This window comes from Cupressus sempervirens, chromosome 5 (assembly GCF_028749045.1).
Source record: "Cupressus sempervirens isolate cs-2001-9-10 chromosome 5, ASM2874904v1, whole genome shotgun sequence".
NCBI classification, from domain to species: Eukaryota; Viridiplantae; Streptophyta; class Pinopsida; order Cupressales; family Cupressaceae; genus Cupressus; species Cupressus sempervirens.
Genome location: NC_143122.1, coordinates 763,828,920 through 763,901,008, shown reverse-complemented (window position 1 = coordinate 763,901,008; position 72,089 = coordinate 763,828,920).

Below are 72,089 nucleotides of genomic sequence, written 5' to 3'. Positions count from 1 at the left end.
GTCACATGATGCAGAGACCCTATTATTGCTAGCATGATCTATCCATGATTTTTACCTGCATATGGTTGTTATCCTAATAACAACCAAATACCCCTTTATTTTGCATAGCAGTTATACGCTGAGTTCTGTATAGGGCTCAACGTCAACTACTTGGATATTCCTAATTATCACAGACAGGGGCATGGTCGGATTGTAGATTGTGACTACTACCACAATGTAGATCTTAGACAGTTTGTTGGATCGAGGATGCCTCCTGTGATTCCTACACATGTGCCTATTGCAGATAGAGTCGTCATTGCTTCCCAAAGGGAAGCAATTGACACTATTGGGCACATTGCATTTGCGCTAGCTAGTGTCACATCAGATTCTATTGGTCGTTATCTTCATAGTTGACATCCTTGTCCACTTGGTCGACCATCTTCATAGGCATCTAGTAGCACTTCAGGTGCCTCCTCTGATGATGCATATAGAGCTGCTGGGCTACCACTGCTAGGCGATATTTGTGGTCTTTTAGGACAGAAAACACATATGGATATGGCACTGTATTTTTTGGAGGATATGTTGCACTTTATTAGCTATATTTCTGATACACAGAGGATTCTAGTACATGCAGTGATGGATGTTGTTAGACAACATCAGAGCCCCAACACAGTTCCAAAAACATAGGCCGCCACACCAGTGATAGATGATACACCTATGCGTAGCTCACAACATTTAGCACCAGACTTACGACACTCTACAGATGACTCGAGCATACGAGTTGTAGATGTCCATATCACAACTGAGGGCCTTGATGATTTTGGTGAGCAGTTGCGAGGCCTATCTAAGATTGATACTAGTTCAACCTTGGGTCTTTCATCATACATGGACCTATTATTCAGACCTGGTAGCACTGATTCTACACCAGATGTACCCAGCCAGTTACACAATCCACTTCACTCAGATTTACTAGCAGTTGGACATGGAGTTTCAGGCTCAGGTGCATCAGTAGATGATATGATGGAGTCTCCTAATCATCTTCTACCTCTGGAGACCCAGGTACATATATAATTTATTTTTAATTTTAAATATATATGAAATTAAAAAATATGTTCATTTATTGAAAAATTTAGTTCAGATATATACGTAGATATTTAATTTAATCTTTAACTCGTAATAAATCATGTAGGCACAGGTTGCTGAGCACATGGTTACACATACTATTGGTTCAGGGCATCATATACATGAGAGAGATGATTCTATTAAGGCACCTGGTAGTGCTCAGGTACTTGAGTTTTAAATAGTTTGTTTAAATTTATTTAAATATTTTGAAAACTAGATATATATCTATATATATGCAAATTTCTATTTAATTTGAATGTATATGTACATGATGCACATATGCATATATATGTTTTAAAGATAGAACTCTAACACATGTATGTATATATGTATATATATTTGCAGGGCTTGGTTGATGCGCCTTGACAAGAGGATGTACAGGAGACTCGATCAGAGGGTTATTCTGTTTGTATGCATCTTGAGGGGTCCTTCTAGTAGTAGATCAGATTTATATATTTTTTGATGGATATATATTGGAGGTCTAGTTTACATGTACACATGTGTATTTTAGTTCCTTGATGACATCCATGTACTTTCACTATTTATTTGATTATTGAGTATTTCAGTGTTAGATACCATCACATGTACGTATATATTACTTTTCATATTTTGCTACATACGTATATTTATTCCAAATTTATAGTTTTCATTTCGGATACATAGAGATATATTAGATTTGTAGATGTTTATTCTTGAGACGTGTATATGTGTAAAAGTTGATAAATGAATTTAAATTATTAAATTCATCCATAGTACAATTAATTTAAATTATTAAATTATATAATTTTTTAATAAACTAAATTTGATAATTAAGAACTTATGATCGTACAATCAAAAACACATTTAATTCAAGATGAAATTCAATAGTTTGAAAAAGATTGATATTTAAGAATTGTAACATAGATAATGAAATTGTGTAAGTTTGAAATTGTAACATAGATAATGAAAGTGTTGAAGTATAAAAAAATACATAGAGGGTATGCAAGACAAGCAAGCAATGTTTGAAGTATGTGATGCAATCCCTAATTTGTGTCCCAAGGAACTAATTGGTTTTGGAGTTCCTAGGAAACCTATTGGCTAACGTTCAAAGGAAATGAATGTGTTCATGCAAGGGCCACCTTTCTTCTACTATGACAATGATGCTTTTGCATCGAAGGATATTTGCAAGAAAATATCTGAACAATTTAATAGTGTTGAACCAGAGTTGGTGGACTCAATGTTCTTTTCAGCTTCTAGAAGAGCAAGAGGGTATGTGCATAACCTTCCAATAGAAGAGCGATTTCAAGCAGAACCTCTCCCCCCATGACTATTTAGGAAGCACTTCCACAAATAAAAAGGTATTGGCCTTCATGGGATCAGATGACAAAAAAAAATTCGATAGACTCAAGACGATGTGGCACTGTCCTTATTGATCAACTGAGAGTTATGATTCAAAATGCACAAGGGCAATTGCAAGATAGTGTGCAGAAATATATACTTGAAAATTTTGAAGAGTGGAATTTGGTATGGGTGGGGCCAGGTGACCTCGTCCCTCTAGAGCTCCATCAGATAGAGCTTGTATTAAAATTTGATAGAGATCACACTTGTAGAACTTCTTGTCCAACTGACCGCTTGTGTTGTTTGGGTAATTCATTCCAAACAAATATAGTTGCATATCATTTATAAGTATTGAAAGCATTATATCCAGATGGTGTTAGAGTAATTTCTCTATTTTTTGGTATTGGTGGAGCAGAAGTTGCTCTTCATCGATTTGGAATACATTTAAGTTATGTTGTATCTATTTTAAATTATGAGTTTCCTCGCATTGTGATGGAAGTGAGAGAAATAATGCACTCAAAAGCCTTAGCTAGTAATTTTTCCTGATCAATGTGTAGGCTCATTTTTTTGTAAATAACTCAACATTAATAGACTACCTGAAAAATAGAAAATGATTTTAACTAGAACAGAATGTTCTCTACTGATTTTAAATTGTCAAATCAAAGGATTACATACCCTAACTAAGAATAGTAATTTTTTTTCATTTTCAAATTAATTTTATAAAGGTCTACAATCATAAATTATTATTTTTTTAACGAGATTTTAATTTTTAGTCGTCCAATGAATTTTTTTGAACCGACTCTAAAGTGGTTTGTCGTGGAAGCTTATCGTAATAATAATGTTTCTGATCTTCTTTAATAGATGGTTTTTAATTATAAATTTTGGAGGACCTCCGTGGGCTTAGAAAGTATGCGTTTTGTTTTACGATGATACAAAATCACCATATTTATTGTTTGCAACTACTTGAATTTCCTTAGAACTTTTTAAGGTGGAGTATTATTAAATTCATTCATGGTACAATTAATTTAAATTATTAAATTTTATAATTTTTTAATAAATAAATGAAAATTAAGAACTTATGATCGTACAATTAATCTAAACACATTTAATTCAAGATGAAATTCAATAGTTTGAAAAGAAGTTGATATTTAAGAATTGTAACATAGATAATGAAATTATCTTAAGTTCGAACTAATTTCTAGCCTATTTATATCGAGTTGTTAAATTATTAAATTCATCCATAGTACAATTAATATTATAGTTTTTAAATAAACTAATGATAACTGAAACTTAGATATTCAGATTAAAAACACAATTTCACCAAAGTTGATATTCACAATTTCACCATAGTACAATTGAAAACACATTTTACCAAAGTTGATATTTAGATTATTATAAAATAAATCTCAAAGGTCTAATCAACCATGATGTACACTTATAACATCCAATATTTTTTCATGATCTTCACTGTCTAGTCTCCACTTGCGACGTACACGCTTAAGTTTGATTGGATGCAGACAAAGCCCTATAGCAACGACCAGGTGGCTATATTGTAAAACTTTGTTGTCAGGTTGATAATCAACAAAGTGTATTCCATGTTGGACTATTTTCTCTTGCTTCAAATATGTTCCCTCTATCACAACAGAACCTATACCCCAAATTTAAGTGTTTTAAAATTTGACAGATATGAAGTTAGCTAAATATATATATTTATTTAAATATATATGTGCATGTACATGTATATGTATAATTTACCTATGGGGAAAAACATTCCATCACTTTCTTCAGGGTCATATAACTTTGTCCTCTCTGCAGTACATCGCAATAAATAATAACTGACACATTCATGATTTCCAGGCTCAGCAATCACTGCAAAGACATCTCTTGCATAACAAGTGTACATGAATGCATGTGTACAATATATATAAGACAGTTGAAATCGATAATTAAATAAAAAGTTGAGATTAATTTTTATGATACTCACCCACTTTTACCAATCTAAAGATATGATTATAATCATCAGAAATCAATGGAATATCATCAAAATTTTCATCTTCTTTATCAAATGTATCGGTAACATCAAGTGGTACCGAAATCCATGCACCTGTATATCCATGTGTTTGATTGATGCATTCTTCATAGTTTTCATCAAAGAAACTGTCACAAAAACATGAGTATTCTCTTGTCTTCAATGTCCAAGTGCAATTATCTGTACTCACGATTGAATGTAAGGAACATGTCTTTTCTATCCTCTTGCAACCATGCATGTTTTTTCTATTGACACCTGAAAGTTTGTTGAATTGAAAATATAGAAAAATTAAATTTAAACTTCAATGAATTCAAAAATAAAACTTAACAATAAAATTTTATAATTTAATTGTGCATAAAAGTTAAATAGACATACACATCCATGCCAGTTATCTCCCAGAAGACTCTACATGGTATCTGTCGACTCATTGTTGATGATGTCCCAACATCATCTAATGCAAAATGAGTCTTACACCATTGAACAACATCATGTGCATCATTTACATGAACTCCCTGATAATTCATTTGATACTTTCACAAAGCACGTTTGATGCAAGCTCCAACACCATCATGTTCACCTTTTCCATGGCCACTCTCAAAGAAATTCCATATGTGTTTAATATTCTCATTGCGATGATATCTACACAATGCATAAAATGGTCTAGATGATTTAAACTGCGCGACACATCCATTAGACCAAACATAATGTTTATCAACATTTATGTTTCTTTCTTTCAAATAAGAAAAGAATGTATTGAAGAAATGTTCTACATAGTGAATGTCATGTTTTTTATCATCACTTATATAAAAATGATATTCCTTTATAATTACATGTGCTTGAACTGTACCCTGAACACCATCCAAATCTGACTGTGCATGTCTATAAAAAACATGTACCATAATAGTGACTTGCTTATTAAAGTAATAATCTGATTGAATTTCTTTCTGATGAACAAATGAATAGTTTTTTGCAAAATCAACAACTAATACAATTGTTCCAAGTGGAAAATTTTCTCTCAGAGTTTGAAACTGTTGTGCTTGCCACTTTGCAAAAAATGCATGAAAAATATAAGGTTGAATCAATTTCTTAAATCTATCCATAAATGTTAGAACAGGCAACTCCTCTTCAACATATTCCAACCTTTTTGTTTCTTTCCCCAACTTTGTTTCATTCTTGACATACTTGTTACTTTTGCAATTCAATATTTTTGTTACATCAATATTTTCAGTTTTCAAAGGAAATAGAGCCAATTCACCACATGTTTCACATAATCCTTTGTGCAATTTTTTTGACCAACTGGATCATCTATGTTGTCACACAAAATGGATGATATAAACACACTTCTCCTACTAGGAGGAGCAGCATGAAAACCATATGTGTCTTCTACAAACTTTTGAAATACCTGATAGTGGAGATCAAACTCAATATGATGACGACAACAACATGTTTCAAACACTTTGTTTGACCTCACAAGGTATGGCTTCAATTTTTCAAACAATGTTTGCCCAACTTTTACATTAGGATGTTGACTACAAAACGACACATATAACTCATGATGTGTTGTGTCCAACCAATGTTTTCTATGATGTTCATATTGACCAGGTGCAATCCTATGCCTGATAACATCTCTACTATTTGATGAAGGATGAGTGTTATCAATCCAAAATGATATGATTAATTTATTTAATAACTCTTCAATCCTATCATAACGAGGTGCTCTACACATGATTGCCCAATTGTCATCCATAGTACTGTCATCCACAATTAATCTTCTCTTAACATATTCTCTCATTGTTTTCCTACTAAAACCCATTTCAAAAAAAATTGAAGATATTTTTCTATTTTGGGTCATATTCCTACTTACAACAGACATCACTTTTCTTGTTGCAGACTTATCTTTAGTTCGAGGGTGTTTTCCTATGTTTCCCAAACCTTGTTTAACATTTTCAATCAAATCAGTTTGCATGTTAGAAAATCTTCTCTTCTTTGATGTTGTGTTTACACCTAACAATTTCAATGCCTCTTGCAACTTTTTTTGCGTAAGCAAAAGTGAAAGCAACTGAGCTTGTTCAAGCGTTTTAGTATTATCAAATTGAGTCATAATTTCTCTTCTCTTCTTCTTCATTGACCTTCTCTTAGACAAACTTAATGGTTGAACACTAGCTGCAAGTTTTTTCAATTTATCTACATCCATTTTAAGTAAATGATCTAAATTCTTATGAGAAATACCATACTTTACACATTGGACAATATTTAAGAGTTCATCCATACCAGTTCCTACACCTGATCTCGACCCTTCTCTGATTTCTGTTACTAGAATTTCTATAGGGACCGATCTTGAGCCTTCTCCAACATCCATTATTTAAGATTCAACAGGGAAAGATTCTGACCCTTCTCCAACTTCTATTATTTGAACCTCTGTAGGGACTTATCTTGAACCTTCTTCAACATTCATTGTTTGAGATTCTGTAGGGAGTGTTCCTGACCTCTATCCCATAGGCACTACTTCTACTTCTATTGAGCCTTCTTTAACATTTCCTTCACCTTGTTTAATTCAATGATAACGTGTCGTAATCTTCTGAATATTTTTTTGTTCTAATTCATCAGATATTTTCCTTGCATATTTGTTTTTCCTTCCTCTCTTGTTTCCCATTATAATTTTTTTTTAAAAAAAAATTATCCCTTACCTCAAGATAAATTTTGTGCAATAACCAGATAAAAAAATCACTGTACAAATTTGTCTATCGCTATCAGTACTTTTAAATTATTTGACAAAAATCAATAGAATGTAGTCATTTGCAACAAGGCATAAATATTCTTCATTAAATGACTAAAATCTGTGAGTTGCATTCTTTACAAGTAGCAAAGTACCAAATCCTTCTTAAGCCATCATTGAATCACAAACAAATAACATGGTATGAATACTAGAATGTTTGTCCTAAAAAATAATTTTTTCTTTCTTATAAAATATATAATTGTTTTGTCTCTTTAACTTTTTCATTCTTATTGTAGGACTAGAAAAATGGGTTAAATGCATAACATACTATGAGAAATCACAAAACTCAATCAACATACATTAGCACCCACTAGTCTACCATGAAAGCCAAACTAATCAAAAGAAGCAAACACAAGGTTAGAAACCCCCTCTTTCATTTGTAGCTCCCATGTCCTTCTTTCTTCTACAAATGATGCAGCTCCAAAGTTTCTTAAAATGTAAATTTTGAGTGTTTTGAGTGATTTAGAGTGTTTCCTAAGGTCTTGGGATGCAATGCAAGGTGTGGAAGTGCAGATTAGGGTTTTGGAACCTAGAATGAAACACCTAATTACCAAGTGCACCCTAAAACTACCAAGTGCGCCCTGAAACTACCAACCATGCCCATGAAGTGTGCAGTTGGTAAAACAAGGTTGCAGTTGATAAAAGAGGTCAAAACTTGATAATTAAGATGTGGGTATGCAAGATATGAGTGTTTTTGATATTTTTAAGTGTTTAGGGATGTTATACAATGTGAGGAAATGTTAAATGACCTAGGGTTTTGATATGAAAAGTACAAATTTCCTAGGGATGTTATGCAAGTGCAAATGCAAGGTGTCATTTTGAAGGTATGCAAGATGAAGATTATGATGTGCAAAATGAAGGTTAGGGTTATGTTTTGGACTTGGTAAGGATGTTAAAGGTAGGTGTACGCAAAGTGGACTATGCAAGGGATGGTTTCCTAGGGTTGATAATGACATTTAGGCTATGCAAAATGAGGATAGGTGATCAAGAAGACAAGTTGGTTGATGGACAATTTGATAGGGTTTGATAGTGAAAATGATGCTAGGGTTTGAAAATGCAATATGAGGGGGATATACCACTAGGGTAAGTCAAAAATGACATTTAGGAATATGATTATGGTAATGATAGCTCGATATACATAAGGTTTTTTGAACTTAGGTGAAATCTTTACAAGGTATTAACCTAAGAGTTTAACGTTATGACAATATACTTTGGATCTTGACCAAAAAAATGACAAAAAAAAGGTAAGATCAAAATGACAAAGCCAAATCTACCTTGACATAGGTAGCAGTTGGGAAGCTAGGCTAAAACTAAGGCAATTGTAAGAGCTATGTTTTCCAAATTTTTTGTTGAAAAATGGGTCAAACTTTACTAGTGTCTCTATAGAGAGATCCGTAAAGGCCCAAATGCTAAATCCTTAGCCTTAAAATTTTGAGTCACCTATGGAGGTACACCCAAAAATTAACATAATTCAACTTACAATTTAGGAGATCTAGGTACTCGAAGATAGCCTAAGTGACTACTAGGTCTCTTTCCCAAATTGGTGTCGTTGTTGGTGAATGCATTGATAGGCTCCATGAAAGGACTGAGATTGTTTTGGCTTAGTCATTTGAATTGTTTTTTATTTCAATAAAAATATCTTTTCACATTTCTAACAAAATAAAAATTTATCATTTAAATGCATTATTCATCGTCTTCTATTTTAAAATATATTATTTAATATATATTTAACCAAAAAAAAGTTATCTATGTAAATATGTATATGTATCATATTACTATTTAATATAATTATACCTAATCTATTTAATCTATTATTAATTTTTACTTGAAAATAATAAATAAAATATATTACTCTTAAAATACATCTAAAATAAAACATGTCTTATAGTATATTTTTTCTTATTCAAACATAAATATTTTCTTATTATGTTGATATTCACTCAAAAGGAGATTTAAATTTGAAATATTAGTAACATAAAAATGTTGTAAAAGCTTCAAAAATAATCTTAAATATAAATTTATTCAATTAAATAGGTTGCATTAATTCTTATGTTTATAATAATTTAATGAAAAAATAATTTACATATAAAATGTATACTTATTAATTATATTATAATGAATGTAAATATTTACAATAGCTATATATAAATCACTACTCCAAATGATAATTAAAAGATATTATAGATTAAAAAATGTCATCTAACAAACTTAAACTCATAATATTAAATTTATTCATAATAACATATTTTTTAATTTAAATATATAATTATTTGATATGTTATAATTGACATAACGAAATAATAATAATTTGTGAGAGAGAGAGAGAGAGAGAGAGAGAGAGAGAGAGAGAGAGAGAGAGAGAGAGAGAGAGAGAGAGAGAGATGTGGTTTGGTAGGGTGGGGGGTGGAAAGGAGATAGAAAGAGAGAGTAAGGGATTGAGAAGAAGAGGGATATGGAGATGAAAGGAAGAGATAAACAAAGATAGTGAGAATGAAATATATCACTAAGAGAGGGTAGAGAGGGAGATATAGGGATAGAGATGGATAAAGGGAGAGATGAAGAATAAATATGGATATAGAGGAGAGGTGTATGTGGAGAACAAAAGGGATAGGTGATGAGAGAAGTGAAAGGGGTAGACATAGATGGAGGGATGAATATAAAAATGAGACACAAGTAAATAGTGTTTGTGTGTGTGTGGGAGAGGGAGAGAGAAGTGAGGGAGAGACACATTCAAGGAGATAATTCAAAATGATGTGTAGGACATCCGAAACGATGGTTAAAGTAGTCAAGATGAGGGTTGGGTATGCAAAGATGCAAGATGGAAGATGCAAAGTGATAATTTATGGGGTGAAATGCAAAGGATGCAAGCTTAAATGCTAATGATTGCAATGTGAATATGAAGGATACTAAAAAGGTGCTATATGAAGTCTATATGATGCAAGTATGAGGATCAAACTATGAAGAATGCAAGTGGGTGCTATGCAAGAGTGAAATCTATGTTTTTCCAAGCACGTTTAGGAGCACAAGTTGCCATGTTTTCCAAGATTTGAATGTATTGAACCAAAGTTTGTGATGTTTTGACAATGTTTGATATTTTGACAAGGTTTTGCAAGTTTTCAAGGTGTAAATTTGAATGTTGGCTTTTATCTTGATTATGTTTTACACACACGCAAGACACATTAAGACAAGAATAGTTGTTGTTAAAAGTGAACTGTCACACCACAACCTAGGCTTTAAGACTGTATCCACTGAATTCCTACTTGAACCAAAGTTCAGCCGCGCTTATCCAGAGTGGACAACTTAGGACCTTGGCACCACAAGCTTCCCCTTACATCACACTCACTTCTCGGGTCTACCAAGATCCGCTTCCCAAGGGGCATGACTTCCCAAGGGACTATTGTCTCTACTAAGGACCGCAAGAATGTAGGATGTCTTCACGGGCATGGGTGACCCCTTGAGCCAATGGATAGAAAGAATTTTGGCCACTAAAACATGGTTTTTAGTAAGGGCATTATGTTCAGCAAGTGAATGATAAACTTCCTCAGAAGGTCTCCCAACCCCGAGAACCGGGGTTTGACGCACCACAAGGGCATTGGAGGAGAGCTATTACTCAGCAATACCACCAACATGGCTTTCACTATAATCGAGTTTTATATAGTGACTGGAACGTTGACCTGGCTTTTGGCCCATTACCGCTCTGAGGTCATCCCCTAGCATACTCAATATCGAGTATCTTGGTCCAAGGTAGGCCTCCTATAGAAGTTATATGGATTTCTCTTACACCCAAGATCCACGAATAGCGAGGGGAGAGGATACGTTCAATGCAACTCCTAGGGATTTAAACATTGTAAACACACCAGGAAAAAAATAAAAAGTTCATTTTAAGCACCAAACGAAGTGTTATTTAATCTAATAAATCCACACACATGGTTTTGACAAACACACAATGGTCTTCGACAACGTCCTGCAAATCAAACATTAGTAGTTTACAGTTATGATCATGTCTTCATCCCACAATTGCCACATGCTGCAAGGAGACCATTAGTAACACAAAATCATCTAATCTAAGTTCTAGAAGGAAATGAAAACCTCAGATTATTTCTTTATAGAAATTGAGAATTCATAAAGAGTTATGGCACATTTATTTTTATTGAATGAATTTGATTTGAAAATAAAATTAAATATTTTTCATTAATTCAAGTTATAAATTAAAAAATTCAATTAAATGTAACTAAACAAAGATAGGAAATATTGATGAAAGCGTGAACGAAGATAGGAAGAATATTAATTTGCAAATATTGAGAAATCTCTCACCTGCCTTCGATTTATCTATGGACAAAATTCGTGGCAAAGACAGGCCTGTAATGCACTATCAGGTTGATGCAAAATACAGAGATTGATGGCACAAAATGATGTCTATGATGGAAATTTGTAATCAATGACTGAAACGTGAGACATGGTGGTTTTTGTTTCACGGATAGAATGATGTTTCATGCATGTAGATGTAGGTCTCATTTTTTTTTTTTTTTTTGGTTTTTTTCGACTGTTCGCACGAACACCAAAAATTTAGGCATGTTCGCGCGAACATGCTAACTTAATTTTCTAACAGCCATGAAATTGCAATGGGCATGTTCACCTGAACATGTGTTTGTGCAAACAAGCTTAATATGTTCACGCGAACACCCAAAATTAGGAAAATTTCAACCCATTTTTCATAATTTTTTAAATTTTTTTCTCTTTTGACTCCCATAATTGCAAGAGAATGATCTCCTACTATAAAATTAAAAATTTCAAAATGTGTTGCTCAGAGCAAGCTTTCCAACGACTATAATTTTAATACATATTTTAGTCATTAAGACTTTCAAATATGAGTTTAACTCATTATAGGTTCATTACCGATTCATTACCGATTGAACATCGACCAACTTCGACACCTCAGGAAAATTAGTAAATTAGGTCAAATATTTTTTGAAAAATATGTACGCACTAGCTTATTGAGATACCTTACTATTCAAAAAAAAAAAAATTAGGTTTATGATAAATTGACTTCAAATTATATGTGTCAAACAGAATGTATGTCTGAATTATGATTTGTGTCACTTCATAAACTATACAAGATTCAAAAAAAAAAATCAAACCAAATGCAGACACTAGATATTGATGTTACAAATCCAATGCCGAAAGAATTACTTCATTATCATTTCTAGAAAAAAAGTTATGTGTGTCAAATGGACTGTCACTCTTTAAAATATTGAATTTTATTATGTACCACTTTTCGGAGGAGATAAAAAAAATTGACATAAATAATTTTTTTTATATATTAAAAAATATAGTTACAAAGTAGGAACAAAGTATTCAAAATCACTAGTTTATGTCATCTTGAAATTATTTATAGTTTTGGAGATATAGTCACTTCAACGTGACGTTTGTTGCAAAAATATTGATTTCAGTGTCAAAATTGGTCAAAAAGTGGAACCCATTATTGTGGGATCACCAATACATAATACAAAAACTAGTTGAGAAATACTTAATTAAATACAATCAATATAGTAGACTCTATATTCTATCATACAAAAAATTGTATGAACATACTTCATTAGATAGAACCAATATAGTAGAATCTATGATATATAATATAAGTTCAATGGTCTAGATGTACCTAATTAGATACAACCAACATGGTAGAATCTATCTTCTATAATACAAAAAATGATCTAGATGTTTTTAATTACTCACAACAAATAGAGTTGAATCTATGTTTTATAATACACAATATTTCTAGATATACATAATATGGTACACCTCACCTAGTAGAAGTTATGGTTTACAATAAAAAGGTGCTTCGAATTTACATTGACTCACATACCACCATCTAATTTAACACTTATCTTATATTATCTAGTTAATCAAACAAACTAGGGCCACATCTTTATAAAAGTATACAAAAATTGTATAGTAGGCATACACAACCATTATGGGAACATTTGGCGTTTTAAATGTAATCTACATATGATTGATGTTCAAACATAAATTGTATGTTTCAATAATTCTATCTAATATTTATCTCACTATTAAAAAGAGTGATAGGAAAAAAAGATGTGTCAATTTCAAAGTTAAATTAAATGTGCTAAGGTCATTTATATCAATTGCATTTAGCTTGTTAAAATTAAGATTTTAAAATGTAGTTATAACAAGTTGTTTGAGTAACAAAGAAATTATGATAAAAACTTATTGTAAAACAAGCCTAATAAATATTCATCACTAGATTTAAACTATCATGCATCAATTATTAGTTTTCTATTAAATTAAGTCAACTAATTTTAAATTTATTTATAAGACACTTATTATGATATCGTGAATTTTCGAATTGTAAAAAAAAAAAAAGTTATTATAATACTAATTTATGGATGAATATCATTGAACGAGCTTACAATCTATTTTTTAAAGAGAGTTCCTAACATTTTGAAGTCCCTTTTTAATAAAATAATTTTTACAGGGTTAAAATCTTATGAATTATAAATATATTTTAAGTGAAAATAATTTTTAAGGAAAATTATAAATTAAATTAGTATTTTGTATGCATTTATTATAAATAAAACCCCATTACAACATTTAGTTTACTAACTCAAAAAACTAGATTAATTGATCTAGCTTACAAAATAATATAATACTATTACACGCATTACATCATGATGAATTTCTTGAACATATAAATAATTTGTAACTTCTTATTGTACCACTAACTTAAATAGAAATATGAAAAAAATCACAAAATTGTCATGTCAACCCTTAGCTCCTAATTTAATTGTAATCTTCTTAGCTTCAATGTTCAAGTAAAGGGAGACAATGGATAATTCCTCATTAGACCCAACTTCTTCTATATCACACATACTTTCACCATTGACAAATATTTGTTTCTCTTGTTTCATCTTCTCCTTCTTTGCTTCTTTCAGTTTTTAAATTTCCTTTCATTGTATAGGTTCTAGAAATCTATAAATTCTTTATGGAAGTTTGCATTAGTTTACATTTTGTAAGATAATGTATGGCCGTATCTCATCTCTTGCTTGTTGATATTGACTATTCCATCACCTAGAAACTTAAAACTTAGCATTGGTGATCTTCGTCATCATCATCATCATAGTTGCTAAGAAATATTAAAATATATTAGTCTTTTGTTTAAATCAACTACTTTTCTCCTACATATTAAAAATAACATCATTTCTAGTTTTCCATATTGGTAAAAAAATAGTAGTAAGAGAAAGCCAACAAATATTATATATTTTTATCATGCCTCTAACAAGTTATTGTAATTAGTGAACCTTAAAAATGATTAAAAGCCATCATAAAACATTTACCAAATATCCTTTGGGATATGAATAATGAAATGATGTATAATGGATTTTATCTTTGTGTTTCTAGTAAAAATATGTGGGAATGATAGTTTATCATTTTTAAGACATCATTTTTTAAAAAACCATCTGAAACCAAGCCTTTGTAAGCTCCATAATGTTAGACCAAACATTTTGAAAGTGTTTTCCCAAAATATATTATTTGTCTAAATATTCCAACATTGATTAAGTTTCTAAAACATATAAAAATTGCTAGAAATATATTTGTAAGTATATTATCTTTTTTTTGCAAAATAAAGTTTTACCAGCCTTTTTAAAATCGTTAAACTACTCTTCTCCCAAATAAGTCATTAAAATATTAAGAATCATATATAATTGTCTAAAGATCGTGTAGATTATCTAATTAGATTTGAGAATTTAAACTTCAAATTTAAGGAGATCTATTCAATAAATCTCACATTAAAGAACACTTACTAAAACAATTTATTTCAAGCTAGGCTCATATTTTAGCAAATGAACCTTGTGGAAAGGAAAGCTTATTCCGCTTATGTTGAAGATTATTGATCTAGTCCCATGGAATTTATTCATATTTTAGAAGAGCTTGTAGTACTTAATTATCTTATCATTAATTAATTCCCAAGATAGGGTTATTAATCTCTCTATAGCTAAGTAGGTAACTAAAATATATGTTGCCTTCCAATTTCTAACAATTTTCTTAGTTATACAAGAAATTTTTTTCCTTATTAGTACGTTGAAAGGTTCATTTCCAATATTATGTGAGTCTATTACCACCCACTTTAAAGTCTTCCTTCAATTGATTAACATCTCCCAAATCTTTGTACTAGTGGAAGATAGTTGTAGCTCCTAGCTCTTCAATCTTGTATTACATGTAAATTCTAATATCCCTATCATGAATAATATAGGACACACTAGAGAGGACATGAAATGGGTTTTCCTTAGTAGATTGTAGGAGTTTTTCTTAAATTTGGGGTGAGGTCTCTCGATAACATCAATAACTACTTGAGTGGTCAGGATATGTCATACCCTAAATTTAACAAGGTAAAACAAAATTTTATTAAATTTCTGAGGTGTATTATAGATTTTATATGTGGGTCTATACTTGTTATGAACATTATATTGAACCATAAGTCATATAGACAAGAATAAATATGTTTTCTCGAGGATGTTGAAATCTTATTAATTGGATGACTGAATTTTGGAGATGATAAGGCTAGTGGATGAAACAAAATTTTCTTCATTTGAATAATGGATTTCAAGTTTCCTATGAGAGGTCACCTAGTTTCTTAACATTTATTGCAATACAAAGTTATAAGGATGTTATGGGTATAATCCTTTAACCTTCTACACATCAATTAAGACATCTCGTATATGCAAGTGAACTTCAATTTCTTGCCTTAATGTAGTCGCAATGGTGCTAGGGTTTGCAAACATGGAGATGTTTAATAATTGTCCTAAATGTTTTGAATACACAGCACCCTATCACATACATGCCTTTCCTATTTATCACCTATTTCATTTATTTACATATATATATTCCCTTAATGAACTTCTTATGTCCTAGCCCTCTTCCAACCTTGATCAATATAATATAGAACTAATTAGGTATTTTAGTTATTTATTAGGTTATAATTTAAGGTTAATTATTTATTTATTCATTTATCTAATTTTGGATAATATTGAGTATTAAATATATTTAATTTAATTTTTTTATAAATTAATTCCTTATTTATTAATTATTCAATAGTACCAATAACCCAAAATGAAAGAATAAATCGATGCATTTAATTAGTTTTGAATAATTATGATATGTAATAAATTTTAAAGACTAACATTGCTAACCATCATAAATTTCTTTTTTTTTCTATTTAATTAAAATCCTAATAATACCCACTAGTATAATGCATTCTTAATCACCCCATTAAACAACATACTGTATTAGTTTAATTAACCCCTAATTTTCACTTCCATCTATTAAATTCAATATCACCAATTCTCTATGCCTAACTTTACCTCTACCTAACCATGACTTGAAATTTAAAAAAAAAAAAACAAAAACAAATAATATAAACATACTTAAAAAATCTCATTACCTATCTATTTCTATGCCCCACCCAACTTACTATTTCTCTAGTATTGCTTCCCCCCAAATGAATTTTCAAAACATATGGTCATGTGCCCCATCTAGTCTTTTCTAGGATGTTGATAACATTACCTTTCTTGCTCAATAAAAACAATTATGACAACAAATAACTCAAAATCTTTTTACTTGCTAAGGAACACACCCAAACATTTACCTAATCCTCCACTTTTCCCAAATGCATGGATTCTCGTTTCTAGGCATGAGGGGATTAAAAAAAATTTCAATTTGCAAATGTGAAAGGGACTTCTCCTTACTAGGCACCTAAGGAGAGAAGAAGACCATGTTAGACAAGACATTTTGTTTTTACCTTTTCATACTCTTAGGGCTTAACAAACATGAGGTTTCCTAGTGGGGACAATGCAAACTTTTTCATGGGTTTTTGTTTAATAATGTTTGAATATGCTTGGTACACCTAGGTAATGGAATATAAGTTTGGTAGTTAGATACATAGCACCTTTATTTATTTTTCTTAATTAAAATTTATAATTATTTATAATTATATATATATATATTCCTGTGGATTTGTGTGATAGTGACTTCAAAGTCACGTGACTCTTATGAGTCCTTATGTGCAATAGTCATAGGATAGTTATTTTTTGTATTATAGTTTTCCCATGAATGTTCTTTTATTAATATTTTATGGGCTAGATTCTAAGTATATTCTTTCTAATATTTAATTGCTCTATATAGGGGAGTGGATTATTTTCACTCCCCATACATTTTCCAAAGAGGAAAACATGCACCTACAACAATCTTGTTTGATGGATTTTTAAGTCAAATAGTATGAGGTCTTATTTTCTCCTCCTCTCACCTTAAAAAATTGGGACTACACGTTGTCCTTGAATTAGTTTGTAAGTTGATGATTTTTATATTTCCTACCTTATCTAATGATCTATTAAAATTTGAAGTCCTAATGAACAATTTTTTCATACATATGCAAGGAATCATAAAAGCATAATAAGTTTCATTTCATTATTTTGAATTCATAACTTATTAATTTAAAATGCAATCTTCTATTTATTATGTTTAAGTTAATTATATCAAAAGGATCTAACAACTATGAAATTTTTTGTCGATTGATCTATAAGGAACATGTCCCATTTACATGATTCTTCCTACTATATCAAATTACAAAATGTGAAAGCTTGAATTGAATATCTCTTACAAGTAACTATATATATTCTCTCAATCCTTCCTTACACATATCATCTTTATGCAATAACATACAACTTCTCTTATGTCACAATGGAGGAACAATTAGAGACTTGATATGACAACACATTTGAGATAACATGGAACATTTTCTATCATAACACATTTGATTTTTTTTTTTCACTTGTCGAGGGTGAACTCCTCATATCTTCAAGGAATCCATCTTCACAAAACCTGCATGCACACAAAAACTAGGAACCATGGAGGCTCACCTCCCATCCTAGGCTTCTATGAAGCCACCCAGCAAGGAGTTGAAACAAGATCCAAATGGTTTACACACATACATCACTTTCCATCCCATGAGCACAACACATGACACAAGACAACTCCCTCCTACGGCTTGCACAATGATTCACCATTAAAATCATCTCACATTGGGTGAAGGTTGACTCTTCAAAGAGGATATGTCATAACCAACATAAAGCATCATTTTGCAATTGCATATGCTCTCAAGGCCATCATAAAATATCCTTCTTCACACATAAAAATCCCTTGTATCCCCCAAACAACAATGGTATATGGATTCAATGGAGCCCATACTCCATGAGAGGAAATAACTCCTCATCATGAGGTAAATCTTCCCAACTAAAATTTTGAGCCCAACTAAGCCCTTGACCCAAGGCGTCTCTTCCCTCCCAAGGGTGAGTGAAGCCTTTACACCCATGATCCCATTTAAAATTCAAATCCAAAGAAAAAAATCAAGAAGGAAAGAAAAAAAAAAGAGATCTTCAAGATCACAATACACATTCACATTGCCACAATAGAACACCAAAACCCACAATGCAAAGATTCACAATATAATCCATGCTCCATTGAAAATCCTCCATAGTTGCAAATTTTTTTTTCAATACTAAAAGAAAGAAAAGAAACATGGTTTGAAGCACCAACCTTGGTCCAAGCTAAACGAAATAATAGTTATAGTAGAGCTCTCTTAATCTCCCTCCAAACCTAACTATCTCTAAATTTAGAGAGTGAGTGAACAATCCACTAATTTGACCAAGAATCTGTAATAAGGCCTTCCTACTGTAAACTATTTTAGCAAAGAGACCTAGCCACTTCCTCTTACAAACTTGTCACCTCTAAATTTTCCATTTTTGACTTATCAGAAACATGGGAGAAACACATGTGACAACTCCAAATTCGAATTGATGGAAGAATGCATGGGTAAAGGGGTCCCCTAGACTATCTAGGCACTCACATGGTCAAAATTAAGTCCCTAACTCGATAGACTATCATATGGGTGACTTATTTTAATGTAAAAGGCATCTTGGGACCACCTAATGGTCCCTCAAAACCCTAAACAAGCCCAAATTCGAATTTCCCTTGATTGTGACCCATCCTACCCCTTGTTAAGTGAGTTTACTTACTCATTAGAGGGTAATCAGTTATAAGGTAAATTGCCACCATGATGAAAACCCTTCATGACATGTCAATTACACTCAAAGTTGACATGTGTCAAGTGACACATAAAAACACATTCACATTACCATGACATGCTCCTAATACATCATTATGATTAAACATATCCACAAGCAATAAACCTTACATTTACAAAGAAAAATACTTTCACAATGAGGCTTTTAAATCTTCCAAAGATTCACCTTGGTTAAACTATGTTCACAAGGTTTGGAACTTGTTTCCCCCAAGAATTTCCATGGTTCCACTTCCTGCACATTAAAGTCAAGCATCACTAGTCCAAAGAGGTCATATAAAATATATCTATCATAAATGCATATAATTTCATAGTTTTAGATTCAATTTCCTTCCCTAGTCATTTTAAATAGTTAGTTCAAGATATCAGAATATCAACATCTACATATCATATGTCATCATAATCAAATTAACATTTATCTGCATATCATAAATCATCATAACTAAATTAACATTTATCTACATATCATCATAATCAAATTAATATTTTGCATTGCATCAAAATCTAATATTATCATGTCATAAAACTACATCCATATTTGTTTAATCATTCCATACACAATATCAAGTTCTTAGTGCATATCATAGTGTAAAACACTACTAAAGTATTAAAATCAATACATAAAATAATCCACTATCCATCTAAGTCTTGATTAGGTGTGAAAATATCTAGGTTTCAAATATCAAAATGTAAATAAAATATCTATGCTATGATGGGTTGGGCTGAGGCCTCACATGCTCCCCCCTTAGGCATGAACTTCCTCCTAGAGTTCATAAAAAGGATATAGGTATTGAGTCTTGATCTAACCTGCATCCTCCCATGAAGCCGTGACCTCATCATAACAATCCCATTGGACCCTAACTTGGTCCAGCTCTCTACCTCAAAGTGCAAGGGTCTATCAAGCCAAAATGCTAATGGGCTCTAATGTTATCTATATGTCTGACTCCACCTATAAAGAATCTCAATCTATGATGTGAGACTCATTATAAATATACATCCTTACTATAGATATATGAAAAACATCATGAATATGGGATAGGCTAGGTGGCAGGGCTAAATGATAAGCAACTAGTCCTATCCACTCCAAAATCTCAAAGGACCCACAAAGTGAGGTGCTAACTTAGAGCCTTTTCCAAAATGAATTGGGCTCTTATTTGCTCCCACCCTCAAAAATACTCTCTCACCAACCATGTACTCTCTATCCACCCTCTTCACATCTACATATTTCTTCTACCTCTCTTGTGCTTCTCTAAGGTACTATTTGATCAATACCACCTATTGCTCCATGTCCTTGACTAACTATGGCACTATAGATATCCTATCTTCAATGCTATCCTAGCTTAGGGGTGTCTTGCAAGGCCTACCATACAAGGCTTCATAGGGTGGCATGCCTATGGAAGTCTGATTCCCATTGTTATAGGTGAATTTTTGCAAGATAGAGGTACTCTTCCCACTTGGACTAGTGCCATCACATACATCTGTAACATATCCTCTAGGATCTAGTTAACTCTCTATGTTTGTCCATCCATCTGAGGATGATATGTAGTACTAAAGTTGAGATTGGTACCAAGTGATGTCTATAACTCCCTCCAGAAAGATGATGTAAATAAGGAATCTCTATCTGGGATTATCTTATGAGGAATTCCATGGAGTATGATAATTTCTTGTAAGAAAACCTATGCCATTATAGGAGCTATGAAGGTAGAGTGAATAGGTGAGAAGTGGGAAAATTTGGAAAATGTGTCCACCATCACCATGATGGCATCAAGACAACAAGAAGACATTAGAAGACCAACAATGATGTCCATAGAGATAGTGTCCCACTTCCACTCAAGTATCTCATGTGGCTCCAAGAGTCCACCTGGATGTTCATGCTCTGCATTAGCTCTCTAACACTTTAGGTGTTTGGCTATGATGTTAGAAATTTGAATTCTCATTCCTAGCCAATGATATAATTTCCTTAAATCTATGTAAAGCTTCTTGACACCTGGATGTGCTGCATAGGATGCTCTATGAGCCTCTAAAATGATGAACTCATGTAATTCAGCTAAGGATGATACATAAATGCACACTTTATGGCATAGTAATCCATGCAGATCCAATGAAAATAGTAATCCATGCAGATCCAATGAAAATATAAAAATCTTCCCTCTAGAAATCTCTAAGAGTGGACTAACTGACAAACTTCTATCTAAAATACTTCTTTAAGAAGATGGTGCAGAATGCTCTCTCTCAAATCTATCTCAAGAATCATGGAAGATATCTCATGATGTCTCCTACTTAGGGAATTTGCATCTACATCCTTCTTTCCTTTAATGTAGTGTACATTTAAATCATACTCACATAAGAAATCCATCCATCTCCTTTATCGGGCATTTAGATTTGGCTGTGTGAAAATATAATGCAAAATTTGGTGATTTGAATGAAGCTCAAAGTGATGTCCTAGAAGGAAGTGGTACCATCTTGCCAAGGCATGAACTACTACTGCAAGCTCCAAATCATGGGAGGGATAGTTGAGCTCATGAGTCTTAATTTTCCTAGACTCATATGCTATGACAACCATTTTGCATTAGAATAACTCGAATACCATCCAATGAAGCATCTATGCATACTACAAAATCTGATGAAGGATTATGTACTGGTAGGATTGGTGTGCTAGTGAGTGCCTTCTTGAGTTCCTAGAATGTCCTCTCACACTTTTTGGTCCATTCAAACTTCTTTCCTTTACTCTAAAGGGAGGTGATGGGATGAGCTACTCTAGAAAATCTTGCCACAAACTTCCCATAATACCCTGCTAACCTCATGACACTTCTAACTTCTGAAACATTAATCAGTGCTAGCTAATCCATGATTTCTTAGATCTTATATGGGTCCACTATGATTCCATCTCCTAATATCACATGACCTAAATAGTTTACTTCCTTCCTAAAGAAGGCAAACTTGGCCAAATCTGTGTATAGTTGATTTTCCCTTAAGCATTGCAATAATTGCCTCAAGTGTTCTTTGTGTTCCTTCTCATCTCATGAATATATCAATATATCATCAAGGAACACTACTAAAAAATTATTTAGGAATGTATGAAACACCCCATTCACAAGGCTCATGAGTATAGCTGGGGCATTTGTAAGACCAAATGGTACCACTATGAAATCATAGTGACCATACCATGTACGGAATGTGTCTTATGAATGCCACTTTCCATAATCTACAACTGATGATATCTTGACTTCAAATCTATCTTGGAGAATACATGAGGAGCTTGCAACTAATAAAATAGGTCATTGATTCTAGGGAGGGGTATCAATTCTTAATCTTTACCTTATTCAATCGTCAATAGTCAATACATAGTTAGAGTGATCCATCTTTCTTTTTCACAAAGATCACTAGTGCACCCCAAAGTGATACACTAGGATGAATATTTACCTTCTCCAAGAGTTCCTTCAACTAAATCTTAAGTTCATTTAGTTCATGTGTAACCATTCTAGATGGAGATCTCAAAATGGGCTCTGTTGCTGCCACTAGATCTATATGGAAATCAACTACCCCAGGTGGTGGCATACCCAAAAGCTCAAAGGAAAATACATCCTTAAATTCTTGTAGTATTAGATAGAAATCTAGAGATGGTTCCCTCTCATCATCTTCCTCCTTATTACTATTAGATACTACAAAAATTTGATATCCCTTTCATAGACACTATTTAATTTGCATGGAAAAGATCATATGAAGAGAAACTGGCCTTTGCACCCCTGTGATCACCATAGGTGTGCCACAATCATCAAGGCGCTCAACAATCTTCTGTCTATAGTCCATCTTAGCATTATGTGCACATAGCCAATCCATACCAAGGACTACATCATACAATCATAAGGGGGTAACTTGAACATCTATAGTCATGCTCATGTTTCCGATTTAAATTAGACAATTATGTATATAGGAATTAACTATCACCTTAGCCCTAGATGCTAATTTGACTTCTCATTTATCATTTTTCCTAGCAACCGCTAGCCCACAATGCTCCAGTGTAGTTCTAGAATCAAGCAAAATAGAAACCTTATTACACTTGATTATATATGTACCCTCAATGAGTGTAGCCTAATGCTCAGCTTGGCAGTTATCAACTGCTGTAAATGCCCTATGGGATCTACCCTTATCTCCTACCAAAGGCTTTGAAGTGGGTCCCCACTAATTACTAGCTACCAGTCCCTAAGGTAACTCTCTGGCTATATGTCCCATACCACCGCAAGCATAACAAGGCCCATGAGTCTGAAACTAAATGCCATATGATGTAGGCTGCTGCTAACCATCTTTCCTATTAGATCTATTATACCCACCATGGGAGGACTCTTGAGTTTTAGCTAGCTATGCATATTAAGCTTGTGGCCTCCAATCTCATCAAGACCCCTATGATTGCCACTTGTAAGGCTTAGAGCCCTGATACCCCTGTGCTAACTTTTGTCCCTTATCTTGTTGTGAACTTTTCTATACCTATGGGGCCTTAGAGGACCCTATTGAATAACTTTGATTACCCTTCCGTGAGGGATTATGTTTTCCTAACTGATGTGAACAATTCTAGTTGTGGGACCGATCTTGAGATTCCTATTTGTTACAAATATATTTCTCAACCAAGGCTATGTTAACTACCTCCCTAAAAGTGCTTAGAAAGCTAGGTGTACTTAGTTATGAAGTGACAAGTTAATCCTTTCGTAAACTAGTAGATTTATAGCTTCTTGTCCTTCATGTACTCAACATAAGGAAGGAGCTCTAAAAATATTTCCTCATACTATGCTACAGTAAGACCCCTCTACTGAAGATCATGGAACTCCTCAATATGACTCTATCCAAAATGCTCTAAAAGATACCTATCTCTGAACCTAGCTACAAATGCCTCCTAGGTAACTGTGTCTACTTTGACTGTGCCTATGGTCTCCTCTTGCCTCCACTAATTGAAAGCATTGTCTCATAATAATTGGATAGCAAGTTACGCCTTCAAATTGCTCTCATATGGTCACAACTTGAAGCACCCCTATAAGCTCTATGACCATGCCTCTACCTATCTACCATCCATGGTTCTGGTGAAAAGAGGTGGATTGAGTTAGATCAAATCCATAATCTCATTCCCTATGTCCCTAGGTGCTCTCACTACTATAGGTGACTCTATGACTAGTGGTTGTTTAATCTGATGGACTAAGGCCTCTTCCTAGTCACCTTGTCCTTCTTCATCTCTAGGTGGGGGACTCCTTCTTCTTTCCCTATTATTTTCTCTATGTTACCCAACTCTTTGTTGTTTGGATTGTGAGACTATAGCTGGCATCCTCTCATGTGCAACTTTGATAAGGTTTTGAATGGCTACAAAGAGTTGATTAAGATTTTGAGGCTACTTATGTAGAGGTTCTGCAATTCCATGTCCTATCCCTCAGAATGCCACTCGTGCACCTCTAGGGCCTCTAGCCCTCTGATGACCATTATGAGTAATGAAAAGTATCCTACACACAAGTTTTCAGTTTTAATGAGTTAAGCACAATGGTTTAAGCTCTAGTGTTGTAAACAATTGCTCTGATACTAGAATGTCATGCTCTTAATTTAACAAGATATATATATATATATATATAGTTTTTTTTAAGGTGTATTATAGATTTTATGTATGAGTCTATACTTGTTATGATCGTTCTATTGAATGAGAAATTGTACGAACAACAATAAATATATTTTATCAAGGGTGTTGAAATCTTATTAATTGGACCACTCAATTTGGAGATGATAAGGCTAGTGGATCAAATGGAATTTGTTTCATTCAAATAATGGATTTTGAGTTTCCTATGAGAGGTCACCTAGTTGCTTAATGTTGATTGCAATACTAAGTTATAAGGATGTTATGGATATATTCCTTTCACCTTTTTTATACCAATTAAGACATCTCCAATATGCAAGTGAAGTTCAATCTCTTGCCTTAATGTAGTTGCAATAGTGCTAGGGTTTGCGAACATGGAGATGTTTAATAATTGTTCTAAATGTTTTGAATACAAGTCACCCTATCACATACATACCTTTCCCATTTATTGCCCATTTTCATTTATTTAAATATATATATTCCCTTAATGAACTTCTTATGTCCTACCCCTCTTCCAACCTTGATCAATATAATATAGAACTAATTTAGTATTTATTTTATTTATTTGGTTATAATTTAAGGTTATTTATTTATTTATCTAATTTTGATTAATATTGAGTATCAAATATATTTATTTGATTTTTTTAAATCAATTCCTTATTTATTTATTAATTATTCAATAGTACAAATAACACAAAATGAAAGAATAAATTGATGCATTTAATTAATTTTGAATAATTATGGTATGTCATAAAATTTAAAGACTAACATTTCCAACCATCATAAATTTCTTTTTTCTTATTTAATTAAAATCCTAATAATACCCACTAGTATAATGCATTCTTAAGATTCACCCCATTAAACAACATGCTATATTAGTTTTAATTAACCCTTAATTTTCACTTCCATTTGTTAAATTCAATATCACCAATTCTCTATACCTAAATTTACCTCTACCTAACCATGACTTGAAATAACAAAAAAAAACAAAATAAATAATATAAACGTACTTAAAAAATTTCATTAGCTATATATTTCTATGCCCCACCCAACTTACTAATTGTCTAGTACTCCTTTGCCCCCAAATGAATTCTCAAGACATAGGGTCACGTGCCCCATCTAGTCTTTTCCAAGATGTTGATAACATTACATTTCTTGCTTATAAAAATAAATGTGATAGCAAATAATTTAAAAGCTTTTTACATGCTAAGGAACACTCACCTAATCCTGCACTCTTCCCAAATGCATGGGTTCTCCTTTCTAGGCATGAGGGAAGAAAAAAGGTCAATTTGCAAATGTGAATAGACTTCTTCTTACTAGGTGCCTAAGGAGAGAACCAGACCATATTAGACAAGACATTTTGTTTTCACCTTTTCATACTCTTAGGGCTTAGCCAATGTGAGGCTACCTAGTGGGGACCACCCAAGCTTTTGCATGGGTTTATGTTTAATCATGTTTGAATATTCTTGGTATGCCTAGGTAATGGAATATAAGTTTGGTAGTTATATACATAACACCTTTATTTATTTTTCTTAGTGCAAATTTTGTAATTTATATATATATATATATATATACATATATTCCTTTGGATTTGTGTAATAGTGACTTCAAAGTCTCGTGACTCATATGAGTCCTTATGTGCAATAGTCATAGGATAGTTATTTTTTGCATTATATTTTTCCGATGAATGTTCTTTCATTAATATTTTATGGGCTAGATCCTAAGTATATTCTTTCTAATATTTAATTTCTCTGTAATAGGGGGGTGGATTATTTTCACTCCCCATACATTTTATAAAGAGAAAAAAGTGCACCTACAACACTCCTGTCTCATGGATTTTTAAGTCAAATAGTATGAGGACTTATTTTCTCCTACTCTCACATTAGAAAATTGGGACTATGTGTTGTCCTTGAATTGGTTTGATTTTACTATTAATTCTTTAGTTTGTAAGTTGATGATTTTTATATTTCCTACCTTATCTAAGGGTCCATTAAAATTTGAAGTCCCAATGAACAAATATTTAATACATATGCAAGGAATTATCAAAACATAATAAGTTTCCTTTGATTGTTTTGAATGCATAACTTATTAATTTCAAATGTAATCTTCTATTTATTATGTTTGAGTTAATTATATCAAAAGGATCTAACAACTATGAAATTTTTTGTCGATTGATCTATAAGGAACATGTCCCATTTACATGATTCTTCCTACTATATCAAATTACAAAATGTGAAAGCTTGAATTGAATATCTCTTACAAGTAACTATATATATTCTCTCAATCCTTCCTTACACATATCATCTTTATGCAATAACATACAACTTCTCTTATGTCACAATGGAGGAACAATTACAAACTTTATATGACAACACATTTGAGATGACATGGAACATTGGCTCTCATAACACACTAGATTTTTTTTACAACTTGTCAAGGGTGAACTCCTAATATTTTAAAGTAATCCATCTTCACAAAACCTACATACAGACACAAACTAGGGACCATGGAGGATCATCTCCCATCATAGGCGTATAAGAAGCCACCATTTGAGCATGGGAAACAAGATCCAAATGGCACATACATCACTTGCCATTGAATTAGAAGAACACATAACACAACAAAACTCCCTCCCATGGCTTGCACAATGATTCACCATTAGAATCATTTGACATTGGCTGAAGGTGGACTCTTCAAAGAGGACATGCCATAACCAACATAAAACATCATTTTGCAATTGTATATGCCTCTCAAGACCATCATAAAATCTCCTTCTTCATACACACAAATCCCTTATATGTCCCAAGAAACAATGATATATGGCTTTAATGGAGCCCATACTCCATGGAAGGAAACAACTTCTTATCATTAGTTAAATTTTCTCAACTACAATGTTGAGCCCAACTAAGCCCTTCACCCAAGGCTTATCTTCCCTTTCAATTGTGAGTGAAGCTTTCACACCCATGATCACATTCAACATTCAAATCCAAAAAAGAAAATCAAGAAGGAAAGAAAAAAACAAGAGATCTTGAAGATCACAATACACATTCACATTGTGACAACACAACACTAAAACCCACAATTCAAAGATTCACAATACAATGCATGCTCCATTGACAATCCTCCATACTTGCATACTTATTTTGCAATACTAAAAGAAAGGAAGGAAACATGGTTTGAAGAACCAACCTTGGTCCAACCTAAATGAAATGATAGTTGTAGTAAAGGTCCCTTAATCTCCCACCAAACCTAATTTTCTATAAACTTAGAGGATGGGTGAACAACCCATTAATTTGACCAAGACTCTCTAATAAGGCCTTCCTACTAATTATTTTAGCAAAGTCACCTAGCCACTTCCTCTTACAAACTTTTTTCCTCTAAATTTTCTATTTTTTATTTAGTGGAAACATGGGAGAAACACATGTGACAGCTCCAAATTCGAATCGATGGAAGAATGCATGGGTAAAAGAGCCTCGTAGACTATCTAAGCACTCACATGGTAAAAATTAAGTCCCTAACTCGATAGAATATAATATGGGTGACTTATTTTAATGTAAAAGGCATCTTGGGACCACCTAATGGCCCCTAAAAACCCTAACCAAGTCCAAATTAGAAATTTCTTTGATTGTGACCCATCCTACCCCTTGTTAAGTGGGTTTACTTACTCATTAATAAGGTAATTAGTTTTAGGGTAAATTGCCACCATGATCAAAACCCTTCATGACATGTCAATTACACACAAAGTTGACAAGTGTCAAGTGACACATAAAAACACATTCACATTACCATGGCATGCTCCTAATGCATCTTTATGATTAAACATATCCACAAGTAAGAAACGTTACATTTACAAAGAAAAATACTTTCACAATGAGGATTTTGAACCTTCCAAAGATTTGCCTTGGTTAAACTGTGTTCACAAGGTTTGAGACTTCTTTCCCCCAAGAATTTCCATGGTTCCACTTCCTGCACATTAAACTTGAGCATCATTAGTCTAAGGAGCTCGTATAAAATACATATATCATAAATGCATATAATTTTATATTTTCAAATTCAGCTTCCTTCCCTAGTCATTTAAAATGTTTAGTTTGAAATGTTAGAATATCAACATCTACATATCATATGTCATTCTAATCAACTTAACATTTATTTGCATATCATAAATCATCATAATCAAATTAACATTTTGCATCGCATCAAAATCTAATATTATCATCTCATAAAACTACATCCATATGTGTTCAATCATTTCATACACAATATCAAGTTCTTAGTGCATATCATAATGTAAAACATTATTGAAGTATCAAAATCAATAGATAAAAAAATCCACTATCCATCTAAGTCTTGATTAGCTATCAAAATATCCAAGTTTTGATTTTTAAAATGTAAATAAAATATCTATGCTATGACGGGTAAAGGTGAGGCCTCTCAGGATATTAATAAAAAAAATCATGCTTGTGATATGTTAAATACCTTTAAAATTCATGAAACAAGGGTTTGTTCATGAATAATACAATGTCAAACGGAAAATTGCATTAAATCCCCAATAAAACATTCTTCTGGTAACTAAGATCACTTCTACAACTCTAGAAATCACTTATGTCTCTTCTCTCCAAGAATTTTGTCAAAATGCCTATTGTAAAATTATCATACATTAGAAATGAATATTTTACTAGTTGGTTAAACCTAGTGTCACTTTAGAGAAAAAATCTCATTATTGGTAGGTTAAATCATATCACCATGAAGCCAAACATTATATCATATCTTGACACATAATTATGAATCTAATTATAGAGATAACATTTACTACACATGCATCTAGGGGGTTCACATGATTTCCAATATATATCCCCTTAAGATTTTGTAAGCTTAGTTAGTTGTTGAATTATCTAAATGCAATGGAGATACAAACCCATTAGATTATCTATGCTCATCATTCTTGAAATATATATTTTACACTTAATCTGTTGTCTCTCTAATTGCTTCAATCTAGTTACTCTTCTTATCATTATTCTAATTTATTGGTTGCTTCCCTTTGTTCTCTTCCAAATAAAACTTTGTAATATGTCAAATATTGTGATAATGAAAGGATTCCATCCCTCTACATCTCAAATGTGTAACATTACCTCTACTTGTCATTATATAAGGGTAGAAATGAATCCTCTATCCTATACAAAGATTAAGGGTGGAAATCAAGATTCACCTACTAATATAAGCCTGATAAGCACAAGATAAAGTGTCAATTCATAAACTATGCAAAGGGTGAACTGGTTTGATTAATTTCTCTCTCACCTCTATAAAGAGAGAGTTTATGTAATTAGATATACAATTTCAATTCTAAATGTAAAGGAGTGGAAATATGCATTCAAACATAAAGCAGGAGAAGACCCAACTTGAGGCATACAAATTTGTAATACACTAATACATTGTGTCCAAAACTACTCAAACTTAGATTTTTAACATGAAACTATGAGATCTATAAAACAAAACAAAAATTATTTGGTGTTGGGATAGAGTCTAACTTTAGGTGTGGTGTCCATCCAAGATAGGGTTAATCTACAATGATAGGAATGTAGTGCATCCATGACTTTTTGTGTTTGATATAAAAATAGATTTTGGATCTATATAAATTTCTTTGCAAATTTTATGTAACTTTTTTTTATGTTCAATCTTATGTGATCTATAACCTGGAATAATTTTTTTTTGTTGATGGGAAGTATTTCCTTTGTCAAAGCTTAGTTTTCGAATTGACCTTTAAATTGGATTGAAATGGAAAATTGTAGCAAGTAGTAGGAGTAGATCTAACATGAAGCAATGTAAATCTATTAATTTTTTCTTGAATTTAGAATGTGATCAAGTATATTCACGCAATAGCCTTGACTCAACTTCAAAAACCATAAGATAGGAAATCAAAGTGAATCAAAACCTTTGTGAATGAATGTGGTTGAAATTTTCCTTAGGAATGATTGTAACTATTGTATATATGAATTTAGAACTTGCAACAAAGGATCTTGAGTATATGAAGGGAGATCTTGAATTTCAAAATTTCTATGAGAACCTTTCCTAAACTCCTTAAATTGTTTGAATCTTTGATATTCAATAGTAAGCTTGCTTGAACACCTAGAATTCTAGAATGATTAATTTCCTAGTGCATTTGGATAGAAATAAAATATGCTCAATATGTATTTATATAAATAGATGAAATGTAATGAAATTGAATGTGTTTATAAAAGATTAAAAATAAACATTCTTGTATCAAATAATTGGGAAAAATAAATGCTTCATTGGATTAACCCCAACACAAAGTTTGATAAGGGGACCCAAAATTGGTCTTAGAGTAGGGACACGCTATTTTCCTAACCTAGGATAGGGATGTAAAAATATTAGATAACTAAGAGAGGAGTGTGGGGTTGAATAAATTATGTCTAGTTATCTCATAGTCCCTGTGTAGCATTTCATCACCATCAAAGTGATATAAACATAAACAATAATAACTTGAATAAATTTACTTACTCAGTAGAATTATCCAAAATAAAACTTAACTCATCTTTTAACTTCTTTCCAAACTATTATCAAAATGAAATCACTTATGACCAATTAATAATCTATGGAAAAACACCATAAACTATGCCCTAATAATAACATAACTCTTGTTGCATTTGAGCAATAAAGTTTGTGGAGAAAATATTTTTGGGATGATTTCCTATTTGCACTAAGTTGCAAAAAAAATTAAAACCCCTTGCCTAACTATAAAACATTCTCATTCCCATGTTATTTGTTTAGTATATCTATTAGCCTTGATTAGAGTTTTTTTGTTTGATATTTGTTTCTAAGATTTTGAATTATAAATATACATGGGATTTGATGAGAAATAATTTGGATATTTCCAATGTGGATGACAACATAAATAATCATGAATGACCAAGAACTAAATAATGCAATTCCTTTTCCTATATAGACATACTCTTTTGATACCAAGGAATCCTATCTATGGTGATGTTTTCCTTGTACATGTGCACACCAAGATGTAGGAATCCATTTCAAACTAGCAATAGGATACATCCATGTTCATCTTTGATTTGTGTGTATCCACACCATCCCTTCTCAATTTTCCACTTCTCTTAAAACCCATATATGATGTCAACACAATATCTCCCCACAACCCACTTATTACATTTTGCAAAAGGCTAAGTTGATATTTGGAGAATTTGGTGGGGTTACCTTGGCCTATATAGGGGAGTATAGTTGAAACAATCTATTTTTTTCTTTTGAGCTTTTGAGAAGATTTGGAAAGAATTAAATCATGGAATTTCTTAACTTTGGTTACATTCATCATAAGGGTGATGCACAATTTCCTTATGGATTGAGGTTATATCCCACTAATGAAGAGCTCATAACACATTATGACATGAAAAAAGTTTTAGATAGAAGTTTCAGAGGAACACTCATTACTAAAGTGAATCTCAACAAGTTTGAGCCTTGGGACCTCACTGGTATGTTCAATTTAGTATTTTCTTATTCACTGTGCATAATCCCACATACATATATGATCTTTAATAATGACATGTGCATATTGAATGGTGAGTATCAAAATTGTGTATTGAAAAATTATCCATTTCACTCATTCACCTATACACAACATCTTTCTAGTTTCTTTAAACTCACAATTCTATTTCATTTCATATGATGATCTAAAAAAAAAATCTAAGCTCTTAATTGTTTTCTCTCATTTGGTCATCTCATAACTACTAAATAATTATTATTATAGAGTAGTTACAAATTTTAGGAGTAATAATCATTTGTACCTATTAAGTTAAAATGCTAAATGATTATTATATTAGAGGAGCACTTCCAAATATTAATGGACATTATTGAAGAGTAGCCTTATGTGTGATGATTATAGTATTAACAATAATAATCTCTGGGTAATTATAAAATGTCATATGTAGGAAAATCTCCATTAGAGTCACCAATTTTTTGGTACTCAAAATGATTGGTTGGATATCCTATGAGATTACCTACTTAATGTTGAGATCTTCCAACTTAACTTGGCTAATTGATGGGAATGACCCTTAAAGACCAAACTCTCCTTCACTTTAGGCCCTATAGGACCTAGGTGGAACACTTTAAGGTAAGTAAGGAATATGAGCAAGAATAATTTGATGACATTTAGGTGAATAAGGAAGTGTAATTATAGATTAAGTTGTAAGAGTATATCAATTAAAAATAATAGTGAAGACTAGTTCCTTATCCAATTATGAGAAAATAGGGTCAAATTTACATCAATTTATCATCATCAAACTCTTGGGAGGTAATATTTACTACCATAAAATACTAGATCGAGAACTTCAAATATAAATCCCCAATCTAATTGTATTTATCTTCATCCAAAGAATACCAATTAGAAAATGGATGCATTGCATAAAAACTTTGATGATCAAGTGTTTATATTGAGTTCTATCAATCAATAACAATGTTAATGCAACATGAAATTTAGTGAATGCAAATATTTGAAAGAACAACTTTCCAATTTGAGTAAAAAATAAGGGTCTTTATATCGATTCAAAGAAAAACTAAAATCAAGCAATGTCTAGTTGTAATACCTATTCAAAACTAGAAAAAACTATATGTTCATTATATCTACTCTATCATATATATTTTGGTATCCTATTATTATATATCTTACAAACAATGTGGTATCCTTATTACAGAAAATGAAAGGATGTGTACAAGATTGAAACCATTGAGAATATTTGTAAGTAAAAACTAATTACAACTAGACACAAATATGTACAATAACAAACTAAAACAAAAAACCCTATCGTTTTGATGATTAAATTGATTATAGTTGTTAAAGAATATCAAGTATGTTGTCCGTATTTTGGTTGTTTCCATGGTGACTAGTTCTATGTCGTAGAACCTATAGTGAGCCAATTACCAAGGAGTATCAAACCATCCTTATAAAATCACAAGCATATATAGGTTTAGGGTACAAATCTAAGGTGCCATAGCCCCAAGTCAATCCACTAAACCATAAAATAGCATATTAGCATTGCAATCCACAAAAACATTTCATAACAAATAAATCTTTACAATAAATTTGAATGATAAAATTACATGCTACATGTCATATACAAATTTGATATGCTTCTAGTATCTCAAAACAACAATTAGAAATAAGAAAAGTTAAGTAGAAGGTCAAATTAGTTTAAATCCCCTCAGTCAAGCACATATAATTCCAAATCATGTAATCAAAACGTGTAGTGTTTACAAGAAATAATGAAGAACAATAAAAATATCTTATCTCCAAATGCTAGAGGGTAAACACCATAGGAAAATACATTATAGTTTTTGTGAAAAGGAACTCAAAACTTTTAACAGGTATAGGAATTGAAAGTATAGATACATTACATAACAAAAAATTAAAAATAAACATACATATAATACAATTTCATAAAAAATGACCTATACCTTGATTCCTATGAAGATTCAATGGATGTCAAAGGAATGGGATAAAGAGAGGAAAATAAATCCACCTTAAGATGCATCATTCAAACCCTCTACACTTAAAAAATATCCATGAAAAAAGAAAAATAAAGTTCAAAAAAATAGATCCATATCTAAATAACTCATTTTTTTGAACTAGCTTCGGCACTCTACAACTCTTGTGCATGTCTGTTTCTTCCCAGACCCCCCTCCTCATGATCTGGTATAGATTTTCCTAGATCTCCTTTTTGTTTTATCTGCACAATCAATCCTTGCATCTAATGTGGTCTCCCCTAATCTTTTGAGCTCTAATTTGTCTCCTAGGATCCCTGTTTAGTTAGATTATTTGGTATTTCTTGGCATCTACACTCCCAAGGAGTTTTGGAAAAGGAAAAATGGGTGAATGTCGGGATCCCATAACATAACTAGAAAATTGACCTACTAGTTTGTTATGATCTTTGTGTCTCCTAGGGATTTTCTAAAGATCTCTTGTGGAAAGAATGGTCTCAAGATCCATTAGCCAGATTCTATTATAAAGAATATAGATACATAGGCCTATCCTTGTTCTTGGTAGGTCTCTTTCTATCTTTTAGACATACTATAGAGATGGTAAGGATATGGTGTGCCACAAAGTATAAGCTCAAAGGTTTGGTTGGTGGGTGATGTCGGGTGGTATTTTTCTATCTATAATTGTGACAAATAAAGCTATGAGTTCTATTTTATAGGTTCCTAGAGTTATGGTAAACACTCCTCAGCTCTTCCAAAATGGAAATTAGGATTTAATCCTACAATAGATTTAAATTGTAAGGCTCTAGTATGGTTAATACTTTCTAGTCTTCCATTGGAATTCTAGGATAAAAATATTTTTATATGTCAATAAGGGATTATTTTGGCCATTATATGAGAATTGGCAACATAACATTGAACAAGTCTAGATTGGTCTTTTCAAGGTTTTGTGTCAATGTCACCATCACTAAAGCCCTCCCCATTATGGTCATCTTGATCTCTAAAAGGGGATCATGGGCATGTGCTATTAACTCTGAGAAAGCTGCTATATAGAGCTAGAAGTGCTCCCAATATGGACATGTAATTATAGATGGAGCTCCTATGCCTCAAAAGGAAGAAAATGATAAAAAAAAGGTATCCTCAATTGGAGTAGTTAATTTATACTATTTCTCTCAAGATATTTTAAAATATTCCCCTCACAAAGGATATTTGCATGCTCCTAAGGGGAATCTAGGGTTGGAAAGTTATCCTCTTGTAGAAAGTATCATGGACCTTATTTCATCACCTCAAGAATTAAAAGGTAAAAATTTTTTTTGGAAGAAGGGGATATCACCTCAAATTAAGAAGAGGGAAGGGGTGAACTGATGTCTCCTCATAAGTTAAAATATTTGAACCATAGAAGAACCTTGGGTTCCCTAGTGAAGGACCAAAATATAGACGCTTCTAAGAAAAAAAGACACATTATTATATAGACTCCATTGGAGATAATGGAGAGAGAAGGAGATAGTTCTATCACTATCATTAGGTTTGTCTCAAGGATTAATGAAGGACCTATAGTGAAGGAAGTTAGATTAGGTGTCTCTCATCCTACTAGAAAAGATAGTGATTTATCACATTGGATTGAGTACATGTCTCCTATTAGATCTATAATGGTGTCTATTATTATTATTAAGGATGTGCACTCATTTATTTTATCCTCAAAGTATTAGATGGTGAGTTGTTTGGATTTGGCTTCCCTTGTCCTTGGAGGAGATTGAAAAGTTGCTAAGAGAAAATTTGGGTCAATATCTAAAATAGAGAGACTTCCTACAAGAACAACCAGGACTAAAGAGGCATCACTAGATATTTCTCAAGAGAGGAAACTCACCTTTGAAAATACTCAGAGACAAAGAAAATGAAATTGATTTCATGGAATGTGATGGTATTCGATAACCCCATGACACAATTTTCTTTGAAGCAAATTTTTGTTTTAAATAAGGTGGATATTATTCTCATTGAGGAGGTCAAGATGACAAGACTATTTAGAGAAAGTTGTGAACTATAGATGGATGGGGAATCTTTTCTCTTATAGTGAAGCTGTGAGCACATCCAAGTGAATTGTTACTTTGTGGTATCATGGTAAAGCTATAGGTAACAAAATATTCCTAAACCCTAATTTATTGAATGTGAAATTGATTAATAATGATTATAGGTGGATTCTCTTCAATTTTTATGCTCATAACAGTCATGTGAGAAAGATTCATGTGTCAAAGGAATCTTCCCAGTCTATCATATTACATGGAAAAGAAAACATTATTTGTGTTGGAGATTTTAATACCCCTCTTTACCCATTAGAAAAACTAGGTGGATTTGAGAACTCTTTTGATAGCATGTATGATGTTACATATTTATTTTGAAGAAATGATCTCATAGATATTAACCTCTAGGGTGCTTCATTTACTTGGTCCAATAATATATCAAGTTCTAATATCATCCAAGTATTACCTGAGAAATTTCTCATAATAGTGGGATGGAAAATTATATCGTCCCTTTTATCGTCATCTAGAAATCCCTTAGAATGATTTCTTATCACTCCATGGTTTTGTTTATTTGATCCTCTAATATGTCATCAAGGAGGAGGCCCTTCATGTATAAGATAATATAGCTTTTTCACCCACAATTTAGAGATTGTGTTAGTAAGTGGTCGAATTTATAGGTTGAAGGGACTGCTATGTTTAAGATTATGAGAAAATTAGAAAATATCATAAATGAAGTTTTTGGATGAAGTAAATCATCATTTGGAGATATTTTTAAATAGAAGGAAATAAACAATAATATATAAATCGTTTATATTTCTACATTCAATGGGGATACCTTTTATATCACCCATGGAGAAAAGCATGAATGGTGTGTCAAATGGAGGTTGGTTTTTGTGCACAAATAAATCTACTACATGAAAATATCTTATATTGAATGGATAGATGAAGCTAATAAGACTACAACATTTTTCCATAGATATTCTTCCAAACATGGGAAAATATATATTACAAATAAATTGTTGGATGGAAATAATAGGGAGTTGGTGAAGAAAATTGATTTAGGAAATTGAGTGACCAATTACTTTTAGGATATCTATAATGTCTAGCCTTAGATCCCTAATCCTAGTACAAAGTACAAGTTTTTTTGGATCACTACTTGGTTATTGATAATGATATGAACTAGAACCTTGCTAATAATGTCAATGAGGAAGAAGTTAGAAATTTTTCATTTTCTATGGGATCTTTCAAAGCTCCAAGACTAAATGGCTTTCCCCCAACTTTATTTTAAGAGTTTTGGGGGACCATTAAGCATGACTTGGTACATGTTGCCAATGATTTCATGAGGGAGTTAATCCTAAGGAAATTAAATCATACCTAAATTGTTCTTTTTCCAAAAGTTGTGGGACCCACTTGAATCGAATATTTTAGACCTATCAGTCTTTGCAACAAGGTCTATATAACTCCCCCTAATGTGGTGGTTAATCATCTAAACCTTTTTCTAACTAGATACAAGCCCTTCTAAGAGTTTCTTTATTCTCAGATGACATACTCTTGATGTGATGATAACCTCCCATGAAGTTTTGCAGTGTATGAAGAAAAGTAAAAATCTTGAAATGGCCATGAAACTCGACATATCTAAAGCCAATGATAAGGTACATAGTAAATTATTATTTTATATCCTTGTCAAACTTGGATTTGGGGAAAATATTATTTTCTTAATTAAAGATGTGGTTAATACTATGTATTTTATGTGTTAATCAATAGAACTCATCATAATATTTTCAATACTAGCAATGGATTATGGCTAGGAGACCCCCTATTCCCTATGAGATCCAAGGGAAAAATTCTATTGCTTTAGAAAAATAGGGAAGAAATAAGGATATCAAGATTAACTCTACTCTCCCCCTAGAAGTTATATATATTTGTGATGATACCTTCCTTTATGAATAATCCTGAATAATAAAGGTTAGCACTTCAAGAGAGCTCCATAACCAATATGCTAAAGTTTTTAGTCAAGACATAAATTACCAAAAGAGAATTATATATTTTTTAAGCATGTAGATGGAATTTTAAAGAAAGTTTACCTAGAATCTTAAGTGCAAGGTAGATTCCCTACCTAACATATATCTTGGCATGTCACATACCATTAAGGAAGTTCCCCCCATTTTTGGAACATTATTATCGAACGCATGTACATAAAACTTGTAGGTTGGAAAGGGAATGTTCTAAGAAATATGGGTAAGTTATAGCTCCTCTCAGCTTCTCTCCAAAGTATTCTTGTCTATTTCATTTCTTTGTCCAAAATATTTAGTAGATTTAGAGATATCATTAAAAAAATATAGAGCAACTTATTGTGGTTGGGTAGTTAGGAGAAGTTCCAAATGAGCCTATTTAGGTAGGAAAATGTTTGCAAACCCAAATTTAGGGAGATTAAATTTGAGGAGAATTGGTGATATCAATATGAATTTCATAGCTAGGGTGGGATGAAGATTTATGTGACACATTGTTGGATGGTGCAAAATCATGAGAGCCAAATACTTGGAGGATAATTCCTTCTCTCATGAGTTCTATTATAATGACCTTCTTACTAGATCAATGATTTAGATTAGTGTGGCTAGAATTTAGAAATTTATAAGGAAGGGGGTGAGATGGATTGTAAGGGATGGAAATACCATTAGATTTTAGGAAGAAAATTGGTTGGAAGATAACCCTCTTATTTAAATGCACTGCTTTCTAGCAAAAAAAAATTGTACTACCATATATGGTAGGAGGCTGAGTAGTTATGTGAATAAAAATGGAAAATAATGTAAGTCATCTATTACTATTTAGGATCATAATATTTCCAAACTTTTAGAGGAGGTGAAAGGTATCATTGAAATTCCCACACCTCCCTTTTGGATAGTACTATTTGGGGTTTGAATTATGTTGATGAGTTTAGTGTTGGGTATGTGTAGGATCATGGTGTGCCAAAAAGTGGTAATGTGAAAAAAGTGGAGTTTGAAAACATCTAAAAGTGTCTGAAAATCCACTCTAAATTTTTTCCACCCATCCTGATACCAAGGCTAAAATTTTTGGGCCAAGCCTTTTCAATTATCTAATCAATTATCGGGTACCCGATATGATATCAAATATCCGATATGAAATCAAATACTTGAAACTTGCAATAGATTTTTATTAAAAGTAGGAGAGTGATTCTTGCATTGCATTTTTTGGTTTGTTTTGTTGTTCTCCATTTCGGGTATCAAATTTTAGAATGAGTATTAGATACAAGTAATTTTATTTATTTATTTATTTATAACTTCAATGAATATTAATATAAATTAGTTATTTTAAATCAAATTTGTTGAAAAATATATTTTTTGTAATTGAAATTATTCAAAGTTAGGTTTTTTGAATAGAAATTAAATGTTTTGCAAATTAATAGCTATGGCTAACCCAAATGATGATACTAAGCTAGGAAACAATGTTCCTCATAACCCTCCACCAAATGATCTAGTACCCACTCAAAACCACCCACCAAACAATCCCCTGCCCCCTCAAAATCATCCTGAAATTGAAGATTTGATATTTGAAAATCTCTCCAAAATGAGGGTTTTGAAAACTAAATATAGCAATATACCTACATTGGCTCCCATGTTATCCATGTTAAACAACACAGTGGATAATATTGAAACTGGTGTGAGAAAATGCATGCCATGTTTGATGATAAGTTGGACTATGATGAGGTTGTGGCCCTAAATATAACTAAAGATGATATAGTTAGCCTTTTTATGGACCCAAAAAATGGTAAAGCAGTAGAACACGCAAAGCCTAAATGATCAATTAAATTGTTAACGATTGAGGCTATGCGTGTGAACTTTTGGGATTGTTGGTTGATGGTTTTTGACAACCCTCCATACAAAAATTTAAAGGTGCTATATTATTTCATTAAAAAATTGTATACCAAATTTTTTGTTTCACCTCAAGGTGAACTATTCGAGCATGAGGCCCAACACAGATGTAGGAGGGGGAGCTTCTTAGAGTAGACCCTTTCCTTAGCAAAATAAAGTTGGAACTTTTGTTCTCCCTATTGATGTTTTCCCCCTCCTCAAGTACAACATCCTAACATCATTGTAGAGGCTAGCTCAAAGACTATTAGAGTCATCCATAGATTGAGTAGTCTATTCATATCCCAGGCTAGCTTAGTGTTGCCTCCCTGTGTTGATGATGTTGGCATGAGTACATCATTGATGAGCTCATCACATGTTTGTGTGTTATATACTTGCATAACATGAAAGAATATTTGTATGGGTCCCATAGGTGATCTTTTTAAGTGTCAATTTGTATTTGAGGAAGAGGATACACCAGACATGTGTATAGAGGTGGCACACCCTAACATGAGTAGAGGCATATAGAGACATGAAATCCTTCTTTATCAGTACATGTATACATTTTTTTATTACAACATATATGATTCAAAGTTAATCTTTATAATAGAGTAAATTTAACCCATACTGACTTATACATGTATGTAATCTTCGTTCATGTTTAGTTGATGACTGAGGAGGAGCTCAGGTAGGTTAATAATGTCATGCTCTTGGCTATTTCATTTGGCCTTGAGATATCTATAGTACATTATGTTTTGTTCTCATTGTTTTTCAATTTGATATTGGAGCATATATGGTTTCTAATCTTTCTTTTCTTTTGTAGGTATCACCTGTCTGTGGGGGGAAGAGTGCAAGGGGTGAGGCACAACCAATTGAAAAGGGAAAGGTAATTAGGTGTTTTTAAAGTGATTAAATATCGATGAATTCTTGTAAAAATTTTGAGGTAATGAAATTTATTTACATTATTTATTGTATAGGGCATGCCTACTAGTAGTGATTATAGGAAAGTTTGGCATTGCAGATCCTCTGATATTTCCCTTTGTAGTGAGAGCCCCATCATATGTATAAGTATCATTTTTTAAATTGTTTTCCTTATTTTCATTAAAAATTTCAAAACTAATTTTTGTGATATTAACAACTAATCTTTTGTATCATATAGGAAACACCTAGTGCATAGGAGGCTAGACATCAAAGTTTTGTATCTTTGCTCATGCAACCATTATATCTAGAGGAGGAGTCAATAGAGGTAAGTTTTAGTTTGAATTCTTAATTATATATTGTAAATTTAGTATGCTATGAATTATAATGTTATTGTTTAAGTTGTAGATTCATCTGAAAAACATACTTGAACATATACATGCCACAATCAATGAGGTTCAAGCATTTTTGAGGATATATGAGAGGACTTGTGACTGGTGCAAAAGGTTAACAAGAGAGGCATTTATGATAAAAATTTAATACTATAAATCTTCATTAAAAAAAGGATCATTATGCATTTGAGTAATTCAATGTTAGATACATAAAATGATATAAATTTAATAGTCTAACTTTGGGTTTTCCATTTTTTATGTAGGAGGCATCTGATCCACCTAGTACAGTGAAGAGGCTACATTTTGGTTATCCACCAATAGCATAGGATAGTATAGTTGTCATAGGATGCATCGTGAGACATTTTGAGATGGCATATGCCACATTGTATATAGAAACACAGATATTATACATATTCTAATGGCATTCTTAGCCACATTTTGTTTACTAATCTATCTATTTTGATATATATTTGCATAATTTGTCTATGGAGACATGAAATTTGATATATATTTTTTTTCATTTATGTGTACAATGATATACATATTAATTTAGTATAGTATTGTTCAATTTATCATGGATCATGTGTATTGTTCATAATTATGGAATATAATTCATTTTGATCATGTTTGTTATATTCACTTCAAATGCAATACTTTGTAAAGAACATTTTAACAACCTTTATTATCAAATTTTGATGCAATTTTTAATTTGAAATGATCTCTACAATCCCTTAAGATGTCACTATGGTTCATGTGCCCAACTCTTTAGTATGGGGTGGTCGTGAATGATGGAAGCTCTATGTGACTGGAACAAGGGTGTCACTAGGGTTCACCTACACATCTGAAGCTAATGGTGCTGATGATTTGTTGCCAATATCAGTGGTTTCAAAGTTATGCAGTGATGCACCTATGAACTGAGGCATATTACAAGTTTTGGCATCAAGGAAGATAATTGTGCCAAATCCAAATAGAATGTGATCTCTTATAAATGAGATAGGTTATTGTATGCCTCAACATGATTTTTTGATAGCATTTGACATTTCATCGATAGCCCGATGAGCTCCGAGTTATGACCCTTAGAAGATTGACCTCAAAAATCACCTAAAAAGCCTTGGAGACTCTTTAGTATGGGATGGTCATGAATATTGGAGGCTCTCCATGGCCAAAACAAGGGTATGACTAGGGTTCATCTTGAGCTAATGGAACTTATGATTTGATGTGAAGATAAGTAGTTTCAAAGTTACACAATAATGCACCTATTAACTTAGGCACATTGCAAGTTTTGGCATTGAGCGAAATTGTTGTGCCAAATCCAAAAAGAATGTGATCTCTTAGAAATGAGATACATTATTGTAAGCCTTGGCATAATCATCCTATAGCATTCAATATTTCACCAATATCCCACACGAGTCTAAGTTATGACCCTCAGAAGATTGACCTCAAAATGCACTTAGAGAATCTTGGAGACCCTTTGGTACAAGGGGGGATGAATGTTGGAGGCTCTTTATGACTAGAAAAAAGGTGTTACTAGTTTTCACTCACCCATTTGTAGCTAATAGCACTAACAATTCAATGCCAAGGTTAACAATTTCAAAATTATGTAGTGATGCACCTATGAACTGAGGCACATTGTGAGTTTCTAGCATCGAGTGAGATCATTGTGTCAAATCTAGCTAGAATGTGATCTCTAAAAAATGAGATAGGTTATTATAGGCCCTATTATGACCATCCTTTAGCATTTGATGTTTCACTAAGCCCACATGAGGTCCAAGTTACAACCCTCAGAAGATCAAACTCAAAATGAACTTAGAGCACTTTGGAGACTCTTCAGTACAAGGTGGTCATAAATATTGAATGTTTTCTGTAGCTAGAACAAGGGTGTCCATAAGGTTCACCCACCCAGCCTGAGCTAATGGCACTAACAATTCCATGCTAAGATTAGTGGTTTAAAAGTTATGCAGTGATGCACCTATGAATTGAGACACACTGCAAGTTTTGGCATCGAGCAAGATCATTGTGTCAAATCCAAATGGATTATTATCTCTTCAAAATGACATATGTTATTGTAGACCTTGGCATGAAGGTCCTATAGCATTTGATGTTTCACCTATATCCCACACGAGCTCCAAATTATGGTCCTTAGAAAATCAACCTTGAAATGCACTTAGAGTACCTTGGAGACTCAATGGTATGAGGTGGTTGCAAATGATGAAGGCTCTCTACAACGATAAAAAGGTTGGAACTAGGGGTATTATTAAGTAAAACCATAATTTTTTACCTCCCTCAATTTTTTGGCATTGGGCATAGTGCAAGTTTGGTGTTAGTATGTATTGAAATCATCATTTTTTAGGTCCCTCCACATAAATTACATTAAGTAAAAATATCTTTTCTTCTTATGTTAAATCAAAAAATTTACATTTACAATATATCAAGTGTTTCATCATTATTACATCAATAAACAACTATAAAAAATTGTAGTGTCAAAAATAGTAGTGTCAAATATTGTAGTGTCAAAAATCATAGTGTCAAAAATAGAATAGATTTTTCTTCATTATGCTCCTTGTTTAGTTTTTTATCTTCATGCATGGCTACTCTTCATGATGTACCTACATTCCAATATCATAAAAAATATTATTAAATAATCATGTTAAAAAATATAATCATTGGTTCACTAAATCATTATGAATAAAAGAATATAAGATGTACATATACCTAGTCGAGTGTTCCTATAGGGTCCCCTCTCTATTTTAGGGTCTCCAATAGGGCTTCATGATCAACATTAGTAATAGTAAAATGTTCTTTTACTTTTGGTCTTCCTTGATGCTTCAACAACTTCATGTTTGTTGCTAAAATAAGATGGGAATATATGAGAATTTCTTTGTGCTTCTGATAGTCTTTGAATGTAGGAATTCCATTCCTTCTAAGCATGTATATCTATAGCCATGTTCAAACAAAAACAATTGAACTAGTAGGATATGTGAATCCATCATCATTTGTGAATTTTTGTGCAAGCTTTTTTAGCTCTTACACAATGTGCTAACCAATAATCTGATTTCTCATCATTCCCCTATGGTGCAACCAATGCAAAGACATGTCATGGCTGAAGAAGATCCAATTGATGGTTATGCTCAAGTTAACTTTCCATGTCATCATTTTAGATAGAGGGTATGATAGAAAATGAAGTAAGAATTCTCCAATCAATAATACTACTCCTAAAATCCTCAATTTCTCCTTAACTAAAGCTCTCTTCACACATGCCCTTGCTCAATCATGTTTCCCTTTCCCATGTCTAGACTAAGAAAAATCCAAATATGAGACACCACCCTCTCTACATGCATCCTACACAACCAATAAAACAATCGAGCATTCTTGAATTGACCTAAGTAATTATCTGACTAAATGATATGTCTATCCATAGCAATGTCATGCTCCTATATGAAATCAAAATAATTCTTGAAACAATGTTGCACAAACTCATGAGAGTGAGATCTATCATCACTAATGTTAAAATAGTACTCTTTAATAATCTTCCAATTATCTTCAACACTATCAAGGGCATGTGTATATATTATGTGGACAAAAGTAGAAATCTAAATGACATTATATTACTAATTTTATGTTTTATTTTGAAGTTGCAATGTGTAGTTCTTTGCAAAGTCAACAACTAATATAATAGTGCCAATGGTAAAAGTCTCCTTACACATTCTAAATTGCTCATCCAACCACTAAGACTTGTGATTATGCCTTGTATACTTGTAGAAAAGATTTGTCTTGAAATCTGAAATAAAACTAGCCACACTAATTTCTTTTGCAATTAATTCACATCTAGAGCCCTCACCTCCACTCTTCAATGTATATTCACCATTTCATATACTATTTTTTTTACTATTGTCCTCCCAAGATCTTATTCACACCCCAAATGCAAACATGTGTCAAATTGGATAAGCCACCACATTTTGAACACTTCTCATTTAAACAAGCATTTCTGTAAAAGAAACAACCATCAAATCTATGACATAAAAATTGATCTAGCAAGTCTCTTGATGATTTTGGAAGTCCTCTAGCACCACAATTCTCCAACATTTCTTTACTATGCAAAGTATAATGGATTGAGCATAATAGTTCATGGTGCATTAAAAACTCCATATGATATTTGCAACAACATGTATTTTAAATTTTAAGTGGCACATAATAAAATGTCTTCAAATATTCAAAAGCCCTTTGTGGTATATGCAATTTTGCTTGACTCTCTCTAAATTCTTTGAACAACATAGTTCAACTTACCTCAAAATAATGTTTAGGATGTGGCATGCAATCTTTGATGTCAATTCTCAACTTCAACATGTCTTTAAGATTGGGTGATACTCTTGAACTAGAGTGCCAAAACTATATAATTTCTTTCTTCACATCATTAGATGGCTTCTTATCAAAATATGGAAGTCTCCTACTGAAAGCCTATGTTTCATTTTGAAGAGGATCGCCAATTCTCTATCATCTACTAAGTTCTCTTCTCAAAGTAGTATGATTTATGTTCAAGTCAATACAATTTTGTCTCATATATCTACCCCTTCTCAAATTATGACTTACCAAAGAGACTATAATAACCCTTCAAGCAACTCTCTTATCCTTCTCCCTGCTATTTTTCCCAATGCTATTAAGAGCATTGAAAATATTCTTCACAATAATGACATTTCTTTCCGATTTTTTATTGACATGAATCTTCAATTTGGAAAGCATAGGTCTCATCTTTTGCATCTTTAATAAGGGCATAAATTTTTAAATTTTCTCCACCACTATCTTGTTTCCTAACAACACTAACCAAATGGTTATTTGTAAATTTTTCATTCTAATTTGGTAATAATCATTTCATCAATTTCAGTTATCCATTTTAGTGTTTTGGGACATTTTTGTCGATTATAATTAGGAGATATGTAGCATTCCTATGTATTTTCATTTTTGACATAGTCAATCATGGCATTTACATTATGAACTAGTAAATTTTCATTTTCCAAATTCTCAATCCCAGCATTATCATTAACAATTGGTATATTTTCATTCTCCAACTATACATATTCATTATCTGACTCTATGATTTCAGCTTCTATCAATAAATAATCAAATTGATTCACATTTAACATACCTTATCACTTCCTTTAGTGATTTACATTGTCCCTTTCCCTATATGCTGCAATGTCTTCATTCAATAACTTATTTTTCTGTTTATCCTTTCAAGGACTATTGCTCCCCATTCAAACAACAATATCAGATAGCTAATCATACATTATAGCAACTTTTTCAATAATATGGGCCCCAAGCAATAAATTCTCTCTAAACCCATAAAAATGGCGCCAAAAAATTGTGATTGTTAGGTCTATAGTGAAAAAATATTTTGGAAAAAGTATGCCAGTATTTTGGGTACACAATCCCATAACAGTTATCTGATTCAAGATCAAATACTCGAAATGGTTTCATAAATTTTTGAGGGAAGTCAAATTTTGGAAAGCATGGGCAATGTGAATAAAATTCCATACTATTAAATACTTGTATTTTATTAAATCTATATAGTAATGTATGTATGTATGTATGTATGTATGTATGTATATATATATATATATATATATTTTATATGCATGCATATATATATGTATATATATGTATATATATACATATATATAGATACATATATACATATATATATATACATATATACATACATATATATATATATATACATATATATATATATACATATAATTCTTAAGATAATAATTATTATTATATTTAATATGTAGATATATATTATAATAATTATACAAGAAATTAATGTATTATTATTATTATTATACAATAACCTATAACCCCTTTTGATGCATTTCATGACAACATATGCCCCTAGAAGTCCTAGGACCCCTAAGAACCAATTTGATTTGCTTGAATTGGTAGAAAGGAGTCAGAGGATAACCTATAACCCTTTTTGATGAATTTCATGAAAACCTATGTTCCCAGGGGTCCTAAGACACTTATGGACCTATTTGGTTTGCTCAAATTGGTCAACAAGGCTAAGAGGATTACATATGGACCCATTTTGATACATTTCATGACAACATATGTCCTTACGTGTCATAAGACCCCTACAGACCTATTTGGTTTACTTGAATGGGTTGAAAGGGGTCATAGGATAACCTATGGCCTCTTTCAATACATTTCATGACAACATATCTTCGTAGGGCTCCTAGGACTCCTAGGGACCTATTTGGTTTGTTCAAATGGGTCAAAAGAGGTCATTTTATGACAACATATGTCCCTAGGGGTAGACCCCTAGGGACTTATTTGATTTTTTTGAATGGGTCAAAAGGGGTAATAGGATAACCTATAACCCCTTTCAATGCATTTCATGAAAACATATATCACTAGGGGTTCAACGACCCCTAGAGACCTATCTGGATTGCTTGAATGGGTCAAAAGTGGTCATAGGATAACCTATGACCCCTTTTGACACATTTTGTGACAACATATGTCCCTAGGAATCCTAGGGACCTATTAAGTTTATTTGAATGGGTTGAAAGGATTCATAGGATAACTTATGACCCCTTTAAACATATTTCATGACAACATATGTCCCTAAGAGTCCTAGGACCTCTAGGGACCTATTGGATTTGCTCGAATGGGTTGAAAACAATAATAAGATAACCTATGGCCCCTTTTGATGCATTTCATGACAACATATTTCCCTAGGGGTCTTATGACCCTCGATGGACCTATTTTGATGTATTTCATAACATTATATGTCCCTTGCCATCCTAGGGCCCCTAAGGACCTATTTGATTTTCTCGAATAGGTTGAAAGTGGTCATAGGAAAACTTATGCCCCTTTTGACACATTTTACGACAATATATGTCCCTAGGGGTCATAAGACACCTAGGGAATTATTTTGTTTTATCGAGTTGGTGGAAAGGGTTCATAGGATAACCTATGACCCCTTCCAAGTCATTTCATGACAACATATGTCCCGAGGCAACCAATGACCCCTAGGGACTTATTTAATTTTCTTGAATGGGTTGAAAGGGGTCATAGGATCACCTATGACCCTTTTAGATGCATTTTATCATAGCATATGTTTGTAGGGTTCCTAGGACACTTAGGGACCAATTTGGTTTTTTCGAATGGGTCAAAGTGTTCATTTCATGAAAAAACATGGCACTGAGAGTCCTAAGACCCCTACTGACCTACTTGATTTATTTGAATGAGTTGGAAGAGGTCATAGGAAAACTTATGACCCCTTTCAATGCATTTCATGACAACATATGTCCCAAGGGGCCTAAGGACACCTAGGGACCTATTTAATTTTCTTGTATGGGTTAAAAGGAGTCATAAGATAACCTATGACCCGTTTTGATGCATTTCATGACAACACATGTCCCCAAGGGTCCTAGGACCCCTAGAGACTTATTTGGTTTGTTCGAAAGGGTCGAAAGGGGTCAAAAAATAAGCCATGACCCATTTCGATGCATTTCATGACAACATATGTCCCTAGGGCTCCTAGGGACCTATTCGGTTTGTTTGAATGAGTCAATGGGGGTCATAAGACAATGTATGACCCCTTTCTATGAATTTCATGACAACATATTTGCCTAGGGACCTATTTGGTTTATTCAAATGGGTCAAATAGGTTTGCAAGATAATCTATGATCCCTTTCGATGCATTTCATTACAACATATGTGCCTAAGGGTCATAATAACCCTAGGAACATATTTGATTTGGTTGAATGGGTGGAAAGATGTCATAGGATAACTTATGACCTATTTCAACAAATTTCATGTCAGCATATGTCCCTAGTGGTCCTAGGACCCCTAAGAACCTATTTGATTTGCTCAAATGGGTCAAAAGTGGCCATAGGATAAGCTATGTCCCATTTTGACACAATTTATGACAACATAAGTCTCTAGGGGTCATAGGACACCTAGTGACCTATTTGATTTTCTTGAATGGGTCGAAAGGGGTCATACTATGAACTATAACAATTTTCGATGCATATCATGATAACATATGTCCTTATGGTTCCTAAGAGCCCTTGGAACCTACTAGTTTTTTTTGATAGGGTTGAAAAAGGTCACACAATAATCTATAAACACTTTCAATGAATTTCATTACAATATATGTCATTTGTTCAAATGGGTCAAAAGGGGTGATAAGATAACCTATGACCAATTTCAATAGATTTCATGATAACATATATCCCTACGGGCCTATTTGGTTTGTTTGAATGGCCCAATAGAGGTCATAGAATAACCTATGACCCATTTCGATGCATTTTGTGACAATATATGTCCCTAGGAGTCCTAAAAACCCTAGGGACCTATTTAATTTTCTTGAGTGGATCAAAAGGGGTCATAGGATAACCTAATTTGATTTTCTCAAATGGGTCAAAAGGGCTCATAAGATAACCTATCACCCATTTTGACACATTTCATGACAATGTATGTCCCTAGGTGTCCTAGGATCCCTAAAGACCTATTTTATTTATTCGAATGGGTCAAAAGGTGTCATAGGATAACCTATGACCTCTTTTGACATATTTCATGACAACATATGTCCCTAAGAGTCCTAGGATGCCTAGGGACCAATTTGGTGTATTCAAATGGGTTGAAGGTGTCAAAGCATAATGTATGATCCCTTTCAATGTATTTCATGACAAAATATGTCATTAGGGATCCTAGGAACCCTAGAGACCTATTTGATTTTCTAGAAAGGGTCAAAAAGGTTGACAAGATAACCTACGACCCCTTTCGATGCATTTCATGACAATATATTTCCCTAGGAGTCCTAGGACCCCTAGGGACCTATTTGGTTTGTTCAAATGGGTTGACAAGAGTCATAGGATAACCTATGACCCCTTTCAATGCATTTCATGAAAACATCTCTCACTAGGGGTCCTAGCACCCCTAGTGACCTATTTGGTTTGTTCAAATGGGTTGAAAGGGGTCATAGGAAAACCTATGACCCCTTCTGACATATTTCATTACAACATATGTAAAATAAGGACCTATTTGGTTCATTCAAATGGGTTGAAAGGGGTCATAAGTTAACGTATGATCCTTTTCAATGTATTTAATGATGACATTTTCCCCTAAGCATCTAACTTATTTGATTTTCTTGAATAGGTCAAAATGTGTCATACGATAACCTATGACCACCTATGATGCATTTCATGACAATGTATTAGACCCTTAGGGACCTATTTGATTAGCTCGAATGGGTCAAAAGGGCCATAAGATAACCTATGACCCTTTTTGATGCATTTCATGATAACACATATCCCTAGGGGTCCTATTTGTTTTGTCAAATGGGTCAAAAAGAATTATAAGGTAACCTATGAACCCTTTGGATGAATTTCATGAAAACATATGTCGATTGTTCAAATCGGTCAAAAGGGGCTATAGGATAAACTATGATCCCTTTTGATGCATTCCATGACAATAAATGCCCCCAAGGGTTGACACCTAGGGAATTATTTGGTTTGTTCGAATAGGTTGAAAGTGGTCATAGGATAACCTATGACCATTTTTGGTTTATTTCATGAAAATATATATCCTTAGGGGTCCTAGTACCTTTATGGAGCTATTTGATTTACTTGAATGGATCAAAAGGTGTCTTAGGATAACCTATGATGCATCTTGATGCAGTTCATTACAACATCTTTCCCTACGGGTCCTAGGCCCTATAGGAACTTATTTTATTTGCCTAAATGGGTTGAAAGGAGTAATAAGAAAACCTATCACATATTTTTACACATTTCATGACAACATATGTCCCTAGGGTTCCTAGGACCCCTAGGGAACTATTTGGTTTGTTCAAATAGTTTTGACATATTTTATAACAACATATGTCCCTAGTGGTCCTAGAATCCCTAAGGACCTATTTGATTTGCTTAAAAGGGTCTAAAGGGGTCATAGGATAATCTATGAACCCTTTTGACACATGTCATGACAACACATGTCCCTAGGGGTCCTAGGACCCTTATCAACCTATTTTATTTTCTCAAATGGGTTATGTTGGATACAATTAGTTAATTGAGTGTTGTCTTTGATGTTACACAAATGTCATATCAGTCATCAGACAGAGTCTATCGAACTCAGAAGGTAAGCATAGTCGTTTACAGAGTCTACCGAGCATTGCTATATATTACATTGTAAAGATAGCTTCTACCGAGCTAACTTGGTTAACGAAGGAAGTTCAGTACTTACCAAGCCCACTCGGTGATTGAAGGAAATTGTGACAAAGTGTTTACCGAGTTGAGAAGGTAACCGAAGAAAAGTTAGTCTTTACCGAGCTGGGAAGGTAACCAAAGAAAAGTTAGTGTTTACCGAGATAGGAAGGTAAGCAAAGGAAAGTCAGTGCTTATCGAGTTCACTCGGTGTCTAAAGGGAATTTGGCAAAAATAGTTTCTACAGAGCTCACTCGATCATCTATACTTACCGAGTTCTCCCAACGATTGAAGGGATGTCACAGAGTTTGCTGTATTAACCGAGCTCAGTCAGTTAACACAGGAATTATTTTCTAAATAGTATTAACCAAGCAATGTCGGCCAGTAAATAGATTTGTTGGTTTGTAATTCTTAGCTGACTATTGTATTTGTTTGATCAATGATTAAAGCTGACTAAGATAATTTGTAAGGTATATATGAAAGATCAAGTTGTGAATTTGATATATGCAAGAATTTGGATGCATAAGAGTGCGAATATTGAACATATAAGAAAATGTTGAAAAAGTGTGATGGAGGATCAGATGCGTTGAAGAAGCTGCAAAGTTGTATGTGATCAGTAAGGATCCAGTCAAGCATAACACAGATCTGCAATCAGCAAAGATAAGTTGCACATTATATCAGGTCACTTCATTGTTGCTTTCTAACCATTGTAACAGTGAACTCAAAATTTCTTGACAGAGTGGGTTTAATAGCCCTATTGCAAATCCTCTAACAAGGTGACAGTTCAGTTGAATTGTTCTAAAGACCTCTAGCAAGGCCACTCCTAACAGGGTGATTAAATCCTCTAATCAGGTCACACCTAACAGTATGTTTTGTAACCTTTAACAGGGTTGGCTCCTAACAGGGCTCACTTCAGAAGAGTGAAAAATAGTAACTAGTTACATTGGTGGTTTTTCCCATATTGGGTTTCCACATTAAATCTGGTGTCTTTAGTGTTCATGATTGCTGAATTGTTTTGGTTACCAGTTCTTAATAATTATTAGTATTTGCTGCATTATCAAGTTTCAGTAATCTGTAACCAAGATCAAGATTTTAGACATCTAAGAGACTGTGAAATGTTTTTGTGGTAATTGATTCACCCCCTCCCCCTCTTAGTTACTCCATTCTCATTTCCAACAATTGGTATCAGAGCTTTTGGTACTTGCAGGAGAAGATTTCAAGGATCTAAGCAAAAGATCAGGATGTCTTACAAAAGAGAAATTCCAAAACTTAATAGAGATAACTTCTCAGCATGGCAAGGACTGATGAAACTTCATCTGGCTACTGTTGGTGATACTGGACTGAAATACCTTGAAGAAGAATATGAAGAACCTTCTGGCACACTGTCAGTCAATGATATTGCTGAAAAGAAAACTCACAACAACATGATGATAGACATACCATCTGCTCTTAGCTATGAAGAATTTGATGACATTAAAGACTGCAAAACTGCCTTTGACATGTGGAACAAGCTAAAAGAAATCTATGGAGGGGATGACAATGTGAGAAGAGCAAAAGCAGAAACTCTAAGAGGACAATTTGATCAAATGAAGATGAGAGAGGATGAAAACATTGCAAAGTATGTTGAAAGAGTTAAAGCATGTGTAAGTGCAATCAGGGCAGCTGGTGGTGACATCAAAGGAGAAACAGTCATAAGCAAAGTTCTCAGAACCTTGCTTCCCGTTTATGCAATCAGAGTGTCTGCAATTCAAGAAAGAAGATGTGAAGCAAATCATCAGATAAATCTTAAGGCCATAGTTGGGAGATTAACTACATTTGAACTAGATAACTTTGACAACTATGTTCCAGCTTCCAAGAACATGGAATCAACATTTGAGGCCAAACTTTCACTCAAGGAGAAAAACAAAAAGAAACTTCAGCCAGAAAGTGAAGATGAATCAGATTTAAGCTCAGATAGTGATCTTGAAGTAATTGAAGCTCTTCTAGCAAGAAAATACTCCAGAGGCAGAGGAAAATATAAAGGTAAAGTTCCTCTAATATGTTTTTCATGTGAAGAAATTGGTCATATTGCAGCTAGGTACCCGAACAAGCAGAACAATGATGAAAAGAAGGATCATAAATGGAATAGCAAGAAAGATTTCAAATCATTCAAGAACAAAGGTAAGAAATCATGTTTCATGGCTGAAAATTCTGAAGATTCTGATAATAGTGAGGATGAAATTGTTTATATTGCTGTTAAAGATGATTTTGAAAATGACGAGGAAGATAAAATTGCTCTTATCTCTCATATAAGTAAGAATGATACATGGATTATAGACAGTGGTTGCTCACATCATATGACTGGTGATAAAACTAAGTTTGATCAGTTTGAAGATTATGATGGTGGAAGTGTAAGGTTTGGTAATAATGAACCTCATTTCATAAAAGGAAGAGGAAGAATCTATCTAACCAAAGAACTTGTTTGTAACAATGCCTATTGGGTTGAAGGTCTCAAACATAATTTGTTAAGTGTGACACAGTTACTCAATACTGGATTCAAGGTGGAATTCATGCATAGAAAGGCAAGACTGTTGAATGAGCAAGGAAAACTGATAGGATCTGGGACCCAAACTAAAGGTAACTTATTCTATCTAGAACTTGGTGAATGCTCATGTTTTATTGCTCAAATTGAAGAGAGTTGGTTATGGCATAAAAGGTTGTGTCATGTCAATTTTGATAATTTGATAAAAATAAGAAAATTCAAGAAAGTAAGAGGCATTCCTAACATTAAGAAACCTGAGGTTGGTCTATGCAAGAACTGTCAGATTGGTAAAATGGGAAGGACTAGTTTTAAAAGTAAAAACTATCAATCTGAAGATATATTAGAAATTGTGCATACTGATTTATGTGGACCTATTGGAATAGAAAGCTATACTTGAGAGAAATTTTTCATTCTCTTTGTTGATGATTACTCAAGAATGATGATTGTCATGTATCTAAGAAATAAATCAGAAGCATTTGAAAAATTTAAATGGTATTTGGCAAGAGTAGAAAAAGAAACAGGGAAAAGACTGAAATGTTTAAGGTCAGATAGAGGTGGTGAATTTATTTCACATGAATTCAATAACTTCTACAATGAAAGAGGTATTAAAAGACAGGTTTCAGCACCAAGAACTCCATAACAAAATGGAATAGCTAAAAGAAGAAACAGATCCATTATGGATTGTGCAAGAACCCTGATGATAGAAAAGAACATTGCTATCAAATACTGGAAGGAAGCCATCAGCACTGCAGTTCATACATTAAACCGAGTACAGCTGAAAAAGGACTCATTCAAGACTCCCTATGAATTATGGTATGGCCACAAACCCAATGTAAGTTATCTGAAAGTATTTGGAAGCAAATGTTATATTTTGAAAGAATCTAGAAAAGGAAAATTTGATGTAAAAGGTGATGAAAGAATATTTTTGGGATATTCTTGCAAAAGCAAAGCATATAGATGTTTAAATCTATCCACTCAAAAGGTCATAGAAAGTGCACATGTGAAAATTGATGAGTTTGCAGAAAAATCAGAAGAAGAAAGCAAAAAGGTACCTAAAGACTACAAGAGATTTGTTTACATTGAACCAGATACTATACCATGTATACCATTCACTCAAGAATCCTCAGCTCCTAAGTCTTCAGTAACCGAGTTGCAAATAGTTCAAAATGAGCCTCGGCAACTTTCAGACACTACCGACTAAGTGTCTACCAAGTCTGAATCAACCGAGCCAATATCTACCGAGCCAGAATAGCAAGAATCTAAAGAACAGAAGGATAATAATAAAATTCATTCAAGAGGCAAGGAACCTGTATTAGCAAAATATTTCAGAAGACATCATGCACCAGATCAGATTATTGGAGACAAATCTGAAGGAACCTTGACAAGAAGTAAGTTGAAAAATACTTGTTTACTTGCTGATTTTGAACCTAGAAGTATTAAGGATGCACTGGCAAATGGTAGTTGGATTGAGGCAATGAATGAGGAAATAGAACAGATAGAGAAAAACAAGACATGGACTCTTGTACCTAGGCCCAAAGACAAGAATATAATTGGAACCAAGTGGGTATTCAAAAACAAGTTGACTGAAGATGGTAAGGTATCTAGAAACAAAGCTAGATTGGTATGCAAAGGATACTCACAAGAAGAAGGTATAGATTATGGAGAAACTTTTTCTCCTATTGCAAGATTGGAAGGAGTCAGAACCTTACTTGCATATGCTGCTCACAAAGGATTCAAAGTTTATCAGATGGATGTCAAGTCAGCATTCCTTAATGGAATACTGGATGAAGAAGTTTACATTGAACAACCTGAAGATTTTGTTGATCCAGATAAAAGGAACATGGTCTGCAAATTACACAAGGCACTATATGGTCTGAAACAAGCTCCTAGAGCATGGTATGAAAGATTGCATAATTATCTTATTCAGATTGGTTTTCAAAGAGGTAATGATAATAGTAGCTTGTATATAAAGGAAGGTCTAGATAATAAGATTGTCTTGGCAAAAATATTTGTAGATGATACTGTTTTCACAGGGCATGATGATCTTTGCAAAGAATTTTCAGAACAAATGAACAAGGAGTTTGAAATTTCTATGTTTGGTGAAATAAAATTCTTTGTTGGTCTTCAAATCCAACAGAATAAAAATCGCATCTTCATCACTCAGTCAAAATACATCAAGGAGATATTGAAAAAGTTTGGTATGGAGGACTGTAAACCTGTTGGTACTCCCATGTGTACTAGATTGAAAATTACAAAAGATGATGAATCCAAAGAGGTAGATCAAACATTGTATAGATCTATGATTGGAAAATTGTAGTATGTAGTTCATACCAGGCCAAATATTGCTCTTGCAGTTGGTATTGTTGCAAGATTTTCAGCAAAACTAAGAGAAACTCACCTGATGGCGATCAAGAGAATAATGAGATATTTGAAAGGAACTGAAGATTATGGGCTATGATACAAATTTGGAGGTAATTTAGATTTGAAAGTTTTTACTGATGCTGATTGGGCAGGGAATCTTGATGACAGAAAAAGCACAAGTGGAGGAGCATTCTTTCTTGGAAAGAGATTGGTTTTTTGGACAAGCAAAAAATAGAATTGTACATCCCAATCCATAGCAGAGGCAGAGTATGTTGCTGCAGCAGTAAACTGTTCCAACATTGTTTGGTTTAAACAGTTATTACAAGGAATGAAGATGGAAATCAAAGAACTAGTTGTTATGTTCTGTGACAATACTAGTGCAATCAACATATCCAAGAATCCAGTAATGCATTCCAAGACCAAGCACATAGCAATAAAATATCATTTTGTCAGAGAATTGGTGTAGGACAAGGAGATCAGACTAGAATATGTGCATACAAAGGAACAAATTGCTGACATATTCACAAAGCCATTACCTAAGGATACATTCTTATATCTCAGAGGTAAGTTAGGGATCACTCCCCTATCTGAAATTCACTAAAATAAAGTTTGAAGTGATGCATCAACCTATGACAAGTTTGAAAATCAATCAAGTTGATGCAACAGAGTATTGAAGTCATTGCATATGAATCTGTACATGAGGTACACTGTAATCCAGTTGACAAGTACTTTTGGCATCGAAGAAGAGCTTTTACGGTGTTATATTATCTTTGGCATGTGTTGTCAAAGAGGGAGAGTAAAACTATAATACCTATTCTGAAATTTGTAAGCATTTGTAAAGGGAAAAAAAAATTGTCATATCTTTCTGTTATACAATTCCTTCATAGAAGGAGATTACTAAAAGAGGAAGAAGTTTCTATGTAAGAGGGAGAAGTATTGTGTTGACATATAGTGTTGCACTAAGAGAAGGACTTGTTTTCAAATTTCATTCTGCTATGACATGTTGTGTTGCCATCAATGCCAAAGAGGGAGATTTTTGGATATAATTAGTTAATTGAGTGTTGTCTTTGATGTTACACAAATGTCATATCAGTAATCAGAGAGAGTCTATTGAGCTCATAAGGTAAGCATAGTCATATACCGAGTCTACCGAGCATTGCTATATATTACACTATAAAGATAGCTTCTACCGAGCTAACTTGGTTAGTGTTTACAAAGCTGGGAAGGTAACCAAAGAAAAGTTAGTGTTTATCGAGATAGGAAGGTAAGCAAAGGAAATTCAGTACTTAACGAGTTCACTCGGTGTCTAAAGGGAATTTGGCAAAAACAGTTTCTACCAAGCTCACTCGGTCATCTATACTTACCGAGTTCTCCCGACGATTGAAGGGATGTCACGGAATTTGCTGCATTAATTGAGCTCAGTCGGTTAACACAGGAATTATTTTCTGAACAGTATTAACCAAGCAATGTCAGCCAGTAAAGGGATTTTTTGGTTTGTAATTCTTAGCCGACTATTGTATTTGTTTGATCAGTGATTAAAGCCGACTAAGATAATTTGTAAGGTATATATGAAAGATCAAGTTGTGAATTCAATATATGCAAGAATTTGGATGCATAAGAGTGCGAATATTGAACATATAAGCAAATGTTGAAAAAGTGTGATGGAGGATCAGATGCATTGAAGAAGCTGCAAAGTTGTATGTGATCAGTAAGGATCCAGTCAAGCATAACACAAATCTGCAATCAGCAAAGATAAGTTGCACATTATATCAGGTCACTTCATTTTTGCTTTCTAACCATTGTAACAATGAACTCAAAATCTCTTGACAGAGTGGGTTTAACAGCCCTATTGTGAATCCTCTAAAAAGGTGACAGTTCAGTTGAATTGTTCTAAAGACCTCTAGCAAGGCCACTCCTAACAGGGTGATTAAATCCTCTAACCAGGTCACACCTAACAGTGTGTTTTGTAACCTTTAACAGGGTTGGCTCCTAACAGGGCTCACTTCAGAAGAGTGAAAAATAGTAACTAGTTACATTGGTGGTTTTTCCCATATTGGGTTTCCATGTTAAATCTGGTGTCTTTAGTGTTCATGATTGTTGAATTGTTTTGGTTACCAGTTCTTAATAATTATTAGTATTTGTTGCATTATCAAGTTTCAGTAATCTGTAACCAAGATCAAGATTTTAGACATCTAAGGGACTGTGAAATGTTTTTGTGGTAACTGATTCACCCCCTCCCCCTCTCAGTTACTCCATTCTCATTTCCAACAGGTTGAAGATGTATTTCATTATAACATATGTCCCTTTAGGTCCTAGGACCCCTAGGGGCCTATTTGATTTTCTAAAATGTGTTGAAAGTGGTCATATGATAACCTATGACAAATTTTGATGCATTTCATGACAATATATGTCCCTAGGAGTCCTAGTCCCCCTAGGGACCTATTTGGTTTGTTTAAATGGGTGGAAAGGGGTCATGGTTGATTTCATGAAAAGATATATCACTAAGAGGTCCTAGGACACCTAGGGACCTATTTGATTTGTTGAAATCAATTGAAAGTAGTCATTGGATAACTTACGAACCTTTTTAATGCATTTCATGACAACATATGTCCCTAGTGGTCCTAGGATCCCTAGGGACCTATTTGATTTTCTCAAATGGGTCAAAAGTAGCCATAGGATAACCTATGACCCCTTTCAATGCATTTCATAACAACATATGTCACTAGGGGTCCTAGTACCCCTAGGGACCTATTTGGTTTGTTCGAATGGATCGAAAGGGGTCATATGATAAACTATGACCCCTATCAACATGTTCTTAGGGATCCTAGGACCCCTAGGGACCTATTTGATTTGTTCAAAAGGTGAAAAAGGAGTCATTGGATAACCTATGACCTATTTGGATGCATTTCATGATAGCATATGTCACTAGGGGTCTTAGGATCCTTTGGCGACCTATTTGGTTTGCTCGAATGGGTCAAAAGGGTCTTTTTGATGCATTTCATGACAACATATTTTTCTAGGGGTCCTAGGACCCCTAGGGACCTATTTAATTTTCTTGAATGGGTATAAAGGGATCATTAGATGACCTATGACTTCTTTCAACACATTTCATGACAACATATATTCGTAGGGGTCCTAGGGCCTTTAGGAACTGATTTGATTTGTTCAAATGGGTTGAAAGGGTTAATTTCATGACAACATATGTATTTAGGGGTCCTAGGACACCTAGAGATGTATTTGATTTGTTCAAATGGGTCAAAAGTGGTTATAGGATAACCTATAACCCCTTTTAATCTAGTTCTTGATGACATATGTCCCTAGGGGTACAATAACCCATAGGGACCTATTTTGTTTGCTCGAATGGGTTGAAAGGGTTCATAAAGTAACCTCTGACACTTTTCAACACATTTTATGGAAACATATGCCCCTTGGGCTACTACAACCCTTAGGGACCTATTTTGTTTTTTTGAATGGGTTGAAATGGGTCATAAGATAACCTATGAGCCCTCTTGACACATTTCATGACAACGTATGTACCTTGGGGTCCTAGGAACCTATTTTATTTGTTCGAATGGGTCAACAAGGGTCATGGGATAAACTTTGACCCCTTTCGATGTATTTCATGACAACATCTATCTATAGGGTTCCTAAGACCCCTAGGGAGCTAGTTGGTTCATTTGAATAGTTTAAAAGGTTTCATAGCATAACCTATGACCAATTTTAATACATTTCATGATAACATATGTTTGTAGGGACCTATTTAGTTTGCTTGAATGGGTCAAAAGGGGTCATACGATAACACATGATCCCTTTGGACTTAATTTCATCACGAAATATGTCCCTAGGGGTCTTCCTAAGACCCCTAAGGACATATTTGATTTTCTTGAATGGATCAAAAGGTGTCATAGGATAACCAAAGTCCCCTTTTGATGCATTTCATGACAACATATGTCTCTAAGGGTCCTAGGGCACCTAGGGACCTATTTGATTTGCTTGAATGGTTAAAAGGGGCCATAGGATAAAATATGACCCCTTTCGACACATTTTATGACAACATATATCCCTAGGGGTCCTAGGGACCTATTTGGTTTGTTTGAATGGGTCAACAGGGGTCATACAATAATCTATGACCCCTTTCAATGCATTTCATGACAACATCTATCCCTAGGGATCCTATGACCACTTGGGACCTATTTGGTTTATTCAAATGGGTTGAAAGGGGTGAAAGGGTAGCCTATGACCCATTTTGACACATTTCATGACAACATATGTGCTTAGGAACCTATTTAGTTTGTTCAAATGGGTCGAAAGTGGTCATAGGATAACGTATGTTCCCTTATGAAATATTTCTGACAACATATGTCCCTAGGGGTCCTAGGACCCCTAGGGACCTATTTCAGTTGCTCAAATTGGTTGAAAGTTTTCATAAGATAACTTATCACCCCTTTCGACACATTTCATGACAACATATGTCCTTAGGGATCCTAGGACCTCTAACGACCTCTTTAATTTGTGGGAATAGTTCAAAAGGGGCCATAGCATAATCTATCACCCCTTTCAACACATTTAATGACAACATATGTCCCTAGGGATCCTATGACACCTAGGGACCTATTTGATTTGCTTGAATGGGTCGAAAGGTATCATAGGATGAAGTATGACCCTTTTCGATGCATTTCATGATAACATATGTGCCTAGGGGTGGACCCCTAGGGACCTATTTATTTTGATTGAATGTATTGAAATGGGTCATAGGATAACCTACAATCCCTTTCGATGCATTTCATGACAACATATGTCATTTGTTCAAATGGGTCGAAAATGTATTTAATGATAATGTATGTCCCTAGGGGTCAACCCCTATGGACCTATTTGGTTTTTTCAAATGGGTCGAAAGGGGTCATAGGATAGTCTATGACCCCTTTGGACACATATCATGACAATATATGTCCATAGTGGTCTTAGGAGTCCTTGGGACCTATTTGATTTGCTCGAATGGATCAAAAGGAGTCATAGGATAACCTATGACCCCTTTTCATGCATTTCATGACAATATGTTTTTGTAGGTGTCCTACGACCCTTAGGGACCTATTTGATTTGCTAGAATGGGTCAAAAGGGGTCATAAGATATTCTATCACACATTTCAATGAAGTTAATGACAACATATGTCCCTAGGTGTCCTAGGACACCTAGGGACCTATTTGGTTTGTTCGAATGGATTGAAAGGGGTGATACAATAACCTATGATCTCTTTCGACATGTCCCTATGGGTCATAGGACCCCAAGTTACCTATTTGATTCACTTAAATGGGGTGAAAGGAGTCATAGGAAAATATATGACCCCTTTTGATGCATTTCATGACAACATATGTCACTAGGGGTCCTAGAACCCCTAGGAGACTTATTTGGTTTTCTTGAATGGGCCAAAAGGAGTCATAGGATAACCTATGAGCCCTTGCAATGCATTTTATGACAACATATGTCCCTACAGGTCCTAGGACTCCTAGAGACCTATTTGATTTTCTCAAACAGGTTGAATGGGGTCATTAGATGACTTGTTACTACTTTTAATGCATTTCATGACAACATATGATAATAGGGGTCCTAGGGTCCCTAGGAACCGATTTAGTTTGTTGAAATGGGTTGAAAGGGTTCATTTCATAACACTGTATGTTCGTAGGGGTCCTAGGACCCCTAGGGACATATGTGATTTGTTCAAATGGGTCAAAAGTTGTCATTGGATAACCTATAACCCCTTTAGATATGTTTAATGACAACATATGTCTCTAAGAGTCCTATGTCCCTTAGGGAGCTATTTGGTTTTCTTGAATGGGTTCACAAGGTTTATAGATATCTATGACTCATTTCAATGCATTTTATGACAACATATGCCCCTTAGGGTCCTAGAACCCCTACGGACCTATTTTGTTTGTTCAAATGGGTCAAAAAAGGTCATAAGATAACCTATGATCCCTTTTAATACATGATGACAATGTATGTCCCTAGGGATCCTAGGGACCTATATGGTTTGTTCAAATGGGTTGATAGGGGGTCATAGGATAAACTATGTTGCCTTTCAATGCATTTCATGACAACATTTGTTGCTAGGAGTTCTAGGACCCCTAGGGACCTTTTTGGTTTGTTCAAATAGGTTGAAAGATGTCATAAGATAATCTATCTCCCTTTTCAATGCATTTCATGAAAACATATGTCCCTAGGGGCCTATTTAGTTGTCTCAAATGGGTCGAAAGGAGTCATAGGATAATGTATGATTGCTTTCAACTTATTTTATCACAACATATGTACCTAGGGGTCCTAGGACCCCTAGGGACCTATTTGGTTTGTTTGAATGTGTCTCAAGGGTAATAGGATAACCTATGACCCCTTTTGATGCATTTTATGAGAACATATGTCCCTAGAGGTCCTAAGATGCCTAAGGACCTATTTTCTCTATTAGAATGGGTCTAAAGGGGTCACAGGATAACCTATGAGCCCTTTCAACACATTTCATGACAACATTTGTCCCTTGGGGTCCAAAGACCCCTAGGGAATTATTTGATTTTCTTGAATGGGTGAAAAGCATTCATAAAATTAACCTATAACCCCTTTTGACACATTTCATGACAAAATATGTCCATTGGGGTCCTAGTATCACTAGGGTACTATTTTTTTTTCTTGAATGGGTCGAAAGGGGTCATAGCTTTTGACACATTTCTTGACAACATATATTCCTATTAGGGTCCTATTTGGTTTGTTTAAATGGGTTGAAAGGGGTCATAGGATAACCTATTACTCCTTCCCATGTATTTGATGACAACCTATGTCCCTTGGGTTCCTAGAACCCATGCAAACCTATTTGATTTGTTTGAATGGGTCAAAACCGATGACCCCTTTTGACACATTTGATTGCAACATATGTCCCCTAGGGACCTATTTGATTTGTTCAAATGGGTCAAAAGATTCCATATGATAAATTATGACCCCTTTCGACACATTAGACTGTATTATATTTAATAATTATAAAACATTACTATAAATTATATTATAATATTAATATATCACTATATATTTTAATATAATAATATGTTAGTAGATTATATAATAATAATAAACATATATATTAATATTTTTTATTGAATAATAATAATATATATTACTATATATAATAATGATAATTGTATAATATTATTATTACTATATTATATTTAATAATAATAATCATATAGTATTACTATATATATTTAATAATAATAATAATCATATACATTACTATATTATATCTAATAATAATATCTCTTCCACTATTCTCTCTTCGTGGAGGCATTTTTGTGCTTTCACTAAAATCCTAATGCAAGTTGCCTCATAATCAGTGATTTGTCTACATGCTTATCCCATACCATGATCCTCGTACAACTTCCTCATAGTCAGTGATATATTTATATCAGTCATACAACCCCTTGCTTGCAAAGTGTTTGACGAAATGTCAAACAATGGAAGTATAAAGATTCTTTGTGTTTGAAGAAGTTATAACATATTGGAGTTACACTCTACTTTATCTAGAATGGATAGGTATAGTACAGAGTCTCAGAGGACACGATCTTGGACAATTGATATCCAGAGTCAGAACAATAGAAAGGATGGTTATTTAGACATTCGAGATAAACTTAGGAAAATAAGCCATGACATGTTTGAATAGTTGGTTGAGCACCACAGTATGATGAATGACATGTTTTTTGACCCATCTAAGGTGGATAAGTTGACTGGATTTCTATTTGGCAAATTTTCTCACAGGGCAGATGACACAATTACCAAGAACTTGCATGAGGAGTTTGAGAAACTAGCTTATAGCTAGGCAGAGGTCTCAAATTCTACTCTACCATAGGAGGTAGTGGGTTTAGATGATGATTATGAGGATGTTGTTGTGCATGATGGTGAGATACCTTGTAGAGATGAGCAGACATTGAGCATTCATGACTTTGCTGAGAAAGAGTACCAAGCACAGTTAGATGCTTCATCACATGAGGTTGAGGAGGGTAGTACTTCACATGATTTGTCCAACCAGCTGAAGGTGAAAAAAGATGGTATTGTGACTTCATTATCTCATCATTACAGGATGTGGGATATGATAGAGGATCACATTCAAATGATTCAGTTACAGGGTAGACATAAGGGAGTTCAGGCAAAGTCTCCTTGTGTTGACTTACAAGCGATTAGGGAAGGAATGGGAACGATGAAGTTGAGTTATTTACATCTTCTATCAGATTGTGACCATCTTCTTAGCCTTGTTGGAGACTATTCAGATGCCTTGAGGAGGAAGGAGGAGGAAGTTGACAGGCTTTCACACAAGCTGGAGGACACTTGAGCTTCTTTGGTGAATACTCCATTGGCATTACAAGACTAGGAGAGACATGGGGATAAGCATGGCATGGAATTGAGTTTAGTTTCATCTTGCACTCTTGATACTCAACTTTTTGTGAACAGTAGATCATATGTGGTCATTGATAATGTTGCGAGTTCATCTTGCATTCACATCTAGGATATAGGGACAATGTTAGAGAGGTATGTGGAATTAGTTGGTATTGGTCATATTACTCGGGTGAGGAGTTTGCTTGAGTTACTAGCTAATTATAGTTTATGGATATGGACTCAAGATTTTTATACTGGCATTTGGGATTCAGTTGACCAGAAATCTTTAACACTTTTTGGTAGCAGTGATTATTTGGGTTCTATCATGGATTTGATTAGCAGATTGCACGGTGTTGTCTTTTCTTGTGCCAAGAGCTTATCTGATGTTGGTATTAGTTTTTATACACTAGTGTTGGGCTTTGTTCATATATTTAGTTGGTAATTTCTGCTGGAATGTGTTGATGATCTTTCATATTTGGCAGTGTGTATAGATGAGTCTCAGGATCATATTGGCATTGATCACATCCAGGAGGATGCAATGGGCAGTTTTGAAGACTTAGTTTCCTTGGTGGTTTTTTTTTTTACAAAGGAGTTGGATAGCAGTGCTATAGTTTTTGATACTCCGTATGTTGATATGAGCTTTGGATTTGTTTCGCATGATATGGATGGTAATACTCTAGAGACCAGTAACCCTAAGGATACTCCTTTAGATAGTACATCAAAGGAGGTTTGTAGGATACAGTCTAGCCAGTGCCATCATGTGTCTAGTTAGTTGAGAGTTAGTGAGTGAGGCATTGCTATTGCTTGCCAACATTTTGATGTTGCTCATCAATTGTTAGCAGTTTATGGATGGGGTTCTCCTACTAGTGATGAGCAAGGAGGCAGTTATCTTTCCTTCACAAAGTTCCACTCTTTATGGGAGGCTATCTAGATTTTGAGATAGCGTTATATGCAGTTGGTAGCCGACAAAGATTATCTTATGGAGTGGGGTAGTATAGAATACAATGCATTATTGGCCGAGGAAGATGAGGTGAGTGAGCTTATTCAGCAGCTTGAGGTGACTTTTGAGATTCTTGAGAGTACACAGTTGGCTTTCAAGGAGTCACAATTTCATTTGGCTAAGGTGACCATGGAGTTAGAGCAACTACAGTCTTTACCAAATTCTGTACAGTCACAAGTTGTGGTGTCTAGTGATCTGAGGATGTCCATGGTCGAGATTGTCAAAGACAGTGGAGATGGGGATGCATTCATCCTTGATACTAACACTGGCATATCAGTTTCGTCCCCACTAGAGTTAGGTTTAGTTGAGTTGGGTGCAGAATGTTGTGGTATGTCTGACATGGTGGTGACCTCTAGTACTAATGGCATGAAGACTAGAGATTTTGTAACAAAGACCATGTGTGATGTTGGTGAGCTGACAATTGGCATGGTTCCTCCTAGTAATACTACTCCCTTGGTGATGTCTTCAGAGGTAGTAGTTAGTTCCAACTTGGTTAGTGATCGATTCTAGTTAGTTACATCTAGATTGCAGTCTGAGCCATTGATTGAGATTGGCACATTCTATCGGCATTACATTGTGAGTTATGCTCATCAATTCACCTTTGATGACCATGTTGATGAGATGATGATACAGAGATGTACTTTGGTTCCTAGTGCTTATCATCAGTTATGGGATAGTTTGATGCCTCAGGATGAGAGTTGTGATGGGCACAACATGACGATAGGTTCTGTAGTTGACAGCTTGATAATACATGACTTAGAGCAGGAGTTTTGGAGTGATGCTTCAATGGGTGTTGTTATTGATTCTACTCCTTTGGTTATGACATCTCCTGACTTAGCTAGTGATCAGTCATAGTGGGTTGTATCACTTGTTCATGCTAATCTGTTGACTGAGGTTGGTTTTTTTTATCAACATTATATTGTAGGGTATGTACATCAGTTAGCATATGATCCTTGTGTTGAGGATTTGATGGTAGGAAAATTTGGTTTGGGTTCAATTTCTTGTTGTTTATCTTGTGATGGCTTTTCACCATTAGGCGTGCATGGGAGTTATGTTTATGAGAAAATGGTCAGTGATCTACAGATTTGTGTTGACTGCAGGAGTTTTACAGTGTGTGGATTCTCCATACTTGATATAGTTTCATTCGGGAGCGTTCACCATTGTTGCAGAGTTGGATTGTACACTCTGTATAAGCCAGTGGGATGTGTTGATGGTATTTACTATGTTGGCAGTTTGATTTGTCCACTTTACTTGGGTTTTGATGTTCTAAGAGTTTTTGTCTCGTGGGTTTCTGACTATTGAAGTTGTGACTTTGGAGTTTGGTTGAGAAGTAATTGTCAGTTTGATTATGGATTCCTCTTGGTTATATTGCAGAGGATATTGCAGAAGCCTGTGTTAATTGACAATAGTATAGTTCATGACTATAATTGGGATCCAGGTGGATTGATTGGTTTATTTTTTAGCCATTTCTTGAGGACAAGCAATATTTGGAAGGGGAGGACTTGTCATGTCCCATTTTCAAATAATTAAAAATAATAATCTTTTCTAAGGCAGACAGGCCCAAAAAGGTGAAGTTTTGAAAAAAAGGGATAATCTTTGGAAGCTAATGGACTAATAAATGAAAATTATTATTAAAATATATTTTATTAACCCTTCTTGGACGTGAGTTAGGGTTATGCCCTCTTTTAAGGGGTTTGGAGGCATTTTGGGCTCATTCCAGAACTTGATTTTTGCGCATTGCTTTGTTGTTCTTTAAAGGCTGCAAAACCTGTGAAGAAAGAGACCCAAGAATGAGAGTTTTCAGGTTTCTAGGAAGGCTAAAGATGGGATTTTAAAGCCATTCCATTTGCAAGATCATGCAGAGTTTGCCTTTGTGCTGAACAGTGCAGATTTGTGGGTTTTCGGGTGTGTTTTTTGTAAGAGTTTGGCGTTTTCGGTTGAGTATTTCATATCAGTTTGGGTTGCTGCTGTATTTTAGACTTTAGATGTTAAAATAGAGCTGAATATATGTATTTGTTCATGATTATACTTCTATGATAGTTTATTAGTGTTTTTGTGGAGTTTCCGAGCTATTCTGTGTTGTTTTCGGGAGCCCGATGAGCATTGTCTTTGTCCTCCATTTGGGAGCTGTTGTGTAAATATTATACATATCTAGAAATGTCATTTTTTAGGCTTTTATGCTGCTGAAATTTCTATAAAAATTTTCACTTTCAGATTTATTAATAATATGTGAAGCTGTGAAGTTTTTGGCACTATTTTCGGCATAGCCGATTTGGGGTTTATTGAGAAATTGGTGGATCTTTGAAATATTGGTTGTTTGATCTTAAAGATCTGATTAGAGGCTTTAAATTTCATATAAAATAAGTAAAGGGACATTTCAATGGTATCAGAGCTATGATCTTGCTAGCCTGAGGGTTTGTAGAAGTTTACATGTCAGTTTTGACAACTACCCAAATCTTGCATGTCATAATTTATGGTTGCATGTTGCTTGTAATCAGCTGCATGTCAAAATTTATGGTTGCATGCTACTTTTAATCATTTTCATGTTAGTTCTTTTTGAATTTGGTGGTTTCATGTTGCTTCTAATTAGCTGCATGTCAAAATTTGTGGTTGCATGCAACTGAGTGAAAGAGAAAAGGGATATTTGCAACAAGAAAAGAATAAAGAAATTTTGATCAAACCTCCAGTTGAAAGTAAAAGTACAAAATCCAAGGAAGAAAAAAGTATGGCTGATCTAGATGTGATGGCAAAGAAATTTTTCCAAGACATCTAAGGTATTTGTCATAATTACTAGTCGTTGTAGTTGCATATTGCAAGTAGTTTAAGTCTCTTATTTGTATTGAATATTGCCAAATTAGTTGCACATTCATGTTAGGTCATTTTCTAGACAATCTGGAGTCTTTTTGTAAGCATTCTCTTTGATGCAAATTGAAACAAGATTCGTTGCAGCAATCTAAAAAATTATATCAGTCATACAACCCCTTGCTTGCAAAGTGTTTAACGAAATGTCAAACAATGAAAGTATAAAGATTCTTGGTGTTTGAAGAAGTTATAACATATTGGGGTTACATTCTATTTTATCTAGAATGGACAGGTATAGTATAGAGTCTCAGAGGACACAATCTTGGACAATTGATATCCAAAGTCAGAACAATAGAAAGGATGGTTATTTAGACATTCGAGATAAACTTAGTTAAATAAGCCATGACATGTCTAAATAGTTGGTTGAGCACCGCTGTATGATGAATGACATGTTTTTCGACCCAGCTAAGGTGGATAAGTTGACTATATTTCTATTTGGCAGATTTTCTCATAGGGCAAATGACACAATTACCAAGAACTTACATGAGGAGTTTGAGAACTAGCTTATAGCCAGGCAGAGGTCTCAGATTCTACTCTGCCATAGGAGGTAGTGGGTTTAGATGATGATTATGAGGATGTTGTTGTGCATGATGGTGAGATACTTGGTAGAGATGAGTAGACATTGTGCATTCTTGAATTTGTTCAGAAAGAGTACGAGGCACAGTTAGATGCTTCATCACATGAGGTTGAGGCAGGTAGTACTTCACATGATTTGTCCAACCAGCTGAAGGTGAACAAAGATAGTATTGTGACTTCATTATCTCATCATGACAGGATGCGAGATATGATAGAGGATCACATTCAAATGATTCAGTTATAGGGTAGACATAAGGGAGTTCAAGAAAAGTCTCCTTGTGTTGACTTACAAGCAATTAGGGAAGGAATGGGAATGATGAAGTTGAGTTATTTGCGTCTTCTATTAGATCATGACCATCTTCTTAGCCTTGTTGAAGACTATTCAGATGCCTTGAGGAGGAAGGAGGAGGAAGTTGACAGGCTTTCACACAAGCTGGAGGACACTCGAGCTTCTTTGGTGAATACTCCATTGGCATTACAAGACTGTGAGATACATGGGGATAAGCATGGCATGGAATTGAGTTTAGTTTCATCTTGCACTCCTAATACTCAGCTTTTTGTGAACGGTAGATCATATGTGGTCATTGATAATGTTGCGAGTTCATCTTGCATTCACATCCAGGATATAGGGACAATGTCAAACAGGTATGTGGAATTAGTTGGTATTGGTCATATTACTCAGGTGAGGAGTTTGCTTGAGTTACCAGCTAATTATAGTTTATGGATATGGACTCGATTGTTATAATGGCATTTGGGATTTAGTTGATTGGAAATCTTTAACACTTTTTGGTAGCAGTGATTGTTTGGGTGCTATCAAGGATTTGATTAGCAAATTGCACGGTGTTGTCTTTTCTTGTGCCAGGAGCTTATCTGATGTTGGTATTAGTTTTTATACACTAGTGTTGGGCTTTGTTCATATATCTAGTCGACACTTTTTCTAGAATGTGTTGATGATTTTTCATATTTGGTAGTGTGTATAGATGAGTCTCGGGATCATATTGGCATTGATGACATCCAGGAGGATGCAATGGGAAGTTTTGAAGACTTAGTTTCCTTGGTGGTTTCTTTTGGTACAGAGGAGTTGGATTGCAGTGCTAGAATTTTTGATACTTTGTATGTTGATATGAGCTTTGGAGTTGTTTCACATGATATGGATGGTAATACTCTAGAGACCAGTAACCTTGAGGATACTCCTTTAGATAGTGCATTAGAGGAGGTTTGTAGGATATAGTCTAGCCAGTGCCATCATGTGTCTAGTCAGTTGAGAGTTAGTGAGCGAGACATTGCTATCACTTGCCAACATTTCGATGTTGCTTGTCAATTGTTAGCAGTTTTTTGATGGGGTGCTCCTACTATGATGAGTAGGGAGATTGTTATCTTTCCTTGACAGAGTTCCACTCTTAATGGGAGGCTATCCATATTTTGAGACAGGATTATATGCATTTGGTAGCCGACAGAGATTATCTTATGGAGTGGGGCAGTATAGCATACGATGCATTGTTGGCCGAGGAAGATGAGGTGAGTGAGCTTAATTAGCAGCTTGAGGTGACTTCTAAGATTCTTGAGAGTACACAGTTGGCTTTCAAGGAGTCACAATTTCATTTGGCTAAGATGACCATGGAGTTAGAGAAACTACATTCTTTACCAAATTCTGTACAGTTGCAAGCTATGGTGTCTAGTGATCTGAGAATGTCCATGGTCGAGATTGTCAAAGACAGTAAAGATGGGGATGCATCCATCCTTGATACTAACATTGGCATATCGGGTTTGTCCCCACTAGAGTCAAGTTCAGTTGAGTTGGGTGCTACAACAGATTGTTGTGGTATGCATGACATGGTGGTGACCTCTAGTACTAATGGCATGAAGACTAGAGATGTTGTATCAAAGACCATGTGTGATGTTGGTGAGCTAACAGTTGGCATGCTTCCTGCTAGTAATACTACTCCCTTGGCGATGTCTTCAGAGGTAGTAGTCAGTTCCAACTTGGTTAGTGATCGATTCCAGTTAGTTACATCTAGATTGTAGTCTGAGCCATTGACTGAGATTGGCGCATTCTATCGACATTACATTGTGAGGTATGCTCATCAATTCACCTTTGATGACCATGTTGATCAGATGATGATACAGAGATGTACTTTGGTTCCTTGTGTTTATCATCAGTTATGGGATAGTTTGATGCCTTGGGATGAGAGTTGTGATTGGCACAACATGGTGATAGGTTCTGCAGTTGACAGCTTGATAATACATGACTTAGAGCAGGATTTTTGGAGTGATGCTTCAACGAGTGTTGTTATTGATTCTACTCCTTTGGCTATGACATCTCTTGAATTAGCTGGTGATTAGTCATAGTGGGTTGTATCACTTGTTCATGCTGAGCTATTGAATGAGGTTGGTTTTTTTTATCAACATTATATTGCAGGGTATGTACATCAGTTAGCATTTGATCCTTGTGTTGAGGAGTTGATGGCAGACAAATTCGGATT